The sequence below is a fragment of the Canis lupus genome, chromosome 15 (assembly GCF_011100685.1).
Source record: "Canis lupus familiaris isolate Mischka breed German Shepherd chromosome 15, alternate assembly UU_Cfam_GSD_1.0, whole genome shotgun sequence".
In the NCBI taxonomy this organism is placed as follows: domain Eukaryota; kingdom Metazoa; phylum Chordata; class Mammalia; order Carnivora; family Canidae; genus Canis; species Canis lupus.
In genome coordinates this window covers 43,014,306-43,086,394 of record NC_049236.1, presented here as the reverse complement: position 1 = coordinate 43,086,394, position 72,089 = coordinate 43,014,306, and the positions used below count along the sequence as shown (strand labels likewise).

The 72,089-nt window shown below is 36.7% G+C and overlaps 1 protein-coding gene across 1 annotated transcript; it reads right to left on the bottom strand.

Annotated features, from left to right (window-relative positions):
• Nucleotides 1-22,873: 22,873 nt before the first annotated feature.
• On the bottom strand, nt 22,874-63,088 carry SMARCA5 (SWI/SNF related, matrix associated, actin dependent regulator of chromatin, subfamily a, member 5). The gene is made up of 24 exons (XM_038558886.1): nt 62,441-63,088; nt 58,922-58,996; nt 53,899-54,065; nt 49,896-49,996; nt 47,641-47,741; nt 46,728-46,907; nt 45,463-45,618; nt 45,241-45,372; nt 43,698-43,766; nt 40,755-40,864; nt 38,605-38,831; nt 36,483-36,604; nt 36,247-36,399; nt 34,758-34,890; nt 31,794-31,942; nt 31,478-31,597; nt 30,539-30,649; nt 30,099-30,212; nt 29,575-29,697; nt 28,686-28,818; nt 27,746-27,864; nt 27,130-27,342; nt 24,852-24,959; nt 22,874-24,129 (listed from the first exon to the last, which is right to left on the bottom strand). The coding sequence occupies exons 1-24, from the start codon at nt 62,615-62,617 to the stop codon at nt 24,064-24,066; spliced, it is 3,159 nt and encodes a 1,052-aa protein (XP_038414814.1). The 5' UTR covers nt 62,618-63,088; the 3' UTR covers nt 22,874-24,063.
• Between the last annotated feature and the right edge of the window lie 9,001 nt (nt 63,089-72,089).

Sequence of the window (72,089 nt, the reverse complement as noted above, 5' to 3'; positions counted from 1 at the left end):
ATGAGGGGCCAGCAACAGTGAGGCATCCTCACCACCATGAGGCTTCAAGAGGCAAGGACAGAGCAGCATACCAGAGCCTGGAAAGAATGGCTGGAACCCTATGGAGAGAAGAACCAACCAGAGAAGCCATATGTACAGGGTGAGCCAGGGAACCAGTATCCTAAACTCTGTGCTCCTACACTCTGCTGTCCTGCGGGCACATACCACTGGGCAGAATCAATGGGAAGGCAGAGGGAAAGGGAGCCCAGTTGTCATGGTCCGCTAGACTCATCTCCCAGGGGGCATAGAGAAGCAGGGACAGCGGGTCTGGAGGAGGCAGACCGAGACTATAACTGGCTCAAAAATGAACTGTTTGAACAACCTCTGTGGACCTCATGGGTCTCTGACTCTGAAAAAGCTCAGCTCATCAGTACCGGGTGGGTATCCACATCCAAACCTGAAGGACAAAGGGACAAATTAATGCAATAAAATAAGAACTGCAGTTTCCTTAGTACAGTCACTTCAGGATTGTCAGTAGGCCTCCCAGAGCTGAACACTGAGATAATCTAATGAAAAATATGGCAAATACACTGGGATCACATATTGCCCATTTTGCTTTTTTTGAAGTGACATATTCATATCTCTATTTCAGATAGCCAAAGCTATTGTGTACATTGAAAGACACAAATAGTGTCTCACATGTCATCTTTCCAGCTGTGGCCCAAGTGATGTCTCTTCTCATTGACAATGACACATCTGCCACCAAAAACAAAGGCAGACCTCTGCTGGCTTCCCACTTGTGTGTGTAACCATAAGACACATTTGTCAGTGCTCTGCTCAACCCAGCACACATCAGCCCTCAAAACAGTCCCTTGCCCTCTTAGCTAACAAATGCCATGGCTATGACATAGACAAAATCTGTGAGCCTCCTATTTTAGCTTATTTTTATTTCTCTATAATCCAAAATCCTTTAAGGCTTGAATTACTTTATAAAACCTTGATGCTGGTGTTCCTTGGTGTTGCAATCTGTAAATAGGTATGGATTCTTCTCCAATTGGAGTGTGGATACTTCGCTGTGGTACAGTACCTGCCCGGGTGTCAGGATGTGCCAAAGCAGATCGTTAATGTGAAATCTGATGCATCTCCCTCAAGCATTAGTGATATGTATTTGAAATATTTTAATGAAAACAAATATAGTATGGACCAAAATAGAATATTTTCCTTACTGAGACAAGCCACAAATTTTAAACATGTTTTGTCATTTCTGCTTCTTGCTCAGATCCCCAGGGTGACATGTATTTGGCCTTTTTGCCCTCAGAGCTACTGTCAGTAGAAACGTTTGATCCACACAGACATAGCCTAAAAGAATGCATCTTTTTCTGCCATTTTTTGGTCCTATTTTGGGCCTGTACTCCCAAATCTTCCAATTACAAGAAGACAAGAGCCATCTGCTTGACTGAGAGCATTAATGACACCCTGACCTTGTGCGGCTGGCTGGCCAGAGCTCCCAGCACCAGTGACAGCCACTGCAGGAATCAGATTGCAACACTTTCTTCACTGACACAAAGTCAATCACACTTGACCCCATCTGTGTCCAAGCCTGCTCAGGGGTACAATGTGCAGGTCGAGCTGTCAGCACTGGTGGTGATATGGGGCTTGCACTTCTGAGTCCAGCTGTCATTGTAAACAAAGAGGATGGGGAGTGGTAGTATCCCAAAAGGAAATTCTTTGGCACAAGGGCTGCATAATGAAAAGAGAAAATCATAACTGCTTGAAACCTGTTGAAGTTCATTTATGTGACGTTCATTCTTTACCACTGAAATTACATGACTTCCAATATATATAAAATATCTAAGAGCACAATAAGACAGGTTTGGGGGTAAGGATTTTTCTTTATGACCATTTTGAATTTTTTCTGTACTGTAATGAGACAAATGGAAGATAAATGGACTTTTTAAAACTTTCCAAAAAAAAAAACAAAAACCCTCATGCACTGTTAGTTTGAATATAAGTTGGTGCAGCTGCTGTGGAAAATAGTATGGAGTTTCCTCAAAAAATGAAAAATAGAAATACCATACAACCCAATGCCATTTCAATTCCCAAAGGAAATGAAAACACTGATTCAAAGATATATATATCCCTATATTCATTGCAGCACTACTTACAATAGCCAAGAAATGGAAGTGGCCTAAGTGTCCATCCATGGACAAATGGATAAAGAAGATTCCATGGGTGCCTGGGTGGTTCAGTTGGTTAAGTATCTGCCTTTGGTTCAGGTCATGATCTTGGGGTCCTGGGTTGAGCCCCGCATCAGGCTCTCTGCTCAGTGGGGAATTTCTTCTCCCTCTGTTCCTTCCCCCTCCCCAGCTCATGCTCACTCTCTAGCTTACTCTCTCAAATAAATAAATTAAATATTTAAAAGTAAATAAATTCTTAAAAAAAAAGATTCCACATAGAGTGGAATATTACTCAGCCACAAAAAAAGAATGACATCATGCCATTTACAACAATATGGATGGATCTACAGGGCATTATGCTAAGTGAAGTAATTCAGACAGAGAAAAACAAATATCATATGTTTTTACTTATATGGATAATCTAAAAAACAGGACAAATAAAAAACAGAAATAGCCTCATAAATACAGAGAACAAATGTGGTTGCCAGGGGTGGGGGCAGTGGGTGAAATAGGTGAATAGGATTAAGAGATACAAACTTTCTCAGTTATAAAATAATTCACAGAGATGAAAAGTACAGCATAGGGAATATAGTCAATAATATTATAATAATGTTTTATGGTGATGGATGCTACTTACATGGTGAGCAATGAAAATGTATAGAAGTATTGAATCACTATGTTATGCACCTGAAACCAATATAACATTACATGCCAGCTATAATTTAACAATAAAAGATTTTTTTTAATTTTAATTTAATTTTTAATTTTAATTAAGACAATAAAAGCTATAGGTTTTGTAAGTTTGAGTCCAATGCATACAGCATTGGCAGGACTGTATGGTAGGCTCTCTCATTTATTTTGACTTGACCACTGACCAGACACTGTATGAAGTGCATTACAAACATTTTTTCATTTAATCTTACAGCATTCCTATCAGGGATGTATTATTATCTTCAGGTGAAAGAACCATTTTACAGACAATGAAACTTCTCCAAAGTCATTTGGAGAATCAAGATTGCAACTGAGTCTGATTCTAAAGTTAGAGTTCTTTCTAGCTCACCCTGCACCTCCTCGATACTATACTGCTCAAAAACAAAAACCAAATGTAATGACATCCCGTAAGTATTTTAAGATCTCTATCTCCTGGACAGTAAGTTTTAAAGATTATAGGTATTGCCCTTACAATATCATAAACAACCCATTTCTGAGGTCTACTTAAAAAAATACATCATGTTATACATAATACGTACATGCAAAGGTATTGATTGCAATTGTAGAGGTTCTACAATTGAGTTGCTTAACTCAAATTGATACAGTGCTACTAGAAATATATTAACTGAGGAGAATCTTGAAATTTGCAACTTTTATACTCATAAAAGGAATGTTAAATCAAAGGCATAGCCATCTCCAGCCCGCAGAATACATGCCAGTCTCAGTGTGTGAGGTGGACGGCAAGTTTCTCTAAGATAGAATGCTCCATTTACGTGATAGTGTGTGGGAAGGGTCCAGGTCAGGGCCAGATGGGTGGGACCCCGCCTGAGGAGGAAGCCTCTACTAACTACCCAGACCTTATATCAGTGCAAACCCCATGTAACAATTCTTAGCCCTAATAAATGTTTTTCCACCCCTCAGCAATCCCCAGATGGCTAGCCATTGTAGGCAAGAAGTATATTTTAGTTTCTTCCTCCTTTCCTTTCTCAAATCATTCTGAATCTGTTGTGTGTTTTACATAAAATTCAACAAATAGGAAATAATCTCACTAGGCATGTATTTGTATGCATGGTATTTATGATTTTGTTATGTCCTCAATCCTATCCTTTGTGGGCTAGAAGAAACCTGTCAGAGGGCCAGCTGAGTCCCTTCATTGAGGAAAGTGTTCCACAGGTTTGCATCTTGTTGAAACAAGAAATCAGTCCTCTTTGGACAAGGAATTATTTGACAAAAATACATAAAAAGAATGGTGCCCAGCTGGCTCAGTCAGAAAAGCATACAACTCTTGATCTCAGGGTCGTGAGTTTGAGCCTCTCATTGTGTGTAGATATTTCTTAAAAATAAACTTTTTTAAAAAATCCATTGAAAGATAATGACTATTAATTTATTCCAAGCTTTTTTCCCTTGTAATACAGAAGCCAATAATTTACAAAGACGATTGTGACTGTGACCTCATTTTCTCATCTGCAAAAGGAGAATATCTCCTTTGTACAAGGATCATTAGGAATAACTGTGGGATAACTGTACTAATAACTGTAGTACTTAATAGGCACCTGATAGATGATACCTACCATTTCTTTCCTTATTCATATTAACCCTACCTAGCCAGTCTCTCACGTTTTCTTTTAACATCCTTTTCCCCGGGTGTCTGTCAGCCTCATCCGCTTGGCAAAGTAGGAGCCAAAACTTCCTTAGCCAACATACATGGCCTGATGGGCCTGATTACCTTAATCTGATCAAAATAATTGTGATGAGGCCAAACATAAATGATAAGTAACACCATAAAACAAAGGTATAATTATTGCATTCACAGGGGAAGAGAAACGGGAACCTCAGGGCCATGCCACAAGCACTGGAAGAGCTAGAGGTACAGGTGGGATGTCCCGGTGCCTAAGCCCTGCCCTATGCAGGCTATCCCTCCATATTCTGGGAATGCTGCCTGTCATCTCCACATGGCTTTGGACCAAGCCCACACTCAGCCCTAATGGCACCTGTGTGGGCAACCAACAGTGCTCTCCAATCTTCTAGACAATAGTGAGCTCCATATCAAGCATGGCTTGGTACAGACCAACACTTGCCAGGCATGGACAGAGTACCCCTCACTGGTACTGCATCCCCCTGAGGTGTGTCTGTACTCTCCACTCTTACCAGAATTCCAACCTGGAGTCCTGCCTCTGGAAAATCAGTAGTTACTCTGACACGTCCCTACTGTTGGCTGAGCATGATGATGGCCAGGTATGCTTCTGAGAGTCTCTGCTGCGAAGGGGCACAGCAGCATTCCAAGACTCTGGGAATGAGGACAGTCAACCCAGGCACCGCTTGAAGAAATCCTAGGTGTGGGTGAACCCTGGCTAAACTGGTGCATTAGCGAGCCTGCTAAAGAACTAAAATTCCAAATGAGCTTAGACACCGTTGTCATCCACTATCACTACTCGCCTTCTTTGAAGTTGACAAAATGCTTTTTTTAAAAAAAATCATTTTCTCATTTAGTCCTCAGTCCCACGCGAAGTATCTACAAACATCCCACAATAAAAATAAAAGCACCCTGAGTTACTCAAGCAACAGGGCCAGAGTTAAGACTTGAACCCAAAAAAAATAAAAAAATAAAAAATAAAAAAAAAAAAAGACTTGAACCCACATTATCTGGCTCTCAGTTCCCACTTCCATGTGGTGCCAGATAAAGTAGAGCATGCACTCAGGTGCCCGTCATGAGCTGATGAGCATATACACGTCGCTGGTAGGTTTAGAGTTGGCCAAAGAATCCTGGAAGCCGAGGACACAGGCTTGCATTGATTCGACTGAAATGTATGAGCAAAAGTGCTTAAATAAATGGTGAGCTTGGGCAGCCCTGGTGGCTCAGCGGTTTAGCACCGCCTTCAGCCCAGGGCATGATTCTGGACACCCGGGATCGAGTCCCACGTCGGGCTCCCTGCATGGAGCCTGCTTCTCCCTCTGTGTCTCTGCCTCTCTCTCTGTATCTGTCATGAATAAATAAATAAAATCTTTTAAAAATCATAATAAATGGTGAGCCTGAGCTAACAACCGAAGGGTTAATGGCCCTTGTAAGCATAGCTGCAGCCTTTTACTCAGACCTCTTTCCTTTTGCCTTTACATTTCCCTGACTCTTCTTCCAAGAGGTAGGCTGGAGGTTTGTCCTCTGGTCTCCTCCTTGGGCTGCCTCCTGGCTGAGCCTTTTCTTTGCTGCCCACCTGCTATCTCAGTGGTTGGCTCTGCTGTGCATCAGGCTGGAGAAACTGGGTTTGGTTACAAAGTTGAAGAGCTGGCTGGGAGTCTTTGCTTCTCCTGTGTGGGCCCCCAGCTGGTAAGGAGAGGCCAGCAACAAGGCCAAGGCGGGGCAGCTGCCTAGGCTCTTGGTCCTAGGGGCCACCCCGGACGAGGCACCCCGGCTGAACCTTCAGCGCTTAGCTCCAGTAGCAAGGAAGTAGTTTGGGGTGTCTGTGTGGGCAAACCTCTGATGGTGAGTACTCTGTGTACAAGGGCACCGGAGCTGATTTCTTCTTCCTGTTTGGTTTGGCTAAGCCTCCTTTTTCTAGCCTGAATTGAAAAGGGGTGACCATGAAGCTGTTTGGTTCATTAGCGAAGCCCTGACTTCTGGGGAGAAGCCAACACTCCCAGAGGTCCTCTGGGCTTCATTTGGTTTGTTTGCTACTGCCGCTTTCACATCTTCTGATAAAAACCGTTATGTTCTAGTTGGAAAATGGGAAATGGTCATTTGATTACCCACTGCAGCCCTTTGGACTGTGTCTTCCCGAACTGAGGGACATTGAGTTATGAATCTCTGAAGAGAAATAAGATGGTCTTTGTTCTTGTTGCTACACTACTTGGCCGCAATATTCATTAGACTCTGGAGAAAAAAAACTAACAGATCCATAAATGCTAATCCTATCTTGTAATTAGATTTGTAAAGGGAGATATTAGAAAATTAGACCTTTAATGGGTTCTCCAAACACTAGTAAGACAAAAGCTATAAGATTTTGTTTGCATCTTGTTTGCATATTTGTGCACATGTCCATGTATACTGTAAATGGGGGATAATCTCTCTACCTCTGGATGGTGTTACTAAAATTAATTTGTAAAAGAGCTCTTTCTATTGGTTTAAAGGCCAGCCTTTGTAAGAATTGGGCATTTTAAAACACAGAAAAATGAGAACTAACCCAAATGTTTATGTGACCTGGGAAAATATTTGATATAAAGAATAATGTAAGGTTGTTTAATTAATAATGGACAGATCTTTAGAGGACCTAGCATTAGATGTAGAACTTCTGCCTGTGTTGACTGAAAGTCAGGTAGTTTCACACTAAATTTTAGGATTACTGGAAATAAAGGGAACAACTCTGCATGCCAGGAAAGTAAGAAAGAGAGAAAACTTAGGACAAAATCTGAACGAATGTAAAAGGAAAGTTGTAGAAGGTTTGTGAGAAGGGACTCTTTGGAAAGGAATTTTGTGCCTGGTCAGGACTAAGATTCTGGAGATTCATGTGTAAAGGTTATTAGGGGTGATCACCTGAGGAAGCAAAGGAAGAATAAAAAGGCAAGATTAGGCAGTAGGTGAGCAGTGGTGCATCAGCAGAAGTCTTCGTGATTCTCTGAGGAGCTCCAAACATTGGATCACCCTTCAGAACTACCCTAGCCTGGGACAAAAGGGCTGGATTTCTGTGTCCTCAGGTTGGACAGTCATTGAACGTGACCACCTGGGGGAGGGCATGCCCTAGGCGAGGCAATTGTCTTAGGTCTGGCTCTGGGGAGTTGAGAACTGTTGGCCTCATTCCTACAGCCCAGAGCCCTTTGTTCCTGATCGGGATTCTGGTCGGCACATCCCAGCACCTGTCACAGGCACGCAGGTCCTCGCAGTGCCCCGGAGTCCTCGCCTCAACATCATCAGCATGGGACAGGGGAGGGAGGATACCAGAATAAACTGAATAATTTTCAAATATTCAGCCTCTTGGATTGAATGAGTCTTCATATCAGAAGTACAGCAGTATGGGATTGGAATTTGGCTTTTCATTAGAAACGACAAATACCCACCATTTGCTTCAACGTCGATGGAACTGGAGGGTATTATGCTGAGTGAAGTAAGTCAATCAGAGAAGGACAAACAGTGTATGTTCTCATTTATTTGGGGAATATAAATAATAGTGAAAGGGAATAGAAGGGAAGGGAGAAGAAATGTGTGGGAAATATCAGAAAGGGAGACAACATAAAGACTCCTAACTCGGGGAAATGAACTAGGGGTGGTGGAAGGGGAGGCGGGTGGGGGGTGGGGGTGAATGGGTGACGGGCACTGAGAGGGGCACTTGACGGGATGAGCACTGGGTGTTATTCTGTATGTTGGTAAATTGAACACCAATAAAAAATTTATTAAAAAAATAAAAATTAAAAAATTAAAACTAAAATTAAAAAAAGGAATTTGGCTTTTCTCTCTGTTAAAATGACAGTTTTCTTAGGTTAATCTAAATTAGAAACAAAGTGTTTTTTTTTTAACTAATCAAAGATCTAATAAGAGAAAATACTTTTTTCTAGGCAGATTCTATTAAGATAAAGTTGACACAACTATGTAAGCCTCTACACTTGCCTTTAGAATCTTTTTTTTTTAATTTATTTATTTATTCCTGAGAGACACAGAGAGAGAGGCAGAGACATGGGCAGAGGGAGAAGCAGGCTCCCCACGGGGAGCCCGATGTGGGACTCAGTCCCAGGAACCTGTGATCACACCCTGAGCCAAAAGCAGACATTCAACCACTGAGCCACCCAGATGCCTCTTGCCTTTAGAATCTTATTAAAGCCTTCTGATATTTCTGACAAACTTTCCAAAGTTTAACTTCTAAATGAAGTCTTTTTGACTGAATAGAGTTGGTATATCAAATTACATGAGAAGTATTGTCAAATAAGTGATGATAAACTTCTTAGGTTATACAGTAGAGGTGATTGCTATCACTGTTCCAGAAATTATATAAAATTCCTAAGGTTTTGATATGTCCTGGTATCATGTAATTACCTATAATTCTAATTATTGAAGTGTGTGCCACAGAATTTCCTTGTCAGTTGCACTGTAATGACAAATACCGGTCTCTGATATCTTTAAGATCATAAAGCTAAACAGAGTAAGAATTTCTAAAACTAGTGGGAAAACTGCATCAAATAAAACAAAAATTAGTAACATAGGACTGAGTGAATTGAAAAAGATAGTTATATGACTCTCCTTTGAAATGTTGCTGGTTCTCTAATGTTTGCTCTTCCAGATCTAAGGAAACTCTGCCTCTGAAGCTATCTATGACTTCCCAAAATCTGGCAAAATAATCCTTTGCAAACAAATATGAAACCTTAATCTTTTTCTCCCTACCTAATCCTTCCAGAATTCAGAAACTCCCAGTGAGTATTCTTCTGTTTTCATTTATTTCATTTATTTCTGTTTTCATTTATTATTTTTCATTTATTTCAGTGTATTTATTTCCGTAAGTTTTGATAAGAATCTGTTCTCCTAGGAAACATAAGACATTCCAGTCAAAGTCTTGGTAATATAGCACCTATCTGAGGGAGCCATGCATAGACTTGGATATGACCAGAAAGCTTTAAGGAACTAAGGTCGACTTTCTGGAGCCAATGAAGCCCTTCGGAAAAATCAACCTGGTACCCTGCTTACAAGATCCCAGCATCCTTCCCAGGTGAGTAAGAAGGTCACTTCCTGACTGGTGCTGGAGTATCAGGATATTTTGGGGACCTCAAGAAGAGAGGAATTCACCACCCTAACCTTTAGATACTGCAGGTGAAGTCTGATGGCAAGTATTTGGCTTGGCTTCTTAACCTTCAGAGAAGGCCTCAGAAGTTATCAGAACACTTTTTTAAACAAAATTATTCCTAGGTTTGGATTGCTGTTAGTAACTCAGAGCAGCATTTGTGGGAAAAAAAAAAAAAAAAAAAGTCACATGAGCAGCATCCAATGCCTTTGGCATTAACAAAAATTAAATGGTTCCTAGCAACCCCAATAAACCGGAAAAACAAAAATACTGGGAAAAACAGGAAAAAACTTGCCAAGAAACCAACTTGGAAAAAAGCTTCACCAGTTGCCCCACTTCAGGTAAGAGGGGCCCCTAGAAACAAGCAACTAGTGATCATCATCCCAATTTCCTCAAAAATGAGGAACGGTCAAAAGATGAGGTATTGAAACCAGTAACCAAAGCCCTACTGATAGCAGTCGATTAACACCTGTCTTGTGTGTTACTTTGTTGTAAGAGTACTCTAGTATATAATACATACAAGCTAGATTTAAAAAGTTAAAAAAAAAAAGAGAAAATATAGTATGTGCTAGATTGAAAAAAATCCACATTTAAGTGGACCCATGTTATTCAAATCCATGTTGTTCAAGGGTCAACTGTTCACTGTTCTGATGGGCTCAAGTGTAAAAGCCAAACAGATATAAGTGAATATTCCAGATCAGGTGAGGCTGAGATGTACCCATGTGCATTATCATGAGTCCAGAGCTTCCCTGTGTTCACCTTTGGGGCAAATAAGCAGCAGGTCAGACAGATCTAGAGAGAACTAATATCAGACACAAAAAGCTTTGAAAATTACCTTATGTGACTTACTTATAATGTAACCAGGAAATACTTCCTTAACCCCTTTCTTTGTGCGTTGCCTGGCATTTAAAATGGCAAGAAGGTGTTTCTCTTGAGGAGCATCTTTTCCTGTTAGTAAGTATCCAGACCTGAGATCCAGAGGAAAAAACCTTTTTACAATCAGAAAACCTACTAAGAAGTAAACATACTCATGTCCTAGGATTAAAAGGAATCCAAAATAAAAAAGAGTTAAGTTAATCCTTGCAAAATCAGGATGACCAAATGGTCCCTAGCCAGCTCCTAGAAAAGAGTCAAAGTGTGCTGATCACCAATCTACTCATAAAGGCAAGCTGGTAAGAATCTTTCCTCTTCACAGTAAACCTATATCAACAATATTCCTCTTTTCACCTCTTCTTGGGCACTGCGCTCCCAATCAGTGTGCACATCAATGAGAAAAGCAGGCTGATGTAAATTTCGGGATACAGATTTGCTTCCAAGGGCAGCTGGAATGTCTAATCAAGTAAGCCTTGCTTCTAGACAACAGCACCACCTGACCCAAATAAGTTGCCCTCTGTATGAGAAGCTTTGACAAACATTCAAATATCAGCCATAGAGAAATATCAATGGTCTATAGAAGCAATGCTGCTTCTTTGCTGGATTTCTGTAGACTTTTTGAAACCAGAGTGTGTCTGATGAGTAACAGTGATGCTCACTGTAACCAAGCCCTTAAAAAGATGCTGCTATTGTCTAGACTCTATCCTTTTCCCAACAACTCGGCACCTTTCTGTCCTCTCAAGTGATACCTACACACCATCCTGATAACTCCTTCACTCTGAGCCTCCTGAAGGAGTAGACCCAACCTTCCATAGAGCAGCACGGCACTGGAATTTCCTCTGATTTCCCAGTGAATTCAGTTTTCAGGACAGGATTTGGTCTGGGATAAGAACGAAGTTCCTATCATTATCAAGTATAGCATTCAAATCCTGGGTTCTTCAGTGATGAAGAGTAATAAAGAAAAATGTGTAAAATATAGCATCAAAAAAGCTGATATGCCATAGCAAGAAAAATACATGCATAATTGATCGGACTTTGCAAGCACTAATTTAAGCCCTTTTTGTTAATATAAATCCACTGGCTTTAGTTAAATTCCAAGAGACTTTCTTGTACTGGAGATACAGGCTCTGCAACAATGATGTCCTAGAGATAAGACCAATCCACCTCGGGTGCCATAGAATTAGAGGCAACCACCTCCTTCCTTGGTCCTCTCATTAGCCTCCATACTCCCAGATGAAGTCTGTCATCAGAGCTCAGGGATCTATCCAGACTAAAAGGATCCCTATGTCGCCAGAGAAAGTAAGGTGCCAGTCCACTTCCGAAATGATGCTCACCTGTATTTTATGTGTACTAATAAGTTATCCCACTTTTTTTCCCATTTAGAATCCTATCATTTGTCTTATTCTCACTACAGTATTGGTTCTCATGGCATAATCTCTTCTGATAATCACAGTTGAGCTAATGCTGAAAATCCTATTTAATAAAACTTAACAGATCCACGATTACTCTAGGATGTACACAGTGAAGTTAGTTCCATGTATCACTGATTCCAAACCTATTATCTGTTACCTGAAAGATCCTGTCACCTTTGTTCTTGACATCAGGTTCTCACAGGTAAGGATATTTTGGTAACAGCTATATATTTCAAGGTTTCTACTAGGTTACTACATACCTTCCAGCATTTCCTTAGTTTGAATTTTATTAGTTCATATTGGATTATCCATTCACTTGTTTAAAACTCTCCTTTAATCCCTATATTTTTAAGAGTGTTTAGCCCACACATGTTCTGACACAAACCAATTGATTTGACATATAGCACAACCTCTCAAAGGAATTCTTAAGGCTAAAAATAAGTAGAAAAATAAATGAACTTTGGTTTTCCAAAAAAATTGAGGTAAAAAAGTGGTATTTTACATTTTTAAAAGCTGAGAGTCAGAAATGTACCTAAGCCACAGATAACTTCTATAACTAATTGGCCTATATTAATAATGTTCAAAGCACTCTATGCCTAGGGGTTGCATCTCTCTGCTTTATGAAGTATAGTGCAACTTTTTGGTGTGTTTCAGTGACTTTTGAAAGTGTATAACCCAGAATACATTCAGTTTTAAGTATGTCAAGTTGTTTTCAAAAGAGTATTTTATAGTGTATAGTAGCTACCAGCACTTTATTTTGCTAGAAGTACAATTAAGCATATATAAGTTGTCCTTAATCACCATTTTAATATTTAAGGCATTGCAGTAATTGCAATCTTAGTAATTTGAGAAGGTATAAATATGTCTTGAGAAAAATATAAATTACACTTAGTCTTCAAAATTGAATCATTCCAAAATATCTATAAAATTTGGTTCAAGAATGACAGATAATTCATACCGCTCTTTTTAATCAAAATTGTTCGATTGTTTTTCACATCACTCAGAATGAAAACACAATCTCCCACCATATCCTACAAAACCTTACGCTATCTAGCCTCCATCCCTGCAGTCTCAACTTCACTCTTCCCCTGGCTTATTCCTTTGTAGCCACAAAGGTCTGGCTTGCTGTTTCTCCATAATTCTAGCCTCCTCTGACCTCAGTCTTTACACTTGCTGTTTCCTTTGCCTGCAGACTTCATCCAGTGATTTATACAAAGACCATTCCCTCACTTTATGTCTCTGCTTAAATGGATCCTCCTCAGAAAACCACCTGTCTAGAAGAACCCTTGTCTGTCTATCCATCATTATTCTCTAGTCTTTTATTTATTTATTTATTTATTTTTTTTTTTAATGATAGTTACAGAGAGAGAGAGAGGGAGGCAGAGACACAGGCAGAGGGAGAAGCAGGCTCCATGCACCGGGAGCCTGACGTGGGATTCGATCCCGGGTCTCCAGGATCGCGCCCTGGACCAAAGGCAGGCACCAAACCGCTGCACCACCCAGGGATCCCCTATTCTCTAGTCTTTTAAACCCTGCTTTATTTTTCTTCATAGCATTTACTACCTCATGAAGATGTTACATATCAGTGGCTTTCATTCAGGAATGATTTTATTCCCAGGAGGACATTTGGCAATGTCTGGAGACATTTTTGATTGTCACACTAGGGAGAGTGTTACTGGCATCTAGTGGGTAGAGGCCAGTGATGCTGCTCAACACCTAGCACAGGACAGGCCCTGCAATAAATTACTCGGCCCAAAATGACAATGGAACTGAGGTTGAGAAATTCTTTTATATAAATCCTTTGTCTCCCTGGGTTTGATATAAACTCCATGGGAGTTTGTGCCTATCTTGCTCACTTATTCCCAAGCCTAGATTTTTATGCAAGGATATTAAAAGGAGTTTGGATCCACACTGCTTTCCAAAACACGAGACCAAACATTTGCTTTGTCTTCCTTACTGTTGTCTCCAATAACTAGAAAAGTACCTTTGACCTTATTAGATGCTCAGAAAATCCTAGATCAATATAGGAATACTAGCACTCATACTTTGGGAAAGAGCTTATTCTTTAAGAAGCCATGTATTACAGATTAATGTATAGAATATATCTATGTTTTCTAACTTACACTAAGAATTTTCAGATATAAAAAAAAAAAAGAATTTTCAGATAACTTAACATGGTGGTGTTAGATCCAATGACCTTGTAGTTTACAGACATGACTATCACTTTCATAGTGTTGCTTGACAAGCTTTGTTTATGAGAGTAGAAAATCTACATTGCTTACTAACTCATTTCAGATTTATAAAACTGAACTCTATTTTGCATTACCTGGGTTTCGTTACATAACTGTCTCTCTTTCTCCTGCCTATTAAGTCAGTGACCCACTTGCAGCTAAATTGGTCTTGATGCCCAGAGATTCCTCTTCTCTGGGCATCAAGGAGCTCTGGATGTCTGATGGATCCCTGGGTTTTGAGGAAGAAACTGATGTGATCTTTTCTGAAAGTTAAGGCCCTTCTATATCTAAGGTACAATTTAGAGTTTTAGTCATATCAATTACATAAATCCATAGTCTCTAGCCTAGCGGGGGGCAAATACATGGTCCATGTAACCATGAAATATCATTTTCTTTCCAAACGTAAGACAAACATGTCCATCATCTATGTTCTCCCTTTCTTGCTGCAACCCCCAAATATCCAAGTGGCTACTACTAATTATCAGAATTGTCATGAGTGATGAAACTCCTCCCAATACTATTTCTGATTTAAAATACCACAGAAGTTGTATCTAAGAATGTACTACCATTGGCCATGTATCCTTCTAAATTTTATCTAAATTTAGTGTAAAAACACACACACACACACACAAAACAACCTTTAGTCAGTATGAACTTAGGCACAAGAATATCACTTTCAGTAAAAAGACTTTGAAAAGTCCTCATTTGTTTGGGATAAATAATCTGTTTAAAAAACAAAACTTAGAGCCAGTGATGACATCCTCTATCTCAATAACTTTTATAGTATTCGAGTTTTATGAGGAATTTCTAGGAGAACTTTATATTCATCATCAGATGTATTGGCTGCTCTTGAAAAAAATCTGGAAAATGTCTCTTTTAAGTCTTTTTTTTAGGGATCCCTGGGTGGCGCAGCGGTTTGGCGCCTGCCTTTGGCCCAGGGCGCGATCCTGGAGACCTGGGATTGAATCCCACATCGGGCTCCCGGTGCATGGAGCCTGCTTCTCCCTCTGCCTTTGTCTCTGCCTCTCTCTCTCTCTCTGTCTCTCTGTGTGACTATCATAAATAAATAAAAAATTTTAAAAAAAAGTCTTTTTTTTAAAGATTTTATTTATTTATTAGTGAGAGACACAGTAAGAGAGGCAGATACATAGACAATAGGAGAAAAAAGCTCCCATCAGGGAGCTCAGTGTGGGACTCAATCCCAGGACCCTGGGATCACAACTTGAGCCAAAGGCAGACGCTCAGCGGCTGAGCCACATGGGCATCCCTCCTTTAAGTCTTTATGATTTTTATTTTTCATTCTTCAACACTTGCAATCACTATTGCATCTAAAAAAGAAAATCTATGCCAAATTCACGAATACACTTTAGCACACAACTCTTATCTGCTCAGACTTTTCCCCTGTGGTCACCATGACCCTGAGGTTATGTATTGTGTATTTTCTTCCAGGTTCAAGGATCTAGGGTAATATATGGATGACCTAGTACAATATTGCAATATGGAAAAGGTGTTCTATGTACAGAAACAGATAGATGTGTTTCTGTACATAGAACAGAAATACTCCAGAACATAAGAAATATGGTTGCTTACCCTCCCTCCTCCACAGGTTCAATATCCTGGTGATGTGATTCTTGTTTATATGTTAACATCCACTTTATGGTCAGTAACATACTACCTTAGGGTAAAGGGAGACTGACAGGGTATATTATTGCTACCAACAGACAACATGGCTGGCCAATTAGGTATGTTGAGCCCAGTTTCATGAGCTGTATTTAATGGTGATTCTTCAGAGATCAAAAATTTGCACTTGAGTCAGAGAGAAACTTATGGAGCATTCACTTTTTAATACTAGTGTTTAAAAGCTAATGCCAAACAACAACAACAACAACAACAACAACAACAACAAAAAACCACCTAATACCAAATATCTCATGTCATCTTCTAAGGTAAAGGTTATCCCCAGAGACTCAAATTAGAAAACTTCACAATGCAGATCTTGATGCTCAGCCACAAGGAAGCACTTCCTCTAGGGAAATGGCCAGGATCCGAAGCTTTCATCCAGTCCTCTGCTGCCTTCTTTCAGTTGTATGTCCAGTAACTCACATGGCAACAATAGCCTCCAACCTCCCTGCCCCTATCACTTCTCATACTTGGTAAACTTCCTCAGAGCAGATTTTGGTTTGCTTGAAAGGCGACAACTGGGAGAAAGTATATCCACAGAATTTACACTGTCCAACCAGGAGAGCATGCAAACAGCTTTTGGAAAGAGGAGTCCGTCCATATTTTCTTTTTGCTGGGGCAAAACCTTAAAACCCAGTGGAACAGCCCATCCTGGGTTCCCGACATGTTCTCAAAATGTAGGTGCTGATAAAAACAGGGGCACTAATATTCAACATATATCACCCTGAACCATTCTAAATGAATGAGTCCACTCTAAATGAGTCATCTTTACTCCAAACTAATTCCCAGCTGACAAGGCTCATGAGCAAATGGGTCTACAAACTAGAAGTATGGATACCCTAAGCAGCACCATATCCATTTTAGAGGGTGTAATTTGTCTCTTATTACTGAGTAGCCTCAGACTATGGACTTCCTTTCTGCTCAGAAACATGCCTCAGATGAGAAATCTGACCCTCTGTAAGCAAAGTTTTGAGCAATCAGACAGTAACTCCATTATATAGTCATGATGACTCCCCAGAAATCTCTACTGTCTGCTGAAATGTGAAGGACCTTCTCTGTGGTCCTTCAAGTGGAGCTGGACCATACCTGGGAAGCAAATTTGGTTGTCTGCACATCAATATTGAGCCTACTTTTCTGACTTCGAACCAGATTAACCATTTAAAAGTTTAAGTCTTAATATATAGCAAGACAAATGTGCTGAGAATTACTTTTACATGTTCTGATGTTAAAAATTGTCCTTCCTATGAAAGAGATGACCCACTCATCCAAGTCATTGTCAGCAAGCCTAATTCTCTAACCATCATTTGTACACCATACGTATAAGGAGAGGTGGCACAGGGCTCCATGAGCACCTTGCATTCACTACAAGAATGAGGTTGCTCGGATGTCATTCATTGAATTACCTACATGCTCGGCATTATTCCTTTCGTGGTCTCATGACTAGATTTATAAATTTGAATAAGACAATGCAAGTCATGATCACAAGTTTGATAATTTATTCCATTTAAAGGCAACCAAGAGGTGTTTTGAGAGGTGCTAATACAGTGCATCTCAAACTTCAGTACAGACTATAGAATTGCCTGAAAAGTTTAAGACTTAAATTTCGAGACCCCATACACAGAGATTCAATTCAGTAGAGGGTGATCTGAGAATCTATATTTTTAACGAGCTCCCCGCTGCTGTCACTGCTGCTAGTCCTCAGACCACACAGTGGAGTAACACTACTCTAACATATTTGGGATGGGGCAGCCCAGGTGGCTCAGCGGTTTAGTGCCGCCTTCAGCCTGGAATCGAGTCCCACGTCAGTCTCCCTGCATGGAGTCTGCTTCTCCCTCTACCTGTGTCTCTGTCTCTGTCTCTGTCTGTGTGTGTGTGTGTGTGTGTGTGTGTGTGAATAAATGAAATCTTAAAAAATATATATATATTTGGGATGTAATGACTTAAATGCAAGTATATTGAAACTCACCAGAAAAATTCCTGGTAAAACTATCTGCATCTCCAAAATTTAAGATAAAAGGATTTTCTTTGACATAGCATTAAGTGATTTTCCTCACCTAAACTAAAAAAAATCCATGTTACCTTTATACTAACATGACATCAAAGTATCTGTTGAACAGCTATTAAGATCCCATTTTATTTTGCTTTGGCAAAATGTTTTTAAAGCAGTATTTTTCAAATTTTCCTGTGCATATATATGAATGACCTCTGAGGATCTTATTAAAATGCAAATTCTAATTCAGCCCATCTGGCATGACGTAATTTATCTTTATTTATTAAAAATAAAGTCTTTAAAAAATAATCTCTGTACCCAACATGGGGCTCAAGATCACTACCCCAAGGGGATCCCTGGGTGGCTCAGCAGTTTAGCGCCTGCCTTTGGCCCAGGGCGCGATCCTGGAGACCTGGAATCGAGTCCTGCATCGGGCTCCCGGCATGGAGCCTGCTTCTCCCTCTGCCTGTGTCTCTGCCTCTCTCTCTCTCTCTCTCTCTATCATAAATAAATAAATAAATAAATCTTTAAAAAAAAATCACTACCCCAAGATCAAGTCCTACACTCCTCCAATTGAGCCAGCCAGGTGCTCCTGACATGAGGCTTTAGATTCTACATTTCTAATAAAATGGTTCTAAAGGTTCAAAAACCACCTAATCACTGTTACATCCAAAGATTACTGTGATCGTAATTTTCAAAATACATCAGATTCAGGTTGATACTTTTTCAAGTGAAACTTAAAATGCTGAGTGATGCCAGAGACCTAAGCAGAAAAGTGGTTTCAGGAAAGGAGAGGTGTACATGGTGAGGGCATTAGAATGCGGCCCCCACCACTTCTGCTGTCAAAGTCACCAGTGAAATCAAAACCACAATGAGATACCACCTCACACCAGTGAGAATGGGGAAATTAACAAGGCAGGAAACCACAAATGTTGGAGAGGATGTGGAGAAAGGGGAACCCTCTTACACTGTTGGTGGCAATGTGAACTGGTGCAACCACTCTGGAAAACTGTGTGGAGGTTCCTCAAAGACTTAAAAATAGACCTGCCCTACGACCCAGCAATTGCACTGTTGGGGATTTACCCCAAAGATACAGAGGCAGTGAAAAGCCAGGACACCTGCACCCCGATGTTTCTAGCAGCAATGTCCACAATAGCCAGACTGTGGAAGGAGCCTCGGTGTCCATCGAAAGATGAGTGGATAAAGAAGATGTGGTTTATGTATACAATGGAATATTACTCAGCCATTAGAAACGACAAATACCCACCATTTGCTTTGACATGGAGGGACCTGGAGGGTATTATGCTGAGTGAAGTAAGTCAATCGGAAAAGGACAAACATTATATGGTCTCACTCATTTGGGGAATATAATAATTAGTGAAGGGGAATAAAGGGAAAGGAGAGAAAATGAGTGAAAATATCAGTGACGGTGACAAAACATGAGACACCTAACTCTGGGAAATGAACAAGGGGTAGTGGAAGGGGAAGTGGGCGGGGGGTTGGGGTGATTGGGTGATGGGCACTGAGGGGGGCACTTGGCAGGATGAGCATTGGGTGTTATGCTATATGTTGGCAAATGAAACTCCAATAAAAAAATTTAAAAAAAACACCATGATCAGTGACCACCTAAAACTTGATTGCCACAAATCTAAGTGTGGGGCGTATGCACCAGTATTTTGGATCCAGATGCAGTCATACCTCATTTTATTGTACTTCGCAGATACTGCACCCCCCCTTTTTTCCTTTTTAAATGAAGGTCTGTGGCAACCCTGAATGGAGCAAGTCTACCAGTGCCTTCTCCAACAACATTTGCTTGCTCCATGTCTCTGATTCATATTTTGGTTAATTTTCACAGTATTTCAAGCTTCATTATACTTGTTATGGTGACCTGTGAATTTTATAATTGTTTTGGGACACCATGCCCATGTAAGAGGACACAACTAATGGGTAAGTATCACATGTATTCTGACTCTTCATTTCTCTCCAGGCTTTCTTGGTGGGGGGTAATGCAGTTGGTGACTTGGGAGTTGAAACCAACGTTCACTGACCATTCTTGAAATCCTAGGGCCCCTCGGAATTACGCTAAATGTGCTCTGCGCTCTATAAATGGAACAAAGCCTGGATGATAGCATATCTGTTTACAACATGGTTTACTGATTATTTTAAGCCTACTCTTGAGACCTGCTCAGAAAAAAAAAAAAAGTTATTTCAAAATATTACTGGTCATTGACAATGCACCCAAGGCTCTGATGGAGATGGACAAGATGAATATTGCTTTCACGGCTGCTAACAGCATCAGTTTTTGCAACCCATAGACCCAGGACTCATTCTTTCAAATCTTTTAATTAAGAAATACATTCCATAAGGCTATAGTTGGCACAGTGATTCCTCTGATAGATCTAGGTGAAGTACATTGAAAACCTTTTGGATTCACCATTTTAGATGCCACTGAAAACCTTCGTGATTAATGAGAAGTGGTCAAGGTATCACCATTAATGGGAGTTTGGAAGATGTTGAGTACAACCCTCTTCTATGATTTTGAAGGGTTCAACACTTCAGTAGAGAAAGGAATTACAGATGGGGTGAAGAAAAAACATACTAGAAGTGGAATCTGAAGATATGACTAAGCTGCTGCAATCTCTTAATAAAACTTTTAAGGTTTGCTTCTGAGTGAGCAAAGACAGTGGCTTTACATAGAATCTACTCCTGATGAGGATGCTGTGAAGACCGTTGAAATGACATTTCATCAACTTAGTTGATAAACTCAGCAGCAGAGTTTGAGAAGACAACAATTTTGAAAGATATTCTGTGAATAAAATGCTATCAAACAGCATCACCTGTTACAGAGAAATCTTTCATGTGGCAAACTTTAAGAAATTGCCACAGCCACCCTGACCTTCAGCAACCACCACTCTGAGCAGTCAGCAGCCATCAACATGGGAGCAAGACCCTCCCACAGCAGAGATTACAACTTGCTGAAAACTCAGATCGTTAGCATTTTTAGCAATAAGGTATTAAGGTATGTGCATTGCCGTTTTAAAACCATGCTATTACACTTTAGTGTATAAAGGTCTTTTGTATGCATTGGGAAACCAACATAGCCACTTGACTCACTTTATGGCAATATTCACTTTATTGCAGTGGTCTGGAACTGAACCCTCATTATCTGAGGTATGCCTTTATACTAAAATGGGTTACACTATTTTTATAAAGAGCTGCTTCTTCCTGGAAAATGGTCCCAGGAATCAGGTCATAGACTACATTTATGCCTAAAGCAAGTCCACCATTTTGTACTTGATTCAACCTCTTCAAACTGTCTCAGCTTGAGACTGCTCACTGAATTGCCCCACAAAAACACTAACAAAGGTGTCGAAGGCTGACAATTCCTCAGAAATGCAATTTATAAATATTCCTTAAAATGTTATTACAACTGAACTATTACTCTAAGGGCATAAAAGCATTTTTCTTAAAAAATGGTGTATTTTTACCTTTGTAATATTTAAAGAGTGTAATTCTATTTGGGGAAAAACTTGAAATCACCAAATTGGTAGGTTAATTGGTTAAATGTTAGATACCCAAAAACTTATCAAAATATTGCTATTTCTCATATATCCATCACACTAAACTCTATCCTGTGAAGACATTTAGAGGTTCATAAATTCCCAATTAGGGCTGTTTAGTTCAGATTTCCTAAGTAAAACTAACACCATCATGAGCATATGCAAGTAGTGCTATAAAAATAACCACACTCTAAGTCTACTATATAAATTTGAAATGTACTGGATTTTTAAAAGGTGTGCCATTGGGAAAGCTTCCATTATCTCTTTTCCCTAAGGTTCTACTTACTATTTAAAATACTGAAGTTGAAAGTAATGATTATTTTACTAGTTTTACCTGGATATCTTCCCAATAAATTATAACCTTTCCAACAACTAATATAGTACCTTACTAAATTTAAATGAAATATTCTGGGTAATGGATTATTGTGACCCTGGCCACCCATGTAAACCTAGTCTCTTCTAGGTTGGCTTCAAATAGCATGCTACATATTGATGGATATCCTCTATTTTCAGTTGAGGAGGAGGTATCAACGAAATCGGTTTCCAATTTTGAGCCTATCTTCTCTACCATTTTTCCTCTTTTAAAAAGCTACTTTTGAAAAAAAAAGTTACTTTTGGCTAATTTTTCCTTAACTAGCAGTATCATTAGAATCATGGCTTTTTTCTTAAATATGCAATAATATCCTAATTGACATGTGGAAAAGAAATACATTGGCTAATTACAATGCAAAATTTGGATATTGTTTTTCTTTCCTGCTTTTTTAACTGTTTCCCTTTCCCTTTCGAGTCCCTGAGCTTTCAAGGGCTAAGCTTGATTTCTTTTTTTTTTTTTTTTTTTTTTAATTTTTATTTATTCATGATAGGCACACAGTGAGAGAGAGAGAGGCAGAGACACAGGCAGAGGGAGAAGCAGGCTCCATGCACCGGGAGCCTGACGTGGGATTTGATCCCGGATCTCCAGGATCGCGCCCTGGGCCAAAGGCAGGCGCCAAACCGCTGCGCCACCCAAGGATCCCTAAGCTTGATTTCTTTAACACATTTCCACTCTATGGCTTTTTTTACTTTCCCCACCTCTTGAAAACATTGCTTTGGTGACTTCCAGTTTTCTTCAGCCTTGTTTTTCCAAGTGTTTCTTCTAAAATTAGGCTACCACCCTTAAGAGTACTCCCTATTCCTCAAATTTTGCATACACTGGACTCAATTATTTCCAGAATCCAAGGTTAAAATGATGTCATTTAGGGGAAGCAGAAAAGGAAGCTCAAATTACAACTTGCCATAAACACTGGATTTTGCTTAACACAGCCACGATTCCACAGTTTGGAAAAGTAAGCAGTATTAGTAATACTTTAGAAATCAGCATTATAAATAAAGTCTCAATTATGTGTGGGCAGACAATTGACAAGTAATAGAAATTTTAGAAGAAATCTAAGGGAATGAGATAATGTTCTAAGGAAAAAAATAAAAAATCAAATGAGAAAAAAAATGGAAAGAAAAGACCACTTAAGGATTATAAAAGTTATATTTATTCACGATGCTACATTTATTGCATTCCCTTAGAAAAATGGAGAACTGTTTATGTACCCAATTTGCACATATAAAACTTTATACAAATTATGTGTAGCACATAAAGGCCTCTGGTACAGCTAAAAACCTGACACTACAATTTGGGTAATCCGGCTTTAGGGTCTCCAGTTTATCAAGTCTGTCCATAGAAAATAAAAACCGGTTATTATACTCAATCTTGCCATTCACACTTAAAAATTATTTTAAAATATAAAATTTTCAATTACTCTAAAAACTCAAAAAAGGCAAACTGGAAGGGGACATACATTCTGTTACCAATTTCAATTTAACAGTATGACAAATCCATACCTTATTTTGACTGGTCTTTAAAAAAAAAATCACCTTAGTTTTGACATTATCTTTCTAAGTTGTGGCTGCTTCAAGAAGGTAATTTGTCAAAACATTTACCAAACAATTAAAATTAATATTCCTTTTACAAAATGGTACAATAACACTTTACGGAACCAGAAAATACTAAATGTCTTTGGCTATACAACTAAACAGCCAGTCTTCCAACAGAATAGGGCATATTCACACCTCAGAACCAACTACAGAAACAGAAAGCGTAACAGATATATGCATAGAATTTAATGATAATTTGTCTTGCCTTTTGTTTCATTCTACCCATATAATAATCAAGGAGAATGCAATTTACATAATCTTCCCAGATGAGACTCTATATAGCACTACAAAGATACCCAAATTTCTGCAAAGGCAAAGTGAATTAAAACAATTACACAACTAAGTGAAGACCAAAGGACAAATATTATTTGTGCAATTTTTTTTAGTTGTTTGCTTGTTTTTTAAGCTCTGGGTGTAGAAATTATAGCTGATAAAACAAAAAATCACAATCTTCACAAATGGAACTATAATAGAAAAATAAATCAAATGAAACATTTATTAATAAATGAAGCCTGTTTTATTACTTCAAGTGTTAATGATAAAAAAAATTTCAGCACAGCTGTTGCATTTAAAAAAGTGAAACTACATACTATGTTTCTAGCTTAGTAAACAGATGAACCTGATGTCTTTGAATGACATAACAATTGAGTATTGTACAGTACATCTTATGAAGACCCGTAAATTAAAGAACTACTGGTTTAAAGTTAGTGATTATGAAACAAATATGTATTCATAGTTTCAGCTTCTTTTTTCTTCCTCGACCATCAGGTGCTCCATCCATTTTACGTTTCTGTGTCTACAAATGAACAGAAAGATTCCTTTTAATCACAAGACTAATATTAAAGATAAAATACGTGGACTCTTTTTTACTTTAACAACTGCTACATAGTAATAAGTATTAGACTTTCTTACCCAGAATAATCTTAATTCTCCAAAATCTTGTCTACTCACTTAATGAACACAAAAATTTTAATGCCAATTAAATAATTTGCAATACACAACAGTAAACCAATACACCAAACAATAACATGCCTTGATACCAAAAGAAAGCAGTACTAAATTATTTTAATGAGGTTTTACATAAATACCAGACATTACTCAGGCATTCATTTATTCATGACTTTCTAAATTATTACTAAATAAAAAGATGACCTTTTTTTAATTCTCTTAAAATATCTGTGTTAACATTGCTAAGAATATCACTGGGACATAAACCAAACCTTAAAAGTTTGCAGTAAAGGTTGTAAAACCATTGCTTTCCTAATATTTCTTTACATATTCTAAAATTACACCTTGTACTCTCAAGGTCAACTGTAGGCTCATGGCATTCATAAGACATATCTTCCCCAGATTTTCAAGAATCTCCAAATTACGGAATACCATCGTAATGTATTCCCTACACAACGCAATCAAATTTATACTTTTAAGAACAATTCATAACATAAAGACAAACACATTACTGATAGCTACATAATGTTCAAATTCTTACAAAGAAAATATATCTTCATGAATACTTACTGAAGGTTTTGGTCCTCTCTTCTTTTTCTCTGCCTTCTCCTTTTCTTCTAGTTCCATGTTTTCTCTTTCAATCAAGGTAATTAAGGTATTACACCTCCTCTGGAGCTCCTGAATTGTAAATATAAATTTATATGGTAAACATGTATATCCATCTACAAGTTTTCAGGATACCAAGGTTTTAAAATGATAACGTTTTAATTGTATAATATAGAATTACTCATACATTCCCCAAAGATAAAATCTAGAACAGCCAAAAGAACTGATTACAATCCATTCTATGAAAATCAAGATATCGATGTTTTTACATTCTTTAAAATCACACTGTTTTCATCTTCATAAATCCTTCTTTCCCAAAGAAATTCAACCAGTGAAAATTAACATAATATATGCCACATTGCTACTTAGTACCTATACCTGAGAACTATCCTATAGATCCAAAACTAAAGGAACCAGAGCTTTACTAAGAAGTGTAAAGTGTCATCTTTCCCTTAACTAGAATTTTTCCAATTTTGGAAAAATAGCCATGTAAAAGTTTATGATGATATCTACATCATCTCTCTCTAGTCAACTGAAATCCTTTGTGGAGGCTGTATAAAGTGTAGTGCTGCATTAGCATATGACCCTGAAGAAAAGAGAAGTACATTTGCATCATTGCTGACTTAGTAAGCAAAATGGTTTTCTTGTTAAAAAAAAAAAAAAATGACCTATGCAAACTACAACAAAATCATTTTAAAATACGGTTACAGAATACACCATACAACGTTTGGAAATATTTGCAACATAATATAGATAAAAGGTAATACACTACATCAAAATTCTATACCTAACAAATGTACTGAGGCATACATGCCACAATGTTACAGATGTGATCTCAGGCAAGGATTATGCCTTAAGTGTTCATCAGAAGGGGCCATGCACATATATAATCTCATATTTTATGTGTGCTCTAAAATGAAACATGTTTGGAAATAACAGCTTTGGGTACTGGTTTGTACTGTACTGGTAAATCAACATGATAGTGCATTTTGTTTCTTATTAACTGTATGAATTGTTCCCACTTAAAGACAAAAGACAGAACTATAGGGGGACACCTGGATGGCTCAGCAGTTGAGCATCTGCCTTTGGCTCAGGGCATGATCCCAGGATCCAGGATTGATTCCCTCATCCGCCTCCTTGCAGAGAAGCCTGCTTCTCCTTCAGCCTCTGTCTCTGCTTCTCTCCCCCCAACCCCCCGTCTCTCATGAATAAACAAATAAAATATTAAAAAAAAAAAAGATAAAGCTATAGGAATTGGTCTTTCCTCAAATTTTATTTATAATGTCTTTATAGTGCAACATTTCCCAAACAAGAATACACAAGAGAGTAGCCACTGTTAATGTTTAGTGAAAAATAATCCTTCAGTGGTCAAATATGAAAAGACTGTGCACAGTCCCCCATCTTGAAGAGTAACAACATACTTTAAATAAACTTAGAGAAATCTCACTATATAAAGATGTTTAAACTCTGCTTATCCTAATATATCCCAAATAAGGACCATAGAATATTTTTGGTACTATCACCCTAAAGAACACAAGATGGAAGTTAAAACCTCCGAAGTGGTAAAATGCGTAATAAAAAGAGCAATTCATGGAGGCTAAACTTTCCTGAATTATAACTTTTGGTCATTAGGAATGGAACTTGCTTATCACAAATAGCCTAGTATTGAGAATGGAAACAAAACCTACCATTAAACCATACAAAAAGTGCTTTACTACAAGCTATTTTAAAATAATCCAAAAAAATAAAAAATAAAAAAATAAAATAAAATAATCCAGACTCAACACATTCAGAAAGGCAAATGCCTGAATATGAGTTCTTTCCTTATAGAAATGTGTTCATTTAAGAAAATCAAAATTATCTGAAAAATGCAAATCTTAAATTATGATCATCACATTCATAAGGTGAAACTGATGGTGATATTTCCTATTTAGAACCTGATTAAAATGAAAAAACCAGTCCTTATCCTACGTAGTGATGTTAAAAGATATGTGATATTAAAGAAGGATGGAACCACCAATAAATTTTGTACGTGATCTGCGATATTAAATTTTTAACTGTAGATGAGAACTGTTTTCTAAGGAACTGACTGAACTCATGATACTGTAACAAAAATATACCCCCCAAAGCTGGAGTGGAACCACAATTTACTCTTAGTAAGTTACCTTACTTACCTTAAAGAATATTAAGCAATACTTACTCTAAACTGTGCTACATTACACAAAAAGGCCCAGGCACTCACCATTGCAGTTCTAGACTTAAGAAACCAGTCAAATCTGAACTGAGGAGAGTTGCGAATACACTGTCGTAATTCATCATAAACATTTTCTTTGTCAAATCCAAGTTTGTGAAGCATACAGATTAGAAAACGATCCTCTTCTTCAGTATAGTTTTTTCCTTTGTTAGTACCATATGATATTCTCAGCTGATGAAAAGGTGCTTTGTACCGTCCAATCTATCAAAGTCAGATTTTATATAAAATATAAATCCTGTATAATCTATATTTCAAACTTAGCCTTAATAAAATTAGCTAAATATGTTCCATTCCAAATCAGAATTTTCTATCCAAAGGCACTTCAACTGCATTATATAACCTTTGCTGTGAAACAACTTTATAATCTTTATTATTCTAGAGAGAGATACAGGCTCAGACTTTGTAGGAAAGAGCTAATCATAGAGACTCTGACCCAGATATTTCAACTGAAGTATACTAAGGTAAATTCTGTTGAGAATAACTATAACACTTGAATATTGTTCTTTGAACAAAATCTTTGTTTTAAATCATTTCATTTCCTTTTAAAAAGTTCCTTTAACTCACATATTCTCAGAAGTTCTATATTTATTAATACAGACTGTACCTTCGTGTCAAGTGCTTTTTTAATACTAATTCTTCTTTGAATTCTTGCCTCTCCCCTTTCGATCTGAGCCATAATCTTCTCTATGTCCTGGAGTTCATTGCATCTTTCCCAGAATACAGCTGGTAAGAATAAAAGTTGGACAGATGAGACAGGTGGAAGGAGGAGGAGAAACATAAATAATTTATCATAAATACTCTAATTTGCTAAGGATTAAGAAATGTTTTCATTTTTCTCACATCTAATACTACAAAATAAGACGATTATTTAATTTCTCAACTATAAAAAAATGAGATCAACTGGATGATTTAAGTATCTCCCAACTCGGGGGATCCCTGGGGTGGCTCAGCGGTTTGGCGCCTGCCTTTGGCCCAGGGCGCGATCCTGGAGTCCCGGGATCGGGTCCCGCGTCGGGCTCCTGGCATGGAGCCTGCTTCTCATTCCTCCTGTGTCTCTGCCTCTCTCTCTCTCTCTCTATCATAAATAAATAAATAAATAAGTCTTTAAAAAAAAAAAAAGTATCTCTCAACTCTTAAATTTCTATTATTCTTGAATTCTAAGCACACTCACTGCAGCACACTACACCTCTTCACTTGACAATTCAAGTGATTTCAGGAAACAATGGCACATAGTGCTTAAGAAGTTGTGGAGAAAAATAAAATGAAAGCATAATTATTCAATGACCTATTCTTATTTTCTTGGCAATAGCCAGTTAGCTGGGGTGAAAAAAAAAAAAAAAAAAAAAAACTATGCCATTTTAAAAAAGAGGACATTTTCTTTCCAACTCAGTTTTTTAAAAACACAAAAAAAATACAGCCCTAAAACTTGTGGCAAAATTTAGCTTATCAAAACATAACTCAGAATAATAAAACCTGAACTCCCCAAATAGCACTCCAAAAACCTGAGAATATTTTTTAATCTATTAAAATGATTTAAAAATTACCTGAGTATTCAATAACTTCTTCTGGAGTTTTCCCTTCTACTTCTCTTGCTATATTTTCAATATCATCACGACCCCACTTCTCATTAGCTTTGATAAACTGGTTAAAATCTCTCTTATTCCAATTGGTAAATCCCTTCAAAGCAATGGAAACAAAACATATAATAACAGCAGAGTGAACATGGGTAAAATGCTATTTCACTTACGAGTATGTCTGAAGTATTAGAAAATTTTCAATTACTCCTAGATTTTAAGTTATTTTAAAGTGGTAATTTTTCATACACATAGATCTGTATTTTTAGCAATATATCACATATTGTTTACATAACCAAGCAATTAAATCTGAGTGGAAGAGAGGAATGCTTTGTGAAAAAGAGATTTTGTGAGAAAGTGATTTTGCGGTATTTTGAAGGATAAGCAGGAGTTTGCAAAGAGCAATAAACATACACTAAAGAGCAAAGAAATAACAATTAGGAAAGTGGAAGAAAAATAAAGCTTCAAAAGTACGTTAAGGCCAGATTCTAAAAGATCCTGATTAAACCCTAAAGGTTGTTAAACAAAAAAGTACCAAAAAGAGACTTGTAATTGAGAACAGTAACTTAGTACCAATGTGGAAGATTCACAGGAAAAGAAAATGAATACTGGAAGAAACGTAATAAAAAACATATCCACTGTAAGGCTTGCGCAAATCTATACTCTTTCTCTACTTCAACAACTAGTGACAATCAAACTGTAGCATACACCCATATGGCTCATGCTTTATCATCTTCAATTACTTACTTTTTGAAAGACAAAACATGTACTTCTCTGTGTACCCCAACATACCTAAGCATAGTACCCTTACAAAGTAATGGTTACACTAAATTTTATGTTGAATAAAGACTATATATACCTGTGTTAGAAGTTTCTCTTTTTCCTCTAACTCTTCATCATTAAGGGGTTCAGCTTCATCAATTTTAAGCTGTTCTTCTTTTTGTGCCTGTGCTGCATTTGGTAGGTCAGGATTTCGAGGCACCTAAAAAAATATTTGTTTATATCATCCATCAGTAGATTTTAGAAAGTATGTGATGAATTCTTTTTTTTTTTTTTTTAAGATTTTAATTTTATTTATTTATTCATGAGAGACACAGAGAGAGAGAGAGAGAGAGGCAGAGACACAGGCAGAGGGAGAAGCAGGCTCCATGCAAGGAGCCCGATGTGGGACTCGATCCCGGGTCTCCAGGATCACACCCTGGGCTGCAGGCGGAGCCAAACCGCTGCGCCACCGGGGCTGCCCTAAATTCTTAACCAACCAAATAACGTTTTACAAGTTTTAATCCAACCGTGAAAAAAAAAAAAAAAAACTTGATATACCCTCCATTTACTAAATTAAGAACAAAACCAGGTTAGTTATGAACAAAATGTTATTTCCATTACCTTGTACCCAATTGTTTTTCTGTAATACAGAATTTCTTTTTCCAATAATTCAAATAAACGTGGAGGAAAGAACTGGAAATCCTGAACATTAGGTTGTTTTGGAGGCCGAGGAGCCTAGAGAAAAAAAAAAAACAAAACACAGTATTACCCATAAAAAAAAAAGTTTTGCTTTGATTTTAATTGTAACTTCCTCTCTCAAAACTTATGATGGCTAATTCTCCAAGCAACTGAATTTATCATTAATAGTGAACATTAATCAAACTTTAAATGCATATACTTACAACTAATTTTTAAGAAAACTTTTTAATGAAAACTGATGGAAATACACTGTAAGAAGCCACAGAAGATTTTAATTCTCAATCTAACTTTAATATTAAGAATATAAGAAAAATATTTACAATTCTAGTATTTTTGGATATTTTATTGCTCCATCAACTCACCTTGGGTGCTTTAGGTTCGCTGACACGAAGAGCTTCCCTAAAATAGGCATCGACAGCATAGTTGGCTTTTCTTTCTCGTTTAGGTGGTTCAATCCACTCTGTGAATGCAATCTAGCATACAGGAAACAATGCAAATCACCAACTTTGACTGTTTACAGTCACAAATCTTAGATGAATGCAATTCATACTGTGTATACATCATTACAACTGTTATTTGTAAGTGGCAAGATATTCATAAAATCCTGGACCATTGGCTCTTCAAGGATAAGGGACTATACTTTGCTCAAAACTATGTAATTAATACACTGCACAGTACATGGTGAATAGCAAAGATATACTTAAGTATTTCTTGACCAAATGGAGAACATTTTATCTGGTGAGGAGGAGGAAGGACCAGACCTACAGAAAATGCTATAACTCAAACTAGGAGAAAAATATAGATATGTATTTAGCCTAGAACAAATCCAGAGGATATACAAAGCTTAAATGTTAACAGAAAAAACATTGAGTAGAACTATTTTTCTTCCAACTTGTATTTTCTAATTTCACTATATATTAACAAATATTACTTAAGAAATTACGAAGTTTTTCCCCTTTAATCACTACCAGCCAATTATGTCTTTTAAAAAAAATCTAGTAAGGTTATGTTAATTCTGCCAATTATTTGTTTTCAAAGATTCTAAATTATAATCACCCCTACAATATATTTCAACTCTAACAGTGTATATAGTAAGCCTCATTACATAAGCTTTTAAAACATTTCAGAGATTACTAACTGAAAATTTGATATTACATGTAAAAATGAAAATAATTTAGATGTGAATATATAAAAATGACTGCTTGGAGACAAATTTACAAGGTGTTACAGCTAACACTTAAAATCGCAAGTTTTAAGTAAAGTAAGGCCTTCAAGTAACCAAAATAGCTTTCTCAAGTTACCTTTTGTTTTTCTCTATAATCCTCTCCTTCAAAGTTATAAACACTCGACTCTGTATCCATTGTAAAGTTTCTAAGTGAGCTTTCACCCATTTTGGAGAGCTTTTCATTCATCTCTGCAGTCTAGGGGTAAAAAACCACTTTATTATATTGAGAATTAAAAACAAAACAAAAAAAAACCTTGAGAACTGTAGTCAAAATAAGTTAGGCTCTGCAGTACACAAAAACTCCTTTTTATGGCTCACATACGTATTTCCTCAAACAGTTCTGATTTAAAAGATTTTATATTAAAAACATAATCATTTAATCTACACCTCACCTTCTTTGCACCTCTTTCCAAGATACCATCAATATCCTCATCAGTAATCTCACTTTCTTTTGAAGCAAATACATGTGTTGCCCCATGTCTAATCATTTGAAGCATTTCATCTTTCCCAATTTTGTTCAGATTCTGATCCACAAGTCTTCCTGGAAAAAAAAAAATGTTGTATAATGTTAATCAAGGTTGTTTTGAAACTTGGAATTTTAAATGTTAGATGTAATACCATGTATTTTGCCTCAAATATTAATCATGTTTATTCACTGCCGATAATTCTGATTCTCACATAAAAATATGCCACTCTTAGTTGTAAACTTTGAAATATCCTGTTAATCCATCATTACATAATGAAACCTACTGCATACCATATCTCAATAAAAAGTATTCTTTTTTTAAAAAAAAAGATTTTATTTATTCATTCATTCAGAGAGAACGAGAGAGAGGCAGAGACACAGGCAGAGGGAGAAGCAGGCTCCATGCAGGAAGCCCGACGTGGGACTCGATCCCGGGTCTCCAGGATCACACCCCAGGCTGCAGGCGGCGCCAAACCGCTGCACCACCGGGGCTGCCCAATAAAAAGTATTCTTATATGGGCTGAATAGTATCATGCTGGAATATTTGAAAATCACAATTAGCAAGTTTTTTTTTTAAATATCAAGAGATCAAATCATAATCACAAGAAGTTCTGATAAGCAGAAAGACATTAATACTAGTACTCCCCAATCAGCTTTTTCTTCGAAAAGTGAAGTGGGGGAAAAAAGGTAACGTGTAAAAAAAAAAAAAAAAAAAAAAAAAAAAAACCTTCATATTGCCAAACTTTATCTAGGGACTAAATAAATTAAATTTCCTAATCTAAAGAACTGAAACTCTTCAAAGCTTATTTTGATCACAGAAGAAATTTAAACATAAGAAAACTAAGATCTTCAATTGGTAGGAATTATAGGTCAACCCTATAATTTGTGTTTTCGAAAACACAAGCATCAAAAACAAAAATATCAAGAAATATTTTCACTTACACAAAGCTTCACTTTTTGTATTCCAATCAACTTGTAATAAAGGAGTATGGATAAAGATCAAATTGTTCTCTTGGATCTTAAATGCTTGTGTATCACAGCTTTGCATCCCTAACAGAATCCACCAACATCTATGAATTTCAAAGTTAGGATGTATCTACAGAACATGTTTCTTGATTTGAAAGCTACCTCACTACTAACAAAATGGTCTGTCTTACTGAAACTACTTCCCCATTGGACAGAGGGGGAGCTGGTCAGACAGAAAGCAGTTCTATGATTTCTCATTATTTTTAATTACATCTCTTACTCTGCAAGACAGTAATACAAAGAGATACACCTGAGGCTTGCTCTTTGACTAATGCCTACAGAGCTATTAGCACAAAATTTTGCTCTAAAATTTAAGCCCCACCCCCATGCTCACTTCAGCAGCACATATACAAAATTTGTACCCCCAATAAAACCAAAAACCTAAGTAAAAAAACTTAGTTTTTCTAAGTTGATTATAATTTTCATTTTTCAAAAATGTTTCACAGATAAAAATAATTAAAAATACTATAAGGCCGGTGTTTTTCTAAAAACATGGATGAATATGAGAGGGAGAAGAACTCGCCATTACATTATCCAGGAGAAACCTTACTGTTTGGCAAGTTCCAAAGACTTTCGCATGTAAACACTTCACTCTAATAGTTAATATACTTCTTGGTCCTAGATAAGTCACTTCTTAGTTACATGAATGGTATATAAGTGACTTGCCTCTACTTCTTATGCCAACCTCAAAATTGCATGAAGACTAAATGAGATAATGGATACAAAGTATTTAGCACCTTGCATGGCACAAAGTAAGCACTTAATAAATAATTATTAATAAAACTAATAATAAGCCATCATTTATTGTCTTCACATATTCAGAGGTGTGATTAACACTATGGTTGGCATTAAGAGGATATAAAAGAAATGCAACATTCCTTTACACAGAAATTAAAAGGCAGTTCACAAAATGAAGACACACAATATGGAATCATCAGCAAACAATATTAACAGTCTCTCTTTATAGACAGATAAAAGAACATGCTCAAAATGCAAATTTGAGAATGAAAGAAACCTATATGACCCTGAGGTAATTGAAGGGTTTTTTTTCTATTTTTCCATTTTACTGGAATAAATACTTTATTTATACTTTAATAAATACTTTACACCCCATCACCAACCTTATTATAATAAAGCTTCATGAAAACATAAATGTCTTCCTTAAAAGCTAATCTGGCATGAGAATTTAGTTCCCTTCAATCAACCCAAAATAAAATCCCACTCTCAAGCTCTAGTCCTATTTACATAAACATTTATTCTGAGCATCCCTCTCACTAAATTACAAATTAACTCCATGAAAGTAGGGACACATGCATTGCATTCTTTCGCCATTTTATTCTCAGCACTAAGACCAATCAATGCCTGGAACCTGGTGCTGTTAAGTAAACAGGTGTAGACTAGAAAACAAAATATAACATCAGATTCTTTGAGTTTCATCTTTATGTCTTCATTTTACCCCAGAATAATTAACAGAGTGCTTTTCAGTACATATAAATGATACTTACCACAGCTATATTTAGTATGTACCACACTGAATGCTGGGTATTTTATATACATTATCCCCTTTAATCCTTAAAAATCCTGAACTTCAATTCCCTTTATTCCCATTTAACAGATGAGGAAATAGGCTCAAAAGGTTTATAAAAGACCTAACTGGCAAAGCCAAATGCAAACCTCAATCTTCCTCAGCCTAAACCCATCCTCTTATGAAAAACTAAAGCTTACTATTTTCTGGAATATAAATATTGTTCATGCCGCTAGCTTGATCCCACAGATGGTCAATAATAAGAACCTCCAGAAAATCTAGGAAAAAAACATTTGTCAATACAACTTGGTAATTTTTTTTTACAATTCTAAGACTCACCTTGTTGAATGACTATTGAATCCAGTCTGAGTTTCATCTCAGCACGTTCCACTATTCTTTCTTCCACAGTGTTATCAGTTATGAAGCGGAACACTCTGACTGTCTTGGTTTGTCCAATTCTATGTGCTCGGTCCTAGGCAAATTACCATGTTATTTTGAATAGTTAAAAATTACACAAATAATACTTGATTGTGTATACCAAAACGGAAAACTAAAATATTCTCAGGTGTGAAAGTTTTTAATGTAACAAAACTATTCTAAAAATAGATTTTTATTAGATTAATATTTCTCAGATCCTTGCAGCTTCTCTGTTTCAATCAAATTAATTGATTATTTCACAAGGAAAACTTCTAGGTTATACTGATATAGAAGTCACAGGTTTCTAAGAGTGCCTCGGTGGCTCAATCCGCTGAGCATCCAACTCTTGATTTTGGCTCAGGTCATGATGCCAGGTTTGTGAGATCAAGCCCCAAGTCAGCCTCCACACTTGGCATGGAGTTGGCTTGTCCCTCCCTCTTCCTCTGCTCCTCCCCCTACTCTCTCTCAAATAAATAAAATCTTAAAAGTAAATAAATAATAAATAAAATTCACACATCTCCAGATAAGACAGATAAAATTATAAATTTTAAGGTGGATGATAAAAAATTGTTTAAATCTTTTTTTCTTAGTTTTAAATTCAAATTGTTTTCCCACCTAAATCATACATCAAACTTCATTGCTATTAGGGAAAGAAGTAACATGAAAAAAGAACTCCACAAACAATATAAAAATCCTAGTTTTCAAATAACTACATACAAGTAGTCAAATTAATTTGAATTCCGTTTAACTTCTATTAAGTTCACAAAACACATTCTTACAAAACATCCCTATGTCTAATTGATCAATTTTCCTCAGCTACTCTTATAAGCAACCAACACCTGTGTTATGGTCACAAATACCATGTGTCAAGTATCAAACTTAAGAATTTATAAGTTTCCATATTAATCCGCAGATCATACATTTTCTCAATCTAAGAATGATCCTCCTGTTCTAGCCAAAGAACTTCTACACATGGGCATAAATTTTAAGCATCTAACATGGTAGATCTATAGCTCACCAAACTGGTTTCCCTTTCCTCCCAAGGCACAACTATACTATCATTTACCAATTCCCTTGCACCCAGTTACACTGATTGAGTGCTGGCAATGAATGTGGGGACACTTTAGGATCTGAACCATAAAAAAATTTCTTAGGCAATCCTCAACTCTCTCTATCCCCCCCACTTGGGGCATCAGGATACACTGGACATAGCTATACTCCAAGATATGGCAAAGCTGTAAGAGATATCTTGCTTTAGATGAAAGATTACCTATAAAACACCCTCCCTGAATGATTAAGTCAGAGAAAAAATTCTACTGGGTTGTCACTGAAATTTGCAGACCATTAGTATGCTCTAACGAAATTAAGCTTTAAGAAAATATTAAGAATATATTTAACTATTATCTCTTACCATAGCCTGGAGATCTACTTGGGGATTCCAATCTGAATCATACAAAATTACCACATCAGCAGTAGCAAGATTAATGCCAAGACCACCGGCACGTGTACTTAACATGAAAACAAACTTTGTGCTGTTTGGTTCATTGTATGCATTGATGGACTCCTATAGGTATAAAAAGAAACAAATGTCAGGCAATTATTTTATCTGTTAAATTTTTTTATCTTCCCTCCCTGGATCTTACTCACTTGTCTCTCATCATGGGGTGTTTGCCCATCCAATCTACAGTATTCATAATTTCTCCACATGCAGTAATCCTCCAAAATGTCCAATACCCTTGTCATCTGACTGAAGATTAGTACTCGTGAACCTGTTAACAAATAGAACAGCCCATTTTCAGAAGCTTCAAAAGTTAAAAAAAAGTATTTAAAAATTTAAGGCTAACCAAAACTAAGACTAACCAGTTCCCCTTAACTCTAAGTTACCTAGTTGGTTATAAGAAAAAATATATATACAGTCTGCTTCTCCTTCTGCCTGTGTCTCTGCCTCTCTCTCATGAATAAATAAAAATGAAATCTTAAAAAAAAAAAAAGAAAAAAATATATGCATTATTTATCTAAGTCAGTCATTCTCCACATTTTTCCCTCCGTGGCACAAATGGAAAGGGTAATGTAATATCTGTACAACACACTAAGATCAATGGAAAAGGGTATACTGTCCTGACCTGGGTCTGTCCCAAGGCTGAGAGAATAATCCTTTTTATTCCACATGGATTTAAAAATAACCTTCCACCACCACTTCCACCACAATTCTCCCATGTGCATGACCCTGAACGTCCCCTAACACACACCCAAAACCCATCTCCTTCTAGTTCTGAAGACCTAATTCCAGACTTGGTAATAATGGAAGGACCATAATGTAAGGGTGGCCTCACATCTAAATGGTCATCTTTTACCTATGCCATGATTTTAGTTATTAAACTGCCTCCATTTCTTCAGCCAACTAAGCAATGCCTTCACAGTAGAATATAGAAGACCAAGAAGTCATCATAAAAAAGTAAGGATTATGAAATTATCTTGTCTTATAAACTGAAGCTGATAATCTGCTGGTATCTCACCTTCTTATACCTGGAAAACCTAAGGATGCTCAATAGTCTCCATTCTCCTTCCAGAGTTTAATACAGCTTTCTTTAATATTGGAGTATTTCTACCAAGTTCTTGCTATTCCTTTCCAAGTCAATCCTTTACTATTTAGTTTTCAAAGAAAGCATTTTATACAACGTATTTCCACAAAAAGGCACAGAAGCAAAAAAGAAAAAAGTAAACCAATTCACTGACAACTCTTAGAAGGTTTTTAATTTTTAGTATCCTAGAGAGGTGACAGGTACAAAGTCATTCTTTTTTTTTTTTTAAGATTTTATTTTATTTATTCATAGAAACAGAGAGAGAGAGAGGCAGAGACACAGGCAGAGGGAGAAGCAGGCATCATACAGAGAGCCTAACGTGGGACTCAATCTCAGGTCTCCAGGATCACACCCTGGGCTGCAGGCGGCGCTAAACCACTGCACCACCGGGGCTGCCCTACAAAGTCATTCTTAACAAAACACATTGGAAAAACACAAATGGAAAAATCTGAAATCTGACTATATTATTTCAATATCACAGAATTAATAATTTGTGAATGAAATGCTTTGATGTCTGGGACTTACTTCAAAATAATCCAGAAGAGGAAAAGAAGTGTGGTATAGATATAAACAAGTTTTGCCATGAATTTATAATGACTGAAGCTGGCATCATAATCATTTCATTCTATACTCATGTATTTTAACTATAACTCTATATATACTACAGACGTACTCATTTTCACACAAAAAAGTCACCATGTTATAAACAAATCTGCTTTGGGTCCATGCACATATTTAGTAATTACCGTTAACCTTATTTTTTAAATTTAATTATTTAAATAATTAAAAATTCCACATAAATAATAAAAAACAAATACCGTGAACACAACACTGTTTACCAAAGGATCTGGGAACTATGTGTGGAAAGAGTATTCTTGGCACTTTAAAAAAAAAGCTTATAAATCTGGGAAAGCATATATATATATATGCTTTATATATATAAAGTGAGAACTCTCCCCCAAAATCTAGGAGTGTAACTGCCCTAACTACTGATCGCTAAAAAGATGTATAAGCCTAAAATTGAGGACAGAAATGAAGTTTGGGTAATGAGAATAGAAGTTTCTCGATGCCCTCCCATACTTCAACTTGCCAGATCAGTAATTTTAAATTGTATTGATCCTTTATTTTACATTAAAATGTAAAACAGTTTTCATCACTTCTAAATTTGATATCAGTAACGTACTTACCTTGTTCTTTTAATTTAGGGAGCAGCTTGTCTAACACCACCATCTTGCCACTGTTGGTCACTAAATGCATATCAGTTGTATAAGGTGGACCAGGTTCAGCTCCATCAAAGAGATATGGATGATTACAGCATTTCCTCAACTGCATCAGGATGTTCAATAACCTCATTTTGTCCATCTTCCCTGCAGAGTTTAATATATCTATATCCTTCATTAATATCCGAGTATACCTATCGAGAAGAAAAATGTTTTAAAAGGGCTCAAATGTGCCCGGTTACTTTCCCTGTTACTTTCACATTTAATTACCTCCCTTACCTTAACTCAAAATACCTTAACTCAAAAATACCTATAAAGAACCCATCAACTTCTAAGAAGTGGTTAGGAATTACCATGCATTATAACATCTTTCTTTTTCCCTGTTTTTCTTTATTCCCCCACTGTTCTAATGTTTACACTTACACTTTGGACCTTGAGGTCCAAAATAGTATGCTTCCCTGGGATGAATTAAAACAAAGCAGTAGAACATGTTTTTAAATAATTAAGCAAAACTTAAAACCTAAGTCACATATTTTTTTAATTTTTTATTTTTAAGTAATCACTAAACTTAACATTGGGCTTAACTTACAACCTCAAGATCAAGAGTCCCAAGCTGTACTAAGCCAGCCAGGCACCCCAAGGAAGTTTTAAACATAATTTTAATTTGTAGTCTTTTCCAATGGAGTGCCAATAGTATTTAATTATTATTCAATGTAACTAGTGTAGAATTTGGGTGAGAACATGAAGATCTAATGAGGGAGGAGGAATCATGATAGGGTAAGGCATGAGGATGAGAATAAAATGAATACAATGTGATTTAAATACAAATAAAAGTAAATTGGTGGGGGGATATGAAGGCAGTAAAGCTACAGTCATAGACTAAGGATGGATTATAAAAAGCTTTGAATGCACATCAAGGATGTAAACATTCTGCAGGAAAGACCAATCTATGTAAATACAAAAATTTCATGACCTTGAATCCTCTGAACAGAGTAACTTCAATAACCTAAGCAATCCAAGCATAACAACTCCAGTTATGAAGCATAAAGTATTATTCAAGGCAACCCTTTCTATACAATTCTGATATGAAGTTTACTAATATTTAACTAAAAAATATTTCTCTTAACACTGATTCATGTCATAGTTTTGTTATTTAGAGCCATACAAGACAAGCCTAATAATAGCTTTGCTACCTTATAAAGTCTTTGAAAAGTCTACAGTGGTCATCTCTTCCTCAGATGATGTGCCCATTTCTTTACATTCTATTCTTTCTATACTTCTACCAACAACTCCAGCCGCTTGCAGACATTTATCAAGTATGGAATTAAATACACTTGAAATGTAGTGTATCCAATAAAGAATAAGGTGGCTATTTATTTCTCTCCTTTGAACACAACATGTATTTTAACATGTGCTAAAGTGCTATCTTTTACTACAACCATTTCACACTGTTGATTCATGGTGACCTTTCTATCTGTAAAAAAAAAAAAAAAAAAGAAAGGAAGAAAAAGAAACTTACAAGGTTTTCAACATCTTTATTATGCCCTAGAGAGGTGTTAAAAAATAGCTACCTTGTATTACCACCACAAATCCACAAAAGGACATTTTATCTTGCCTAAATTAAAACATCCACTCAGAACAGAGCCTTTTATATATATAAAATAATAGCTTTATGGGTTAAAAGAAAGCACCTAAATTTTCTATCTCTATATTCTCCATCTTCATCAGATTAGCACTGATTCACATCCAGTATTTATGAACCACCAAGTTAACATCATGTCTACATCTGAGTCACCCCTTTTTAAAAAACCCAAACTTAGGTATAAACACACACACACACACACACACACAAACACACATCCCTGTTTAATTAAATGCCAAGTTTAATCCTTGGATTCACAAATCTCCCAGCCTGATTCTGTAAACTAATAGTTTTAAGGCTTTGTATTATAAATTTGATTAACAAGTCCTAAATTATAGGACCGAAAACTTTTCAGGCTGAGCTCAACAGGGCAGACAGCCAATTAATTCCTTGCAGACACAATCAGAAAAATAAAATATAAATGAAAGTTAGTGAAGAATCAATAGTGACTTTTAAAATGTCTAAGAATACCTACCATTCCCTTTGCATTTTGCTGAGACCCACATAGATTTTTACTTCCTTCTTTGGAGGCAAACTCTTTTCAACATCAGCTTTAATTCGACGAAGGAGAAATGGACGCAAAACCTTAAGACAAAAAAGAAATGCCAATGATCTTATGACTACTATTTCAGGATCTCAAAATTGTTTATTAAATACATGGAAATTTATATATTTCTAGAATTTCTCCCTTTCAAATATAATTTATTATTTCTGAGTTCCTGAAGGGTAATACAGGATCATTACTTGTTCAATACATATAATGAATATATACTTACTATATTGTAATAAAATACTAAAAACAGTACGTTTTGATGCTTTCACCATTCACTGGCTTTCAGGTTTAAAACTAGTTATCATCCTCCCTTATCTATGGCTTCAGTTACCAGTATCAACCATAATCTGGAAACATGATCCTCCCCCTAACATATCGTAAGGTCAACAGTAGACTAACACTATGGCATAATGCCTACATTATTCACCTTACTTCATCTCATGATATAGGCATTTTATCATCTCACACATCATCACAAGAAGGATGAGTACAGTACAATAAGGTATTTTGAGAGACCATATTTATATAACATATGCTACAGAACAATTATTGTATTTTATAATTATTGCTGTTAATCTCTTACCTTGCCTAATTTATAAGTTAAACTATCATAAAGGAAAAAAATTAAACTATCAGATATATATATAAGAAAAAACAGTGTATACAGGGTTCGGTACTATCTTGGTTTTAGGCACCCACTAGAAGTCTTGGAATGTATTACCTGCAGATAAGGGACCAGGGGGCTGAGGCATAATACTGTACTTTCATGAAGACTAACAGTACTTAAAGCTAGGTCCACGTTAAAATATTTTTATGGTTAGAGATTTTAGTATTACCCTTTTGGTAGGTGGGGAGATAAGGTGAAATAGATGATGGGGATTAAGGACTACCCTTGTGATGAGTGCTGGGTGATGTATGAAAGTTGCATTATATACCTAATAGTGATATAACACTGTATGCTAAGTATACTGAAATGAAAATAAAAACTTAATAATTTATTACCCTTCTTCTGGAAGTAAAGCATAAAGTATACAAATCATGACTATACAATTCAGTAAATTTCAATCAAGTAAATATACCCACGTAATCAACTATCTCACCTAAAAATACTCCAAAAATCCTTCTTGCAACCTTCCCAGTCACTATGCCCCCTTACACTTTAACATCATAGATTCGTTTTAAGTATTATTTTTAACTTAACATACATAGAATTATACTAACATATACTCATTTCATCTTGTTTCTTTCATACAGCATGTTTATAAAACCTATCCATGTTGTAGGTAGCTCATTTTCATTAAACTCAAGAGTATCTACAAAACTAAAGATTTGTTTCTTCCTATGTTCTGTTAACACTAGCTTATAAAAATATAATCACAAATAAAAAACCGGTGAGAAAAATAATCAGCAATACTTCTCTAATGTCATCATGTAAGGAAGCTAGTATAATCTTAGCCCACTGGCCCTCTTCCAGAATAGTCCAGGTAATTGTACAAGTAAAATTAGTGAAGGAACCACTCAGCCAATCCATAAATTCTTGGGTTACTAAAACAGATACTAAGGGTTTTTTTGTTTTGTTTTGTTTTTGGCAGAAGAGGTATTTTGCAATATTAGATAACTGATACATTAAGTAAAAATGATCTCATTCCTAAGTATACCTATGCTGATACTCAATATTTTCTTTCATCATGAGACCACAGCACAGGTGGAGGTTTAAAGACAGAGAACAAAAAGGTAGCTACCAGACCTCTTCTCCCCGATTATATGCATTTTCATACTACTGTCTGAACAAAATAGTGATGCCTATAGTGGCTGATTCTGTTATGTGGAATTGTTGTAGTTTGCTTCACATACATGTACCTACTTATTAAAACAAAGTCTACACAAATGCTCCATACTCTAAATTGAATGCTTACGTGTTTAAATGCCACCTAATTATAAACAAACATGTCTAACAGATAATCACCTTCAAATATTTAACATAATAAAATTTCAGTACATAAGAATTTTAAAGTACGTTATAATTAATTTATACAGAAACAAGTATCTGAACATTAAGACTTAATTTTTCCTCAGTTCAAATATCTACTATGAACTAGGCATTGTGCTAGAGATACAAATATAAGACCTGTTTCCTTTGTTTATAATGCAGCAAGAAAAAAGTGTAAGCATTTCAAGACTCACTGCAAAGTTCTATCTTAGAATGCCATAATTATTAAAGATGAGATACATGGAAGTTTCTTGTCTGGCTTTATTCTGCTAGTCAAGCCATCATAATCTGGGTTCTATTTGAGAAATATATCCACTTACCAACTTGCACTTGTGAATCTTCAGTAAGAAGTAACAAAGCTATGTATGTATTACAGCAAAAATTTACCAATGCTGCTCACGATGTACCATTAGCAGTTGCTTATATACACAGTTGCAGAATTTAAGAACAAAAGATGGGATCTCTTTAGCCTTTGAGAACCAAATCTCTTATTTTTGGACTACTTTTTCCATTAAGTTAGAATTTCATCCTAGGTTCTAACACTAAAAGCACCATACTTCGTAACCCCCTAGCCCCCATTGTAAGATTAAACAGTTAAGTGACAAGATTCAAATAGATCTAATTCTAGTCAATACATTTTTGTTAACAGAAAATAATCCACTAATTTAAACTTCTATCATTTTTTCCCATTTGAAATATGCTTTGAGGGCAGGGCCTCAAAGCCTGGAGACCCAGGATCAAGTCCCACGTCAGGCTCCCCACATGGAGCTTGCTTCTCCCTCTGCCTGTGTTTCTGCCTCTCTCTCTCTCTGTGTGTCATGAATAAATAAAATCTTAAAAAAAAAAATGCTTTGACCTTATTCCAATATACTTACCATATGAAGCCTCTCAACTAGCTTTTGATCCCCAAGGCAATTATTTGTATCAAACCATGAATCAAAGTCCTAGATTAAAGGTCAAAAAAATGAAGATCAGAAATATGAACTACAAGCATTAACTATAAATACCCTATTTATCCTAGCTGTAATAATGAATTCTAGAATAGTTTAGTATTTGAGATGTAAACTGCAAAAATCATTTGGTTCAATCCCATATTTTTCATGTGTCATTGTTAGCAATTCATTTTAGAACTACCCTAAGATCAAATTACCTCCTAAACATTTTTCTCAAAAACATCAAGATAACAAGTTTCACACTGAAAAAGATAGCTGGAAAGGAAGTTCTATAGAATTAGAGAATATTCTTGCAAAATATCTTTAGAGAAGCTAAAATATTAAAATCACTTTAGTTTGTTCACCAAGGCCACTCAGACTACTCAAACAGTTTCCAGAGCAGTGTCAATTTTAATTAAATTTAAATTACCAGCATGAGCATTTGGGTAGGATCTGAACAAGAATAACTTTCATATTCTTACCTCTTCAACACATCTGCTATATATTTGTGCTTTGTTAGTAAACATAATCTTAGAATTAATTATGTTAACTGGAACAAAGCTTTCACAGATTACTAAAACAAATGAAAGTATCAATGTATTAAGAAAAATCTCTAAAATAAAAACATCAAAATACATAAAAGCAGAACTAAAGTATTTTCCTGAGATTGATTAATGTCTTCCAAAAACAGAAATTTCTCTATTCTTTTAAAATGACCCTTAACAAAAAAAAATAAAAATAAAAATAAAAATAAAATAAAATAAAATAAAATAAAATAAAATAAAATGACCCTTAACACAAAAACCAAAATTAACTGTTTTGGAACTTACTGAACTCTTCAAAAGCCAGACACACATATGCATGCTCTCTCTTTCTCTCCTTCTCCCCACCCCGTACCACGAAAACAAAGTTCAAAAATGAACTCTGGTTCAGCAAAAAAACACTGTAATTACTAATAGCACAGACTCTTAAGATACATGTTACATTCTTAGGTACAAATGATAGTTTGAATATCTATTTAACCATTTTTATCAGTGCAAATCTATTAAAAGGTAAAGATTAGGTTCTATGTTTGTTAGACCATAAAAAAAGATGGCTAGACAGATTTTACCAAATTTTACAACCCTGGAGAAACACAAGCTACGTGAAGTTCATAAATTCACTTGGGAAATAACCTAAACAGCACCTTAAGAACACAAACAGTCCACTTACAGCTGCAGAAATTCAGACCAACATGACTACCTATTTGGTATGTGAATTAGTAACAGTCCAAAGAAAATGACTTATAAAATGATACTGAAGTCGAAAGGCACAAAAATAAACTCTCAGGATGCATAAAAAACTTGGCAGGTTACACCAAACTACATATAAGTGAAAAATTAAAAATTATCTCAAGCAGTGCTGAAAGGCCAATTTTATTATAAAAATGTATAGCATTAAACAGAAACATTAATATTCCAACCAGAAGACAGTAAGACATACTTACATCTGCTGAATTAAAGACATCTGGCAACAAAAAATTAAGAAGTGACCAGAGCTCATGCAGGTTGTTTTGAAGAGGTGTTCCAGTTAATAACAGTCGATTTGTAGTCTTGAATTCCCTCACTATTTCTGACAACTGAAAGAACCAAATTCATCATTAGAATATTCTACATATTGATGAAATTCTAAAAGGTATTAATGATGTCACTTCCAACTGCCAAATTACCTTGGATTTTTCATTTTTGATTCTGTGAGCTTCATCTATAACTAAGTACCGCCAATTAAATTTTTTGAAAACAGATTTCTCTTTTATAAGCATTTCATAAGATGTTACACATACATCCCATTCTCCTGGCAATAATACATCTCTCACAAAGGCAGCCTGTGTAGCAAGAGAAAAAAATTACATCATGCAAAAGTAAACTACAAATTAAACACATTGATGACAAATAATCTAATACATAAAACAGGATGGAAAATATTAAAGAGGGACAGTTATCTATAGAATGCAAGCATTTAGAATCAGCTCAAACTAACTTCATTAATCATTTCTAAATGTCAGAGCCATTTAATAAAAAATAATTGACTAAATTGATCAGTGCAAAATTCAATTAACTAATTTAAATATCTCTCTTCATTTCCACCAGACCCTGAAATTCTCAGGAAAGGGGTTAGAAAGAGGAGGGTGGTTTCTGCCATAGAATAAAGACTCCAGGATTGTTTGCAGTAAACATTTTCATTCCTTTCACATTTACAGAACTAGTAAGACTTTGCTATTACTATTCTTATTTTACACGTCAAGAAACTAAAGCAAAAAGTGGTTTAAATTGGGCTCCTAAACATAAAAAGCAACTTGGTTAACTTGAATTATGCAAAGTTATCTAGAAAAGGAAAAAAGAAACCTAGAATCATCACTGATAGCTGAATGAAGAGAAAACAAAACTAAGTACATTATTTTTCGAAATAGTACATTTTAATCAAAACAGTATTATTTCTATTATTTCCTTCCAAAAAACGTCAACTGACCAATATTTTAACTTATTTCAATAAATGCCATACCAACTCACCAAAATACTATAATTGACTCAGTTCATCTTTAAAAACTACTATGACTATGAATTAGCATTATGTACATCAATCTAAAAAAATCTGGCTCCTCAAATTTCCAACCAATTCATAAACTCAAAATTTCTTTTAAAAATAAGAATGTTGCTTCTAGAATGAGAACACAGCCTTTGATTTTATACAACCAATTCCAAAGTAAAAGAAACAAACTATACCCATATGGCATCCTATAGTCTATAACACTTTTTCCCCAGTAGGATTCTTCACCATCAAGACAATATTACATACGTACATTATTAATATTTGTGAAGACCAAGTTTATTACTGGCCTTCTCTTTTATCCTTCCTCTAGTTATTACCCCCTCCCCCAAACCTAAATTCAAATTCTTTTAATTTCAAAAAAATAATAAAACATGAAAAACTTACTCTTTGTTCTTTATCTCCTATCAAACAAACAGATCTAAGTGTTGGTACCCATCTCTTGAATTCACTCATCCAGTTGTGTAATGTAGACTTAGGAACCAAAACCATATGAGGACCAGGAATGTTTCTATAGTGTTTCATGTACCCAAGAAGAGAAATTGTTTGAAGAGTTTTTCCCAGGCCCTGAAAGAATAACCACAAAGCAATAACAAACAAAACAAACACATCCATATTTATATTTCCTGATATACAAAAAACATTTAAAAGAAAAGCTATTTGTTTATAATAGCTAACAAATGGCAAGAACTTGGTATGTGTTGAGTTTAGCTGTGTTATGTTTTTTAATCTTCGCCTATAAAGATGTACTACTAATTATCCCCATAAGGCACAGAAGTTTAAATGACTTTCCCAAAGTCATGCAGAAGGGCTAGAATTAAGACCCATTTGACTCCATAGTTTCTTCAAGCAATTATATGTTTCAGCACTATAGCCATGAGGAAACTTTGAAACACTCACTACAAAACTAGTAATAAGAGATAAATGTTTTGTGACAGAACTGTACAAGCTGCCACCCTTAAGAAAATAATTACTGATGAAAAATCAGTCAATTATCCTATACTTTACAGAAGTGGAGGGAAATAGCCAAAACATTTTATTACAAGAGTCTACCAAAAGCAGGTTTGTCAAAATGTATTACTTTTATTATACTTTCATAAATAGTAATTCCTCACAACTTAAGTATAGATTCTGCTTACGGGACTAAACCAAGTTTGACAACAGAGGATTAGTTTACTAACAGTTCTGCATTATAATCAACAAAAATGATGTCACATTATCTTAACTTTTATAAAATTCCATGGTACAAAATACTTTAAATTACAAAGCATAGCCTTCCAAAAAACTACCAAACACATACCATTTCATCTGCAAGGATACCATTGATGCCATTCTCATACAAAGAAATGAGCCAATTTAATCCTCGGACCTGATAATCTCTCAGTTTACCCCATTTTACATCTAAGGATAAAAGAAAAAACACAATGCACATTTTAAAGACACAAGGAATATATAAGGCAGTCCACTTCATTTGATATTCAAAGGTTTAACTTGAACCCACACAGGTTAACCCTGACTTTTCTGTCTTCAATTTCCAAGTCATTAGAGGTAGCTGCTGTGATCTGGAGCAGAGAAGGAGCAATTGGATAAGGACAATAACCAAGTGCAGAAAGAAAACAAAGAAACAAAAACCATGATTGTGAAGCATCAGAGTGCCTACCCCAATCACTCAGTTCCTATGTTACCATATACTGGTCCTAGAGACTCCCTTGCCTCTTTGTATCTTTTTTAATGTTATCACAAGTGGGTTTGGTTGTGTTTTTTTTAAAGATTTTATTTATACGCGAGAGACATAGAGAGAGAGAGAGAGAGAGAGAGAGAGAGAGATAGCGGCAGAGACACAGGCAGAGAAGGCAGAGAAAGAAGCAGGCTCCATGCAGGAAGCCCGATGTGGGACTCGATCCTGGATCTCCAGGATCACAGCCTGGGCTGAAGGCGGCGCTAAACCGCTGAGCCACCAGGGCTGCCCGGGTTTGGTTTTTTTAAAAAGATTTTTTAAATTTATTTGAGAAAGAGACAGAGAGTACAAGCAGGGCAGAGGGAGAGAGAGAAGCAGACTCCCCACCAAGCAGGGAGCCGGACATGGGGCTTGATCCCAAGACTCTATGATGAGCTGAAAGCAAACACTTAACAGACGAGCCACCCAAGGGCCCCCACAAGTGTTTCTACACCAAGTGTTTAAACCTTCCATGATAACCAAACATTCTCTGGGGATTTAGTTTTCCTCCTAACAAAGGGGAAATAAGACAAGATATATAGAGATTGTTTTCCCTTTACCTTCATAAGTTACTTTTTCAAAAGGTCCCTCTATATAAGGAGACAGTATCTCTTTTGGGTTTTACTACACATTTCTCATCCCAGAATAATTACGAAGTATATACACATCACAATCACTAGATTTTTTTTTTTTAACATGCACATCTGTACCTCATCACCTTTCAAAAAACACTGTTTTAAAATAAAAAGCTAGCCAATGCTGGTAAACTAGTTACAACAAGGACTGTGAGAAAGACATAATCCAAATAATTCAAATTTCCTTCACCATCTGTACCATATATCTGGCTCTAGTTTCTAACTTCATGAAAAGAAATGGTAACTGAGTACTCATAGCCAAAAAACATTGGAAGATACAAACTTTGTAAACAGACTGAATTTTTTTTTTTAAGATTTTATTTATTTATTCATGAGAGATACAGAGAGAGAGACAGAGACACAGGCAGGGAGAGAGGCAGAGAGAGAGAGAAGCAGGCTCCATGCAGGGAGCCTGATGCGGTACTGGATCCCGGGTCTCCAGAATCACGCCCTGGGCTGAAGGTAGGTGCCACAGGCCAAAGGCAGGCACCAAACCGCTGAGCCACCCAGGCATCCAAGACTGCGGAATTTCTAACCAGATCCTATCTTGTCTAAAGCTCAACTTATTATGAGTTAAAGTTATAGTTAAATAACAAGTCCAAATTGTATGTCCAATGTTGACTATCCTAAATTGTTGTTGTTCACAACCACTACCATCACACAAATCAATTATCAAGTAAGACAGAGGAAGATCAGAAAAAAAATGTTAGGCTTCAGTAAAGACAAATGTGCCACTAAACTATCAAGATTATATATAAGTAAAACTTAAAAATCTGGTTAACCAAGTTTTCTTTCGGAAAACCAGTAACAAAGGTTTCAGAAAAAAAAATCTCAAAAACTAATACAAAATCCTGACATTAGTTAACAAAAGCCTTCATGAAGTGCTTTCTTTTACACATGAAGTTTTCTTAACTGGGACAAATATAAGGCAAAAATCATTCCTAGGTTTACATATACATTCAGGCAATAATAATAAGCACAGTGGCCTTTTATGCACCTTTGAAATACAGCACCACTATATTATAGTATATTAATACTATGATTTTCATCAAAAAAAAAAATCTGATTTCACAATCAATAAATTTCAAAAGATTACTAAAAATTCCCTTTATAAATTACAGCCAAGACAGATCCAAAACATTAACCAAAGGATGTCTTAAAAGAGGATTTTTAAAAAATCAGTTATATATGTATATAACATACATGATGGAGAGTCTTCAAATCGAGTGCAAACATTGGTTGCTTTAGAGCTTTCTGTTAATAGTTCTTCATCTTCCTCTTGCTCTGTTCTACGATGTCTGTAGCTGTCAAGTTCAAGATTAAATCAATTGATTAGCACTTTACCTTTAAGTACTAGCTACTATTTCAACGTAATTGTCAAGTGGCCAACAAAGATTCCACAATTTTTATAAGGCATTTAATACTAGAAAAGTAGGACAGCAGGATTAGTAAATTTAAACCTGAAATGTTTTACATGGATTTCTAAGATATACATACAATTATTAAAAATAGACTAACACTTGAGGTAATGTCACTTTGAGGAACTACACAGAAAACTCTCAAAGTTTGTAATTTATTTATTTAAAGATTTTAGTTATTTATTCATGAGAGACACAGAGACAGAGGCAGAGACAAAGGCAGAGACATAGGCACAGGGAGAAGCAGGCTCCCTGCAGGAAGCCCTATGAGGGACTTGATCCCAGGACTCCAGGATCACGCCCTGAGCCAAATGCAGGTGCTCAACTGCTGAGCTACCCAGGTGTTCCAAAGTTTGTAATTTAAAGTTACCTTTTAAAGTATTTTTGCCAGAAAATAGTTCCAGGAGTCTCATTTTAAAAACTATGACTTCTTTTTATATTTGAGAAAGTGAGCCGGGTGGGGGGAGGGTGCAGGAGCAAAGGAAGAGAGTGAGAAACTTAACCAGATTCCACTGAGTTCAGAGCCCAATGCAGGGCTCAATCTAAAGACCCTAAGAGATCATGACCTGAGCTGAAACCCAACAGTCAGACGCTCAACTGACTGTGCCACCCAGGCAACCCTTAAAAATTACAACTTTCAAAAGGTTGAGATTGTGCCATTTGAGACAACATGGATAGACCTAAAGGGTGTTATGCTAAATGAAAGAAGTCAGACTGAGAAAGACAAATACCATATGACTTCACTGGTAAATGAAATCTAAAAAAAATAAAATAGTAAAATAATAAACAAAAAGCAGAATCAGAACTATAAACACAAAGAAAGAACAGCTGCCAGAGGGGAAAGGTTGGGGTGCTGGGCAGATAGATGATGGGAGAGGGAGATAGAGAGAGGCCTCCAGTTATGGAACAAATAAGTCACAGGAATAAAGAGCAGAGCATAGGAATAGAATCAATAATACTGTAATATCAATATAAGAAAATAGATGATAGCTATACTTGTGATGAACACAAGATAATGTATAAACTTGTCCAATCACTAAGCTGTACATCTAAAACTAATATAGCACTGTATATCAACTATACTCAAATACAAATAAAATTTTTTTAAGAATCCAATACACTACAACTTTCACCATGGTGAGCATAAGCATAATGTACAGAGTTGTGGAATTTCTGTTGTACACCTGAAATTAATGTAACATTGTGTGTCAACCATGCTTCTATTAAGAATATATTACGTTTTAAAATAAGTAAAAACTACAACTTTCACCAAAAGCTGCAGAATATGCAGACTGGAGATTTAGTGGTTAACCAATGACTCTTAGCCAGGGATTTATCAGAATTACTCAAAGCTTTTTAGAAATGCCCAGATTCTACATCCCAAGAAAGTTGGGATATACCGCCTTAAAAAATTAATTTTCTGCAGTTTTAATATTGCCAAATTTAATAGTCTATAAAGGGCTCAGGTTAATAAAAGTACTTACTCTCTAATTCTGAAGCTTCTAATTTTGTACCTTTATATTTTCAACAAATATTTTCATTTAAATTAGAAAACAGTAAATCTAATTTATAGCTTGATTTCCATCAAAACTACATGCTTGATGGAAGATGATAATCAGTCTTCTTAAAGATGCATTTCTTAAAAACTCAGACCAAAGCAGGAAATATATTCAAGAGCATTCTTGCTTGTTTTATATGGTTCAAATTAGAATGTCTTAGTATTCCTTGTCCTTCTCTGCATTCTAATCCTATGACACTGAGTACAAAAATATATCCTCAATAATAATTTATTCTCCACAAACTAGGAAAGAACTTTTTTAAAAATAAAATCTCACAGTCTAGGACACCTGGGTGGCTCAGGGGTTAAGCATCTGCCTTTGGCTCAGGTCATGATCCTGGGGTCCTGGGATTGAGTCCCACATCGGGCTCCCCACAGGGAGACTGCTTCTCCCTCTGCCTGTGTCTCTGAACTTCTCTCTGTCTCTCATGGATAAATAAATAAAATCTTTAAAAAAATATATCACAGTCTATTATTATTATCTATTATTATCAAGATAGTTGATTATTAGTTATAAAACTGAAGATAAAAGATAAAAGCTGGAATGTGCTCATTACTTCAAGTTAAGGGTCTGTTGACCATAACTATGGAAGAGAAAAATATATAGACTGTATACTTAAGGATAGTACCATCACCCTAATGACTTTGCATAAGCTAACTTTCCACTTAAAAGGGCTTGAAGGATAGAGAAGAAATCTCTAAACCAAGACTTCTTTTCCTCAATAACACTAGCTAAGACCAAGCTAAACAATTTATTATACATTTACTACAGAATATCTTTATGTTATATGATCTCAATAAAAGTGTTTCTTTTGGGATCCCTGGGTGGCGCAGCGGTTTAGCGCCTGCCTTTGGCCCAGGGCACAATCCTGGAGACCCGGGATCGAATCCCACATCAGCCTGCTTCTCCCTCTGCCTATGTCTCTGCCTCTCTCTCTCACTGTGTGCGTATCATAAATAAATTAAAAAAAAAAAAAAGTGTTTCTTTTACCTTATAGGTATAGTAACTACCTATACCATAAAAATACACATTACAGTATTTGTCATTTCCAAAGCATAAATAGCTGCAAGGGGCACCTGGGTAGTTTAGCCTACTCTTGACTCTGGCTCAGGTAGAGATCTTAGGGTCCTGAGATCCAAGCTCATGTAGGGCTCTGGGTGTGGAGCCTACTTGAGATTCTCTCCCTCCCTCCCACTGCCTCTCCCCCTGTTCACATGCTCTCAAAAAAATTTTTTTTAATTTTAAATAAAAAATAAATGAAAATAGCTGCACACTTCTCAAGTCTGAACAATTTAAATACATCTGAAGTGCAAATGTCTCTCTTATGAAGTTTCATACGTATTAAAACAAACAGGTGACACACAATGGATAAGGAATAAGATATATTAGAGGAGTAGAATAGCCCAGTAAGATTAAGGTACTGTGTTTATGCTTTTGATGAAAATTCCTTCAAGGTACAGCTCATGTTTTCATGTTTCTATAAACTGTATGGTAAATTTAACATTGTTGATAACAGTCTATAATCTCCTCTCTTAGATAATCTAGTGGATTTAATTATGGATTATTTTTCATTTTTCACTTTGGGAATTACGAGGTCATTTCAGGAAACTGAGATTATCCTAAAGCTGTTAATATCAAATCTATTAGTTATAACTAATTAAACACCTTAATTAACCAATCAGTACAAAAATTCCAAGAAAGTATTTATAAACTGAACATGTAAGTTACTTTACACATTTTAAACAACCACCTAAAGGCACCATACAACTTGACAATTCAATCTGCAGAACAACGAAGTAATACAAATTTGAGACAAACTGCTACGGCATAAATCATCACAACATTCTGTTCAACAACCAAAGACTTCAGATAAAAGTGATCCCCTTGATGCATGTATGTGGTTTATGCCTACAGCATACCCCAAAGCAGACTTAAAGTCAAGCTTGGATTATTCTAATTACTCCTATGGGATGTTAAAATAGGCTGCTTAAACTCTGCATTTGTTTCTTCTACAAGGAATGGATAACATCTGAATTCCATAAACAGTAAAATGCCGTAAGAGCTAAAGCATTACAATAATTTATACAAGTATGGCTACATCCCATCAAGCTAACTGGGGCCAAATAAATAACAGCCCTAAAACATTTTTTTTAATGAAGTGATTTTATGCTTCTAATGAATATTATCAAAAATTAATGTGTCAACTCTGAAGTATAAACGATTACTCACTCGCCAACTGATAGCAAGTTTTGTTTCTCATCCTTTTTTATTCGTGGGCGCCCTGGTTTCATCTTCAAAGGTGAGGTTGGAGTCTTCTGAGCAGCAGGCTGGATGAAATGTGCAAACAGCTCTGTCTGCTTTAATAAATACTCAAATCTATTTGCTCGATCAGTTTGCTGAAAAAATAAAACATTTTATCAAAATATTAATACAATTTCAGAGTCCAAAGTTTCAGCATGCCTTTATACAATGAACTCAGCAATAAAAAAGGAACTGTTGAGACATGTAACATAGGCAAGTTTCAAAAGCACTAAATGAAAAGAAAAAAAAAAAAAAAGGCAAGGCATTATACTGAGTGAAAGAAGCCAAATGCCGAAAGACTACATATTGTGATTCCACTTACATGAAATTATAGCTAGTGACAGAAAGCAGATCTGAAGTGTCAAGGGAATAAAGAGAGCAAACTTTTCAGGGGATGATACAACTGTTCTACATCAAGACTATAAGGTGGTTGATTGCATCAATCTGCCAAAACTCACTGATTTATACTTAAAACTGCACTGGGTCAATTATTCATCAATATAGTTGACCAAAAAATTATTTAATGCAAGTGAATTTAGGGATCCCTGGGTGGCGCAGCGGTTTAGCGCCTGCCTCTGGCCCAGGGCGTGATCCTGGAGACCCAGGATCGAATCCCACGTCGGGCTCCCGGTGCATGGAGCCTGCTTCTCCCTCTGCCTATGTCTCTGCCTCTCTCTCTCTCTCTCTCTCTCTCTCTCCCCCCCTCTCTGTGACTATCATAAATAAATTTTTAAAAAAAAAATTTTTAATTTTTTTAAAAAAATACAAGTGAATTTATTCAGAAATGGGAAAAATACATTGGTCATTTATCAGTGAAGCTGTGCCAAATTTTTAAAAGGTATCAGGTTAAAAAACAATTATTAAAGAGCACCTGGCTAGTTCAGTTGGGTAGGGCACATGACTCTTGATCTCAGTCATGAGTTTGAGCCCCACATCTGGCAGAGAGCTTACTTTAAAAGGGAGGATGAGGGAACCACCTGGATGGTTCAGTCAGTTAAGTATCTGCCTTCAGCTTAGGTCATGATCCTGGGGTCCTGGGACTGAACCCCGTGTCAGGCTCCCTGCTCATCAGGGAATCCACTTCTTCCTCTCCCTCCCCCTCCTCATGCTTTCTCTCTCTCAAATAAATAAATAAAAATTTTTTAAAAATCTATTGTTCATGAAATATTCATTAACCCAATGCAGTTAATACTATTTCATCCTTTCATGACTAACATCTGCCACTTTGAAATGTTCCTTATTAGAAGAATTTAAACCAAAAAAACTTAAGATCCTTGAAATCAACATACTTCCCCATGATAATTTCCTGTAGAAGACATGCTTCACTTTTTTGTTTTTGAAGATTACAAACTATTTTAAAGTATTGTGATACTTATGTGTATTTTGCACTATTTCACTTTTCAATGCATATATAAATAAAATAAGAACAAGCAACTAGAAGATGTTAAGGATGAAAAAAAATCTATTCAATTACTGTAATTATATTTGGAATCGAATAAACTCTGGAAAGTAATTCAGATAGGTCAGAGTTAGACATTTTAAGGTAAAACCTATTCTGCAGTATTCAAAAATCACTAAGTATTTTTCACTTCTTTCAAAAGTTTTCAATCAATATTAACTTCTTAAATAGCCATTCAGTTCAACAACTAGTTTTGTGTATCTACCAAAGAAAGCACCCTCCCCCCTTATAATCCAATATCAACCTAAGGGATTATGAGATTGTCAGAAGGTGATAAATGTTCAGAAAATAAAGCAGAGTAAAAAGAACTGGGAATAGCACTAAAATTTTAACAGGGATAACCGGGAAAATCCTAAGACATAATGTTTCAACACAGAGGGGGATATGCCCCTCTCCTGTTCTTAGATCTTATCACATGTCTCTAATGTTTAAAAACCTTTAGTGGCTCTAGGTGTTTTAAGTTTTCAAAGTGTGCTTCATGACCCCTCAGAGCAAAAATATCCAAGACCTTCTATATGATCAAATTTCGAACTACTGCCTTAAGGAATTAAGTATAAATTTCATCACAGTTCTACACAAAAGTCAGTGACTTCAAAATTCTCACAACTCATTCATTTCAAAGTGGTAATGGTTGCAAAGAACCAAGGAGTTCAGAACAACATTTACAGACTAACCTTTTAGTGGAACTGTGGCAAGGGTTAAGGAAAAATAAGCAAAGACCTTGGCTGAGAATGAGAATATTAAAATAAAAATGATTTGAGATCTTAAAGAGAAAAGAGAAAACATCCTTAAAAAGTAGAAACAGTAAGATTAGGAACCTGAAGGACATAAATCATAAAATCAAATAGATTAAAATCAATAGCTTAAAATCAGCTTCTTTCTTTCAAACAGGAGGAAATGACACAGGGCAGTACAGGCCATACATATTTGAAAATAGAAGGGAAATAAATTAAAGGCCTGTAACTGTAGAAGAAGCCTGAAAAATCAGGATGGCAGAAATGAAATAGAAAACTTAATCAGAGTGGTAAAGTTTTTAAATAACTAAATGGGTTGTTGCACAATAAATACTGAAAGTCTAAGGGAGTAAAAACCATAAACCATAAATTTATTCTGATACCAATCAACACTATTATTTAGTTTTCTCAAAGAGTATTCAGCATCCTTTGGAACCAAGAATGAAGAATGGATACTGAGACTTACCTATGGTTAGGAACTAGCAGATGATAAAGGAGCTTGCTTAAAAGAAAAGTGTTAGTCAAGGAAATAACTAGGAGACTGAAAAACTTCAAAGAAATATATGGAGAGATTTGGAAGAGGCCAGATCATTATAAGGAAACAGATACAGACGCAAACAAAATAACCCATGCAATAAAAGAATACTGAATAGGTCAATGGAGAAAAAAGAGGAATTATGAGGTTAAACTTGCAAGACTATTAAAATGAAGTACCATCATGGACAGCTTGGGTATAAATTAAGAAGAACTGTCACTATCAGTAAATGTAGATGTATGAGATAGAATAAATGCAATTTTAGATATTCCTAAGAAAGACTTAAATGTCCAACAAACAAATGAAAATACAATGGCTGGAAGCATCTGGGCTAGAGATAAATGCTGAGAATTCAGTTTAAAGAAAACCAGTGATAGGGTCTCCTGGCTGGCTCAGCTAGTGGAGCGAGCACGTTACTCTTGATCTTGCGGTTGTTTGAGCCCCATGCTGAATATACAGATTACTTAAAGATAAAATCTTAAAAAAAGAAAAAGAAAACCAATGATAAGGATTGAACTGTTCAAGAAATGTTTAGGATGTGATAAAGGACAAAGGAACTGTCAATAGGGTATCAACAAGGGAAAAAAGCTCTCACAAGGCAAGCAAAAATTCTGAGGAGTGGTCAACGATATCAGACAAAAGTGAGATGAATGAAAGTAAAATTAAGCTATAAATGGGAAATTAGATTCACTAGTACAGTATTAGTGACAGAACATCCATTGTGATGGATTTGAGGAAATGAATGGGAAAAGCAGAGCTGGCAAATATATCTTTAAGTCTGACAGCAAAGATGTGGAACAATTACAGATATACACATATATAAAATATAATAGAAATCATATATAAAATATATATATATAAAAATGTCATTTCATGAAATCTTTCCATTACAACATGGATAGATCTAAGAAACTAAGTGAAATAAAAAGAAAAAATACCTTATGATTTCACTCACATGTGGAATTTAAGAAACAAGAGAAAAAAACAGACTTTTAAATATAGAGAACTGGTAGTTAGCAGAGGCAGACAAAATAATGCAGAGAATTAGTGAATAACTGTACTGTACATCTGAAGCTCATCTGAAGCTCACTGTATATTATACTGAAATTAAAATATATCATTTATGTTTTACATATTACTATGTGTATCATGTACATTATGTATCCATATATACATGTGTTCCTAAGTATTTTTAGGATTTTGAAACTAAGAGATTCAAAAAATATTTACTGATCTTGAAGAGAAAGTCAAAGGTTGAAGAAAAAGTACGTTTCAAAAAATAGTTCTTAAAATATACTATGTGCCAGATATTGTTCTAGGTGAAGACAGTAAGATTAAGACACTGTTTTTACTCTTAAAGAGCATATATACTGTGTTGTATTGTATGGTAGTATTATTATTTAACATGTTAAAATAAGATTTCAGGATCCCTGGGTGGCTCAGCGGTTTAGCGCCTGCCAAGATCCTGGAGTTCCTGGGATCGAGTCCCGTGTGGAGCTCCCGGCATGGAGCCTGCTTCTCTCTCCTCCTGTGTCTCTGCCTCTCTCTCTCTCTCTCTCTCTATCATAAATAAATAAATAAATCTTTAAAAAAATATTTTTAAAAAATAAAATAAGATTTCAGTATAATTAAATGAGTTTAAGCCATATAAAGCATTCAGAATAGGGCTTAGTACATAGTAAGCATTTGCTATTAGCCATTATTATTACTGAATCTGAACTTAAGCTTAAAGCTCTTCATAGGTTATCGTTAAGTCATGCTACAAGTTTCCTAAGGTATGAAATGTGATTCACTGTCTTTGAGGATTCAAGTAGAATATCATATGCTGTTTTGTAAAGATCTCACCCATATTGTAAAAAAGCTGTGGGCAAGGAGCATGTATTACTGTCTTTGTACCCAGTGAAACAGAATGATAGATCGATGCAGAATATACCCTGAATAACTACTTCTCTGGTTTTTTACTCTCCTCACTCCCTGACAATAAATCTCAAAATAAAGGAGAGTAACATATCCCTTATATTAACATAATACTATTTGCGTGTTCATGTAATACTTCTAAATTTGCTTTACATAGGCAAATAACAAAAATTACAGTATCCCATGTTACACCTATTTCAATTGGATATCAGTGCTTCAATGATAAAAATTAAATGCAGAAGTTTGGTCCATGTCACCACCTAATGAAAAGTTATTATAGACTCTATTCATATACCTAAAGCATACCATTTTTTCTTCATAGGTAGGATCTGGTTCTTGAATTTCTTTCTGCTTTCCAGGAGATGCATCATCAAATACTTCCTGGGAGGAGGGAAAAATCATGGATTGTTCTTCAAAATTAGTTAACATACTATTATTAAACTAATTTCTACTTAAAACACAATCTGAGTAATACATTCCTACTCCAAACTTGCTAGATACTTACATGGCTTTAGTATAACCAGATAGGATATCTTGATGAAATTAAATGCCACGATGACAACAACCTATTTAACCCAAGTATTTGAACTGCAGGACTATTGCAAGATTAAAACACAACACTATTATCTACATCATCCTAGAATAATAATAAAATAAATTTCAATAAATCTATTTTTCATTCAATAAATATTATAAAACCAAATTAGATGACATAGAAATTATGTTCCCTTCTACTCATAAAACTGCAATATCTACTGTGTTCTGCCAAATATATACCTAGAAATTATCATTACTCACTCTGATTTCCATCTTCTGGAAAAAATACAAAAAAATTATCATACATCCTAAATCGAATACTCCCTAACTACAATCTGATTCCTAAATTAGTAATAAATATCCTTTCTCGCAAATTTATTCACCCTGACATTCAAACGACCACAAACAAAAAACAGCAACAACTACTCTGCAAAGTTCTATTCATCTGTCAAAGAAACAACTAAGAACAGTTAGTAAAAGTATAATTTTCATTAACAACGTACAAAACTGTGCTTGGCAATATGTACTATAATAAAGCTACCACTGATTAAAAAACTGGGGAACTGGAGCAGGTACAGTACCAGAATTGAAAGGTCAAATTATCTATATTCTAGTCTAACTTCATTGCTAAGATCTTTAGGCACCTATGTTACCTTTAGGCTCATCACAAATGTCTGGTGTCCACAAATAGAAATGATAAAGCCTTCTACTAGTTTACTTCACAAAATGGTACTGAATATCATGAAAGGTCAAAATATACCCTTAAAAAAAATACGTTTTCCAACAATAGTCATTATTTCTTTCATAGTTTAAAAAAAAAAAAAAAAGATTTGGATTCCAGGTCAGATGATTATTGATATACAATGTACCTATCAGTCTAGTCTGTTGGCATACAGTGTACTGAAATACCAGTCTAACCAACAAAGATTAAAAAACAGGTTCCATCCATGTTGCCAAAAAAAAAAATCATAGTAAACAAAAAACGAAATTACTCCCTTATCAGTACCAAGCAAAAATGAAAATTTCACTGCATACAAAGAAAGCTAGCTAATATTCCTGGGAAGGTCAGCCTTGTCAGAAAAAAATTTGTAAAGGCCAAGACTTCATTTATTTTCTAATTTTGAAAAAAAAATCCACGTTAAATTCTACTTTTAAACAACAAAAAAAAAAGGCATTTAATTTAGGATTGCCAGATACATTAAATATATAGACTCAAACCTAGTTTTTATCACTGAACTTCAATGATTTCCAACCAAGTTCAGTTAAGAAAATGACTAAAGGTACATTTACTTAAAAAAAATTGTTTTAAATCAACACGAAGAGAAACAAAATCAAGACTAAAACTAGTAAATGAAGAAATTGATTTAAAAAATGAAATTACCCATGTTCCTATTTCAAAAAAGCAAAAATAAGTCATTCCTCAAGAAATAAAATTCTCGAACCTACTTCTTGTAAGAATATGACAGGGTAAAATATGTGGGAAATGGGTCCATTTCAGAGCCAGACCTGGGTTCTATCAGACATTCTACTTATCAAAAGACTCAATTTCTTTATTTGGCAAATAAATATGGCCTGGACTTCATTTGGTACTTGTTATGACATCAATATCCATACTTAAAACTTTAATTCCACTTAAATTTTAAAGTAGCAACTGAAAGGCAGTTTAGGCTTTAAAATACTCTGCTTTCTAATATTTAACCTCTCCAGTGAGATACTGGTTGTTATTGCAGAATTTGAACGACAGACCCTTTTGAGAGGCTGATGAAAACTATGGACACCCTTTTGCAGAGAATTGTCTATTTACACACAATTGCTTTCAGTGTCAAAGATTTTCAAACCCACTTACATACACCACGAAGCAAGAATTCAAGTTAAACAGTCCTGGTAATTCAAAACAACCATTTAAAACCTTAAGAAAAATAAGCAACACTTGATAAGAATTTGAAGCTAAAATCAAAACACTTAAAAATACAGGATATCAATGTCCTACTGCACTAAAACCTACCCTCACCACAAAATTCTCTCATAAACTATTAACGTGATGTTACGTCACCCTAGATTAGACCTTTGGTGCCCAAGTAAAACTTTGGTACGCCAAATGCTCCAATGATAAACTGCACTTCCATTTACGTATCGTGTTAATTCTGCATCAAGGATCCTTTTCAGAGCAGTATTACCTTCACTCCTTCTACCTAAGGATGGAAAAAATCCCAGAAATCTGTAGGCCGTGACTATAAAATAACTCAAAACAGACCGAAGACCAAGAATAAAATTTGGAAGGAGCAAGCAATTACTTTGTTCCCAGACATCACAAAGTCTTGGAGCATGCCCAAGAGACCCGCCTGGCAGCTCCCCAAACTTTCCACCCCCGCAGCGCTGTCACCATCCCCTGGCCAACCCTAGCTCTGGAAGGGAGGCTCGACTAGCGAGCAGTACCAATTTTCGGGGGGGGGGGGGGGGGTTGGGGGAGGAGGGTGGAAGGAAGGCCAAGGCCCAAAAAGAGGAATTGCGCTGAACATGAAAGCCAACAGCCCCATTGTCATTAATTCACCATTCACCCATCCATCCCCTGACTCAAATTAGATGGGGGTCCAAGACAGCTGCTGCTGCTGCCTTGGTCGCTTTCCCTCCCAAAGGAACAGTGCCTGGGAGGAGCCTCGTCTCCCTCCATGGGAGCAGCTGCGCCCCGCTTATCCCCACTGCGCACTCGGCCTTCCAGCTCAAGCCATTGTTTCTGCCCAAAACGGATACCGCCCCCACAAGGCCTGGGATGAAGAAAAACAAGGTCTGGGCCCTCGGACGCACCGCTTTTAAATGCCTTCCTACCCCGCGCATCCTTCCCTCGCCACTAAGGGGCATCTCTCCCTACCTTCCCGCAAGTTTAGTGGAAACTAAAAGCTAGAATCAGAGATGGGGGAGGGAATTATGGGAGTTTACCGAAAAAAAAAAAAAAAAAAAAAAAAAAACCCACAGAAAACAAAAATCGGGTAGGTCCTTCTCGGCCTCGGTAATCAATAACATGTGTTTAATAACAGCGTTGGAGAATTTGGCAAGATTCGCTGGAGACAAATAATGTAAACATGAAGTGCCAGAAATCCATCGGAGTCGGCGTGGGGAGGTTAAGCACAAGGGCGCAGGGTTAATCACTTCGGATCCCAAGGGTCCGAGGCCGAGTTTGGATGCAGGAGGGGTGGGAAACGGCTCTGCGTGCGATCACTGAAATCCGGGCGAGGGAACCGGCTCCCCCTCCCCACTGCGCCCTCGCCCCGCGCCACAAGCCACTCTCACCTCCATCTCGGAGTCCGCGGGGCCGGAGCCAGCCGCAGAGGGAGTCGCCTGGGCCGCGACGCCCTCCGGGCCGCCTTTGTTGCTGCTGTTGCTCACGCTGCTGGCGGCCGGGGCTGCAGGCTTGGAAGGCGCGCTCTCGGGAGGCGGGGGTGGCGGAGGCTCCGCCGCGGACGACATGATGTTCCGTGTGCGTCACCCGCTGCTGCCAGAGGCCCGGCTCGGCAGAGATGAGAAGGCCCGGGCCTGGGTGGTTACGTCGCAACGAGCTGACGGAGGAGCGAGAGGGCCACCCGAATGCCCCCTGGCGCCGCGGCTCTCCTACGAGCCGGAACCGGGCCCGCAGCCTCCCCCTTGCGTCCGCCTCCTCTTCCGCGGGGCTCGGGATTCGAGCGGCGCTTACCTCACGGCGGGAATCACGTCGACAAGAGTGGGCGGGGCCGCCTGGGTCACCGAGGTCAGGGAAGGCGGGTTGATTTACGGGAGGGCGGAGGGTTGGAGTTAGGGGAAAGGAAAGCGAAAGAGAGACCGACGCCGGGAACTAGCTTCGCCGCCCCCTTTTCTTCCTCGGGGAAAAAAATCATCTATCTCACCAGCATCCAGGACAACTACCTACGCCACCGACTTTCAACCCTCGCGAGATTAATAGTTGGCTGATTGACTAGGTTCTGAGTGCGCCTGCGCGTTCCCTCGCCTCACCTTTGGCCACGCCCCCGGAGGGCTCCCAGCGGCCTCCAGGGCGAGGAGTGGGCGTGGCCTCGGGGCCGTGTGTGAAGACGTAGGTTTGGGCGTCGCTCCGAGGCGTGACGCAAACGCGGGGTCTAACGGCTGTGCTCGTCCGCGCTCGCCCCCGGGCTTGGCGGGGGCGGATGGCACCGTCTGAGAACTCGCCGGAACTTCGCGCCGCGCATGGAACGCTGCTGTGCGCGGAGTTTAACACTTTATCGCCTCCGCTTATAGGCGTGACGCCATGGCGGTGACGTTACGGTTGTCCCAAATGACGTCTTTCTCGTCTCATGAAAAGTTTGTGTGATTTTTCTTTCGTCTTCCCATGGTAGCTATATTCATCATTTCTAAATTTCTTGTACTTCGATACAAGTTGGACTGTATTTCCTCCAAATTTACATGCTAAAAGTAAAAAAAGAACTATGCACGTGGCCACGTGAGAAACGAGTAACCAAGGAAGAGAGGCGGTGGGTTGTGTTTTCCTCAACCACCAAATATTCAATAAAAAGTACCTTCTTTCATTAAGAAATGTTGCAGGCAGGGGATCCCTGGGTGGCGCAGCGGTTTGGCGCCTGCCTTTGGCCCAGGGCGCGATCCTGGAGACCCGGGATTGAATCCCACGTCGGGCTCCCGGTGCATGGAGCCTGCTTCTCCCTCTCCCTCTGCCTATGTCTCTGCCTCTGTCTCTCTCTCTCTGTGTGACTATCATAAATAAATAAAAATTAAAAAAAATAATCTAAAAAATTTTTTTAAAGTACAAAAATGTTCATTACATAGTGTCAATTGAAAAAAAATTTTAACAGTTCAAAAATATAGATAAAATTTGAAAGGATAGTCATAAAAGTATTGAAAGTGGTGGTGTATATGTCCTAACTCTTTTGTGTTTGTATTTTTTATTTTTTAAATGAGTTTTTATATTATTGAGAAAATTTATTTTTAATATTAAAAAATGTTCTTTTACCTAAAAAAGTTCAGGTATCAGGGTAAAAGTTAGTGTCCAGGGTGGTATCTGACATATACACACAATAAACAATTGTTTGATAAAAATGTATTTAATATTGACATTGTTAAGTAGGAAGAATATAACATTTAATATTTGGAATATTTCTCCACTCTATAATAATACATATCTTGGGCCCTGTTTTGGAAACCCTAAAAATATATGTAAGTATGTAAATGGAAGGTTCTTAAGTCTAAGTATTACTGGAATGCCTGTGTGGCTCAGTGTTTGTCTGCTTTTGGCTCAGGGCATGACCCCAGGGTCCTGCCATCGAGTCCCACATCCGGCTTCCTGCAGGGGGCTTTCTCCTTCTGCCTATGTCTCTGCCTCTCTCTTTGTATCTGTATGAATAAATAAATCTTTTTTTAAAGAAAAGTCTGAGGATTATTTAAGGGAACCAATAAATAGCAAGAAAAGCAATAAATAAAACTGCCTTTAAAATGGCAGTTGTCTTTTAACGTGCGTTTATACTGTGAGTTTCTCATACAAGCATATAAAATCTGTATAGGAATCTTAAAAATAGAGGAGAGATACAGAAGAAAGAAGAGAAAACAATGTTTGAATCCACTAATCCAACATGAGGAAAAGAGAAACAAATTTTGAGCAGGGTCTAGAAGCAGCAAGAGAAGCTGCAGAAAATGCAGGATGCTGGGCAATTGAGCTACTGGGATATTAGTAAGTTAGGTATATAGTACTTACATGGTGGCCAAACCACAAAGACCTATTTTTCTTCAGAGACTAATAGGTTAAATTAATAGCTAGTTCTGGCATTGATAGTGTAGTATAGGATTAGTGTAGTGGTAGGAGAGTAACCCCGAAGTCAGGCAAGCATGGATTCCAGCACAGGCTCAAGAACTTAGTAGCTGCATGAATGCAGGCAAGTTATCTTTCAACTTCTTTGAAATCAGTGTTCTTGTATTTTTATTATCTCAATTTTCTATTGGGGTAATAATCTCATAATGACATCATAAAAATTAAAGAGATTGTGCATGCAGTGTGTTTAATACGGTATCTGACATGGAGTGAGCTCTGTGTTCAAATATTTCGTATTCTAATCCTGAGGAATCATAAGCCTAAGAATCAGTCCTGTTGGAGGAAGAATAATATTTTTAATAAAGAGAAAGGTAAAAGGAATGATTTCAAGAAAATCCTAGAAAAAAATTGCTGCTTTAGACATGTTCCAAGAAATAGAATGTTACAATGTAAAAACATATTAGTATTCCATCTCAAATATGCAAATACATGTTGTTTACACTTGAAATTTCCTCTGTTAGATTTAGTGTGCAGGAACAGCATGTGCTGTGCTGGAGAGTAGAACAGAGAGATGTTGCCAGAGAACAAAAAATGCCTAAATCCAGAATTCTCAGCATTTTGGCCTTGAATGATAAGGGAAAGGAGTTAATTTTTTAAGAAGATTTTATTTAATTGAGAGAGAGAGCAAGCAAGTTCAAGCAGGGGGAATGGCAGAGGGAGAGGGAGAAGCAAGTTCCCCACTGAGCTGGGAGCCTGAAATGGGGCTTGATCCTAGGACTCTGGGATCATGACCTGAGCCGAAGGCAGATACAGCCAACCTAGCCACACAAGTGCCCTGGGAAAGGAGTTAAGGAAGTTTATCAAGAACAAAGTAGGAATGCTGAGCCTCCCTTAATCACACACTTATTTTATTTTATGAAAGCCTAGGAAAATAAAGGCTGTTACTACATGAAAACAATACAAGAGTATTAAGTTTGTGAGAATCTGTGAATGGAGATTTCCAACAGTAGATACCAATGATCACATCTTGTATGTATCATTTTCAGAATTCTTCTGCATGAGTCTTTTGCCATGTAAGAGCATTTCAGTTAAACAAAAACATTAAACTCTTAAAGAATAAACAAAGTTTAAATATATTACCCTTATATTTGGTCACCAGCTCACATCAGGTGGTGACTTTGTATCTGTTGGGTGTTTATACGTGTATTTATGTAATCATTTAAAGTTGCCTTTTCTTTAATATACACAAGTCAAAAATTCAAATTCTCTGCATTTCCTTCCCACTCATGAAAAATATTTTCTTCTTTATTTAATTGGTTCTAGGTAAAATACTCCTAGGAACCCAAACATTATTATCCAAAGTTAAATTTTAGCTACCACCACTCCTGAAATATTTTCAAAAGAATTAGCGATGGCCAAAGCTATGGTTAAGAAATTTGGGATTCCTTCGATACAAAGTTTGAAAATAAAAAGATGGAAAAATATGTGCCACAAACATTATTCAAAAGAAAGCAGGGGTGGCTATATCATTATTAGGTAAAGGAGACTCCAAAGTAAAAAAACTTACAAAGAGAGAATGTTAATCTACCAAGAAGGTATAACGATTCTAAATGTGCATGCAGCGAATGACACAGCTGCAAAATATGCAAAGCAAAAACTGAAAGAACTGAAATGAGAAGAAATCTACAATTATAGGTGAAGACTACAGCATCTCTCAATAACTGATAGAAAAATTAGACAGAAAATTAAGGATATAGAAGAACTCAATGACACTGTCAACCGACAGAATCTGCTCGACATTTACAGAACACTCCATTTAATAAAATAATACACGTTTTTCCAAGAACTCATAGAAAATATAAGGTAGACCATAAAGCAAGCCTCAACAAATTTTTAAAAATTGGAATTCTACAAAGCATGTTCTTCTCCCACAGTAGAATTGAGCTAGAAATCAGTAGTCAAAAGTTGCAAGGAATATTTCCAGACTAAACAACACACTTCTAAATAATCCATGGGTTTCAGAGGAGGCCTTAAGAGAAAAAGTAAATTGAACTGAATAAAAACACAATATATCAAAATTTGTGGAACACAGATAACGTGCTAAGAGGGAAACTACAGCAGTAAGTACTTACATTTAAGGAAAGGGAATAGTCTCAAATCTAAGCCTTCATCCCAGAAACCTAGAAATAGAGGAGCAAAGTAAAACCAAAGTAAGCAAAATAATAAAGGCAGAAGCAGAAGTCAATGAAATTAAAATCAGAAAAATTTAGAGAAAATAAAACAAAGAACTAGTCCTTTGGAAAGATAAAATTGACAAACTTCTAGGAAAATTGACAAAGTAAGCAGACAAGTCACTAATATTAAGAATGAAACAGAAGTTCTGCTACAGTTTCTGAAAACATAAAAAGGATAACAAGGGAATACTACAAACATAAATTTGACAACTTAAATGAAACAAACCATTTTCTTGAAAAATACAAGCTATCATAATTTAGATAATATGAAATTGACAATTTAAATAGAACCATAGCTATTTAGGAAATAAAATTTATAACTCAATAGCTCCCCAAAACAAATGTCTACGCCTAGATAATGTCCTAGAGAACTCCACCAAATTTTTTTGCACAATTCTATACCAATTCTACATAAACTCCTTCAGAATATAGAAGAGGGTATGCTTTCCAATTTATTTTATGACATTACTATAACCAATCAAACAAAGACACTATAAAAAATCAATATCCCTGATGAATATAGACACAATAATGTTTAATAAAATACTAGCAAATGCAGTTATGAAATATATTTTAAAAAGCATGTACCCTGACAAAATACCATTTATTCCAGAGATGCAAGACTGGTGGGCTATTTGAAAGTCAACCAATGTTATATGCATATAAAACTCACTCAATTATATCAGTTGATGCAGAAAAGGCATTTGACAAAATTTCAACACCCATTCCTGATAAAAAATCTCATTAAAAAAAAAGAGGGAAACTTCCTCCACTTACTTGATGAAGAACATTCACAATACCTATAGCTAACATTATGCTTAATGAGACTTGACTGTTTTCCCTCTAAGATCAGAAGTAGGCAAGAATTCTGCTCACATCACTGATATTCAATATGGAGCTGGAAAGGAAAAATAAAAATGTCTCTATTTGCAGATGACATGATTATCTACATAAAAATCCCAAGAAATCTACATAAAACATTTCAGTGCCTAATAAGTGAGTTATGCAAGTTTCAAGATACAAGATAGACATTCACAAATCAACTGTATTTCTAAAACTTACCAATAAATATGTGGATTCAGTTCAAATAGGCTTTCTAACAAATGGTTCTGGAGAAACATCTATCAGGAAATAAAAAAAAAAACAGAAACAAAGATGTCACAGTTTGTACAAAAATTAGCTCAAAATGAATAATGAATTCAATGTAAAACGGAAAACTATAAAACTTCTAGAAAAAAAAAAAAAAGGAGAAAATGCTAAGGACCTAGACCTAAGCATAGAGTTACTAAACTTTGAAACCAAAAGCATGGTCAATGTAAGGAAAAATTGATAAACTGAATCACAAAAATACTTGCTCTTGTGAAAAACCATCAAGAAGATGAGAAGACAAGCTACAGAGTAGGAGAATATATTTGCAGAACACATATAGACAAAGGATGAATATCTACAATATATAAAGAACTCTCAAAATTCAACAAGTGAAAAAACAATTTAGAAGAACACATCAGTGAGGGTGACAAAACATGAGAGGCACTTAACTCTGGGAAACGAACAAGGAGTAGTGGAAAGGGAGGTGGGCAGGGGATGGGGTGACTGGGTGATGGGCACTGAGGAGGGCACTTGGCGGGATAAACACTGGGTGTTATGCTATATGCTGGCAAATTGAACTCCAATAAAAAGATTTTTTTTAAAAAAGAAGAACACAGGGAAAAGAAGTAAAGAGACATTTCATTGAAGAAGATATACAGATGGCAAATCAGGAAAAGATATTCAACATTAGCCATTAGAAAAATGCAAATTAAAACCACAATGAGATAGTATCTCACACCCAACAGAATGGCTAAAATATAAAAGAATGATAACATCAAATACTGCTGAGAATAAAGAGAAACTGAACCAGACACTGCTGGTGGAAATGTAGTGCAGAGTTTATAGACCAAAAAAACACTGAGAATGGCTATTTTTGGAAAAGACTACTTTTTTCCTTGAAAAACAAAAGCACAATTTTATTTCTCTGAAACTATGGCTCCTAAGTATACTCTCAATCAGTTATATTAATTGTAACTGGATTTTTTTTAATTTTTTAATTTAAATTCAATTTGTCAACATAGAGTATAACACCCAGTTCTCATCCCATCAAGTGCCCTTCAGTGCCCCTCACCCAGCTATCCCATCCCCCCACCCACTTCCCCTGTTGCAATCCTTTGGTTGTTTCCCAGTTAGGAGTCTCTCATGGTTTGTCTCCCTCTATAATATTTCCCACTCAGTTCCCTTCCTTTCCCTTATAAACCCTTTCACTATTTCTTATATTCTATATTGATGTTTGTCCTTCTCTGATTGACTTATTCACTCAGCATGATACCCTCCAGTTCCATCCACATTAAAGCAAATGGTGAGTATTCATCCTTTCTAATGGCTGAGTAATATCCCATTGTAGATATAGACCACATCTACTTTATCCATCCATCTTTTGGTGGACACCGAGTTTGGCGGTTGTGGACCTTGCTGCTATGAACATTGGGGTGCAGGTGTCCTGGCGTTTCATTGCATCTATATCTTTGGGGTAAATCCCCAGCAGTGCAATTGCTGGGTCGTAGGGCAGGTCTATTTTTAACTCTTTGAGGAACCTCCACACAGTTTTCCAGAGTGGCTGCACCAGTTCACATTCCCACCAACAGTGTAAGAGGGTTCCCCTTTCTCCGCATCCTCTCCAACATTTGTGGTTTCCTGCCTTGTTAATTTGCCCCATTCTCACTGGGGTGAGGTGGTATCTCATTGTGGTTTTGATTTGTATTTCCCTGATGGCAAGTGATGCAGAACATTTTCTCATGTGCTTGTTGGCCACGTGTATGTCTTTTTTGGTGAAATTTCTGTTCATGTCTTTTGCCCATTTCATGATTGGATTGTTTGTTTCTAAGCTGTTGAGTTTAAGAAGCACTTTATAGATCTTGGAAACTAGCCCTTTATCTGATGTGTCATTTGCAAATATCTTCTCCCATTCTGTAGGTTGTCTTTGAGTTTTGTTGACTGTTTCTTTTGCTGTGCAGAAGCTTTTTATCTTGATTAAGTCCCAATAGGAAGAGCAAGTTCTTGACCAAGCAGCACTGGAAACCTCCAGGGGAAGTCTGAGGGATATATAGTATATAGACCAGTATATATAGTATATACTATATATATAGTATATAGACCAGAGGGTACCCCTCCTATTTTTTTCTTCCTTTTTCCAGTATACCTCATTTTTATATCAGACTTTAAATTTTCAAATTTTTTTCTCTTTTCCCATCTTAACTACGATATTTTACCACCTCTTGATTTTTAAGTTTCTACCTTTTTTGACTTTCATATTTCTACAACTACATGTCCTAGATATATTTTCCACTTCTAGATACCCTTCAACATACTCAACTTAATTTTGGGAGATATACCAAATATGTTTTTTTGTTGTTGTTGTTTTCTGTTTTCTGTTTTCTCTGCCTCATTTTGCTCTACAATGGCAGAAGTTTATACCTTCTAAAACATAACCAGCACGCACCCAGAACCAAGTGGTATGCTGTGCTGGTTCATTCTGTGAGATTCCCCATTCCCATTTGTCCCCCTCTTTTATCTCATTTATGTTTCGGTGGTCAATGTTGGGGACTCTACAAGTCTTTCTGGTTTACAGAAATTTGGGACTGAGCATCTTCTAACATACAGAACTTAATATACTCATAACCAAGAGGATTACCCTCTAGACAGTGTTGGCCGCGCTGTCCCCTCCACTTAGCAGACCCCGGGAAGTGTCAGCCACACTGTCTCCTCATCTCCGGGTCAGTGGCCAGTGTCAGCCACTCCTCTCCCAGGACACTGAACAGTGTCGGCCGCACTTTTCCCTCCTCTCTGTGGACAAGTCAGTGTCAGCCACGCTGTCATCTCCTGTCACAGGACACTGTGTAGTGTCAGTAGCGCTGTACCCTCCTCTCCCAGGACACTGGACAGTGTTAGCCGGCTGTCCCCTCTTCTCTGGGAAAACTGGACAGTGATAGCCATGCTGTCCCCCCTCTCCCAGACACCACACGGTATCGGCCATGCTGTCTCCTCCATTTCGGAGACACCAAGCAGTGTCATCCACGATGTCACCTCCTGTCACAGGATACTGGGTAGTGTCACCCGTGCTCTCCTCTCCTCTCCTGGGACCCCGGGCAGAGTCAGCCGTGCTGTCCCCTCCTCTCTGGCGACACCAGTCGGTTTCTGCCACACTGTCCCCTCCTCTCCTTGGACCCAGGGCAGTTCGGCTGTGCTGTCCTCTACTTCAAGGACACTGGGTAGTGTCATCTGTGCTGTCACCTCCTGTCACGGGAAACTGGGCAGTGTCAGCCGTTCTGTACATTCCTCTCCCAATACCCCAGTCAGTGTCAGTCCCACTGTCATCTCCTGGGACAGAAGACAGTTCTGGCCATGCTGTTACCTCCTGTCATGAACTCTGGACGGTGTCTTATGTGCTGTTCTCTCCACTTCAGGGACACCGGGCAGTTTAGTCTGTACTGTCACCTCCTGTCATGGGACACTGGGCCGTGTCATCTGCACTGTACCCTCCACTTCAGGAACACTGGGCAGTGTTGTCCACGCTGTCATCACCTGTCTCGGGACAATGGGTAGTGTGAGCTTCACTGTCCCCTCCTTTCCTGGGATCATGGACAGTTTTGGCTGTCTTGTCCCCTCCTCTCTGGGGACACTGGTCAGAGTTGACCATGCTGTCCCCTCCTCAGAGGACACTGATCAGTGTCTGCTGTGCTGTCCCTTCCTCTCTGAGGACAGCAGTTAGTGTTGACCATGCTGTCTTCTCCTCTCCTGGGATGCCATACATCGTTGGCCACTGTACACTCCACTTCATTGACACCGGGCAGTGTCATCTGTGCTGTCGCCTCCACTTCGGGGACACCAGGCAAAGTCGTCCTCACTT

What these genes read in the sequence shown, in the direction of transcription:
- SMARCA5 (XM_038558886.1), bottom strand. Translation starts at nt 62,617, where the DNA reads ATGTCGTCCGCGGCGGAGCCTCCGCCACCCCCGCCTCCCGAGAGCGCG. An exon ending in TTCAATAGTCATTCAACAAG is followed by an intron (nt 31,943 to 34,757) that starts GTGAGTCTTAGA and finishes TTTTTTTTCCAG; the next exon opens with GAAGACTTGTGGATCAGAAT. An exon ending in AGAGAGGACCAAAACCTTCA is followed by an intron (nt 24,130 to 24,851) that starts GTAAGTATTCAT and finishes GTTCATTTGTAG; the next exon opens with ACACAGAAACGTAAAATGGA.